This window comes from Gobio gobio (assembly GCF_949357685.1).
Source record: "Gobio gobio genome assembly, chromosome: 1".
Taxonomy (NCBI): Eukaryota; Metazoa; Chordata; class Actinopteri; order Cypriniformes; family Gobionidae; genus Gobio; species Gobio gobio.
In genome coordinates this window covers 14,229,468-14,301,556 of record NC_137097.1, presented here as the reverse complement: position 1 = coordinate 14,301,556, position 72,089 = coordinate 14,229,468, and the positions used below count along the sequence as shown (strand labels likewise).

Genomic DNA, 72,089 nt, shown 5'->3' with positions numbered 1-72,089 from the left:
TCACCTAGTCTTAATCTGCATCTCTATTTGTACTCGTTGTGAATACGCAGGCCACAATAAGTAATTAGGTGGGGTTTTTTTTTTTTTTTTTGGGGATCACTTTTACTCGGGACATGCTAGCTGGCAACATAGGATTTCATTCATTATGCTAAGCTAAGCTAGCGGCAACCCTGCCAAACTAAAACAATGCATGCACTGAGACAAAAATGCATTTGCCCACATATCTATGGTGGTCCAGTGGGTTAAACCACTGAACTGATATGCAGAAGGTTGCTGGTTTGTTCCCAGCGGTCACCACCAGTGTGTCCTTGAGCAAGGTACTTTACTCCATGTTGCTCCAGGGGGATTGTCCCTGTAATGAGGGCACTGTAAGTCGCTTTGGATAAAAGCGTCTGCCAAATGCATAAAGTTAAATGTAGGAAAGTTGTTGAATAAGGCCTATTTCTAAGAATGGTGGAGTGTTCCTTTAAGAGGTATTGAGCTGTGTGTTATATAATTAATATAGTTAAATTAATATAGCCAAATGTATTATATAGTTACAGTTACAGTTATAGTATACAATATTATATATGAATTCTAAAGCACTATTATAACAAGGCGGTTTAAATGTGAATTCAATTAAAATATATTTATTATTTATTTTCTTGTCATCTCACACATGGATCTGCATTCAATTATTTAGCATCAAACAAACAATATAATTCTTATGCTCAGTGAATAAAGATTACTCAAATGAAAAGGTCGAAAAATGATGGCAAAACACCAAATAGGTGGCGATGTGCACTAAGTAGGTTATGTAAATCGCCATTAAACAAAAGAAAAAGGAAGTGGTTTCCTTGGGGAATCATCGATTCGTCGCTCTGTTGAGAATGTCTTGTGTTAACTGGGAACATACTCTGAGTTGTCTGAACTTACTCGAGTAAGCAAGGTTTGGGTTAATCAACCTAAAGTTTAAGTATAATGTGACGGTAAGTTAACCTTGCTTTCTGGAAAACCCCCCAGCACCTCCAGTGCTTGGACCCCTAAAAATAACTAGTGCTATGTACATACCAAACACAAACTGGAGAGTGAATACAGTTTGTTTTCTGCAGCAATGGAGAGTGAGCCTGTGATAATGTACTGAGAGCACAGAGAAAGACAAAAATCAAGCCTTGTGCTGGAATATATACATTTGTGTTATAAAAGACACAACACTTAATTGTATAATTATTTCTTACGATGAGAGATCCCCAGTAAGGAATACCCATACTGACAAAGGCGGATTCTGCATGAACGGTAGACACGATTCCCAACAGGAGAATCAACAGACCAATCATTATCTGGACAGTCTGTGAGGGACAAGAGAGGCTTTTATAAAGAAAGTAAATATTATCATTATTTTAGTGAACAGTATAACATGAACAATATACATTTATAACAGTTGTAGTTATGGATTTATTATTGTACTACTAAAATATCTAGATACTCTCATTGCATGAATTCACACACTGATTTGCGGATGAGCAAAAGTTGTCCAGTCCTTCACATTCTTTAATTGAACTAGATACACAATAAAGTTTTACTCTGTAAATGATAAACCTGATGATAAATGATAAATCTTATATTGCTGTCTTACAGCATTATCACCAAGGCATTAAAGGGTTAGTTAACCCAAAAATGAAAATTATGTCATTAATTACTCACCCTCATGTCGTTCGACACCCGTCAGCGCCGGCGTTCGGACACGTGACCCAGAAGCGAGGAGGAGATTTGTTTACAACGAGCAGAGGAAGACGCGCCGTATCTAAGCTGTTGAATTCTACATTGATCGTGCTTTAGGTCTCGGCGTAGAGCTCAAAATGGGACTAAAGTGTGGATTTCATGGATTCCCGAACGCCGGCGCTGCGTCATATTCTCGCGCATGCGTCGTGGTGCTTCATGAGTTCATGTCCAAGGCCAAAGTTTGTGTTGAATAAAGTTGTTATTTAGATTTTTTTTTTGCGCACAAAAACTATTGTCGTCGCTTTGTAAAATTATTGTAGAGCCACTGTAGTGAGATGGACTTTGTAACAACGTTTTTAGTGCCTTTTATGGGTCTTGTGAGTGTGAATGTACTGAATCCCTATGGAGGCCTATCTGAGCCCTTTCTCAGCATCAGCTTTCAACAAAAATATCTTCATTTGTGTTCCGAAGATGAACGGAGGTCTGACGGGTGTCGAACGACATGAGGGTGGGTAATTAATAGGCGGATCTTTTGTGACGTCATTGTTTATGTTTGTCGCGTTGCATCATGGGAGTCATGTGGCAAGAAACACCGGTAGATACCTGTAATTCGATTGTTTTGCACGTTTGGAGGAGGATTTAGAGAAGAAGATGGTTCACTCTTGCTGTGTGGTCGATTGTACGGCTCGTTGGGGGCCTGAAAAAAGTTTTTTCGTATTCCCTCCGAAAAGGATAGCGAAAAAAGAAAGAAATGGTTGCGTGCAATTAGGCGATTGAGCCTGGACGCTCCGAAGATAGCCTGGATTCCTGCAGCTTCTGATCGAGTTTGTGAGGCACATTTTGTTCATGGTAAGTCTTAGTGACTATGTATTTATAGAAGATTGAATAAAAAATAAATAAAACTGAGTCAAATCAACCGAGTCATATGTTTTCGCGTTCTGATTCAGGTGTCCCAAACCGCGATCCACAGCACCCAGACTATGTTCCTCACATCAAAATGGGCTATTATGGATCGCAAAACTTAAAAGCAAAAGAAAAGGCTATTCAGAACTAACAGCTATAAGAACACTGATCAATGAAGACTTACCCGGCTTTGCAGTCGCAGTGAGCAGTGATTATTTCGCCGTTCTCTTTGGCGATCACCCACGGGAGATGCGAATCACGCTGTGACTCTGCTTGGCCAGGTCTAACCTCTGCTTTTAGCACGATCACTGCTTTCTGTTTGGCAGAAAAGATCGGCCCAACTTTGCGTGAAACAAAATAATCATAGGCCTCCAGACTTTTGAAAGCCTTTAATCTTTCATGAGTGAAGGGTCCAGGGGTTTCTATTAAATAAGAATAAATGTCTCCCCAGCAGATTGGTGGCCAAGACACGGGCGAGTCGGACCAACGTTTTTTGTCATCCCAGATCTCATATATGGGCTTTGAATAACTTCAATTTTGTCACCAATACAAATTTTGAGCTTCTCTCCAAACCTCCTCCGGTCTTCAGATGTTAAAGTGCTTATATATTGTGAGTTTCGCCCGCTAACTCTCTTGAAAGTGCTCGTCGCGTCTTTACAGCCCGCCATACTGTTTGTTTTGTTGCCACACAACCACTCGCGCATGCGCACAAAGATGTCAACAAAGATCCTCCTATAGGGATGAGCGAGTACAGCATTATCTGTATCTGTACTCGGACTGGGCGGGGCATAACCCGGAAGTGGGTGGGGTTTAACCCGGAAGTGGTCGGGTTGTCTTGAAATGGGCGGGGCTTTAACCGGTATGTTATTTTTAATCATGCAATTGCTATGGGTTGATCAGAAATTGTTATATTTATTGCTGATTAGAAAACTATTTACATGACAGCATCAGCATTGAGCTTCAGATCAATGGTTTTGATCACGATAACAAACAAACTATATACAGAACAAGTTTTGCAACAATGAATACAACACATTCGGTTGCAATTATGAAGAAAAATGTAATGAACAAGAGTTTTCATCTAAACAGATGGAATATTGGTCTCAGTGGGGGAAAGGTGGGTGCTACTGCCACTGTTTTCATTCTCACTGTCCTGCAAGGTTAAGCAAACTCTGACTGGTGGTGCAGTGTCAGCCGAAGTACTCTCTGTAACACTCATTATTCTGTATCACTGATCATGAGAGAGAGGGGTGTGTGTGTGTGTGTGTGTGTGTAGCTTAATTTGTAATATTATTTATACCACAACTACCTTTATTTTTTTAATAAAACACAGCAAGAAAGTGTCAGACACTGGTTAGAAAAAAAACAGGTTAGAGCCAGCAGACGTTTAAAAAAAAAAAAAAAAAAACTCAGATGACCAGCGGGGAGAGAGGGAGAGAGAGAGAGAGAGAGAGAGAGAGAGAGAGAGAGAGAGAGAGAGAGAGAGAGAGAGAGAGAGAGAGAGAGAGAGAGAGAGAGAGAGAGAGTGTGTAGCTAATTAATTTGTAATATTATAGTTTTATACCACTAATTTCTTTATTTTTTATGAAATACAGCAAGAAAGTCACTCAGACACTCAGTGCGTGAAGTCAAAAAATTGGTTAGATCCAGCAGACAGTTAAAAAAAAAAACTCTGATGACCGGCAGAGAGAGTGAGAGAGAGTGTGTGTGTGTGTGTGTAGCTAATTCATTTGTAATATAGTTTTTATATCACTACTTCCTTTATTTTTTGCGTGAAGTCAAAAAACTGGTTCGGGCCAACAGACGGTTAAAAAAAGAAAAAAATCTCCGACAGGCAGAGACGCAACGCGAGTCGCATTCTACCAAGCACCACGTCTGAACAAACCCCACGTTTACCAGAACTCTACTGGTTAATAAGTAAGTACTACAAACAGGGGCGGTTCTAGGATTCCCCCCTTAGGGGGGCTTAGCCCTCACTGCTGATAACACTACTGAGTGTTATGGCTGTGTATTGCAGAATGTCGATACGATAGCACAAATGTGCTCATAGCTGAATTACATTAGTTTAAATAAACCTAAAACTACAAATTTTAGTCTTTGTTTTATTGCTTATGAAATGTTACTTTTAATCCTTACACTCATATTTACTTTTTCTATAAACAATGCCATTATTTTGATCATTAATGAATTAATTAATGAATAATGACTATATTAATGATGTGTCTACTGCACAAAATTAAATGTATAAACATGTTGAAGTAAAACAAAAACCACACTAATCAGTTCATTACAAATTCATAACAAATTTAAATAAACATTACTCCCATTCTTTCTTCTTTCTCATTAGCCTAGGCAATTGGATATGGTTCAAAGAATAGAGAGAAAGTGAACCCGAACCCTAACCCTAACTCACTTATTAGGTAGTTCTAATAAAGGAAAAACAAGTTTTGGCACATCAATATCTTTTTATATTTTGAAGTATTAAAGAGATTGGAAAAATCGGGGAAAATTTCATGTTTTGGAACAACATAATGATGAGAATATGTCAGATTTTTTTTATTTGGAGTTAATTATCCTGTTAAAAATGTTATACAGCTGAATTGTGGACACAGAAACACTAGAAAAGTCTATTCTTGACTATTTCTTACCTGGCTCTAATTCTCTGTCTCCTGTGACCCCTTCAGTCTCTGTAACTTTTTCTCCACCCATTAGCTCTCCCTGTCTTTCGGCTTTAAAAAAAAAAAAAAAAAAAAAAAATTGTTGTATATCCATCTATAAAAAAGCAATTATGCATTTAAAATGCATACATGGAAACATAATCTTGTTAGTCACCAACCCAGGTATAAAAAAAAAAAAGTACACTTCCATAATAATGTACTTAAAGTCCTTTATTTCTAGGCACTAATGTTATACTTAATATACTAAACATTCTTCTTTAGTACTTCTTAAGATAATCTTTAGAACATCTAAGTGTACTCAACTGTGCTATTTTGAGATCTCATTATTATCATACTGTTGTTAGCTAGGTAAATGAAAAGAAATGTCAACAAAACGTGACTGGTTTGAATAGCAAGCAAGCAATGCTGAAATAAACTGGACGATGGTGATTAACTACAGTACGACCTGAGAATTCACTCCAATCCATTCTATGAAAAGCTAATTTGGGATGGCACATTATTACCATAGACATTGTATACATTTAATGCATTAATGCAGGCTAATCAATAAAAAAAAAAAATCACAGAAAATACCTTCAATAACCTCCTATTTGCCACGAAACGTCATGAATGATCATTTCAGTTCATTTCTCCCGCCTCCGGTTAACATGCAACAGAAGTATTGCACTATTGACGAGAGCTATCACGAAACGCATGCGCAGAACAGCAACGCCAACGCAAATAAAAAAATTTAATAAAAAAACTTGAATCAAAGTCTTTATTTAATCGACATGCCCTACATTTCTTATTGTCATTTTTATTTTAAAAAAAATAAAAGTTACACTTTCAATACATTTTGATAACATGATAGTTGATAGGTTTAGGGGGGCTGGCATGACGGACAGGGGGGCTAAAGCCCCCCTAAAAAGGGTCTAGAACCGCCCCTGACTACAAACAAACCGAAATAAAAAAACAAACCTGAAGCTGAAGAAACCCTAAACGTTAACGGAAAAGACCTGCAAACCTGAGTGACTGAGGGCGAGACAGAGAGAGAAAGAGAGCTGTTCTCTTCTCAGTGTTCTCTGTGTGTAAGTGAGCAGAGCGGGACATGGCTAATCTGTATGTGTAGGGGAGGGGCGCTGTGACTAGCCTATCACAGAACACAGACACAGTCAGCTACCCAATGAGGATTTTTATTCAATCCGAGCACAGATATTGACTCGTATTACTCGTATAATACTCGTACTCAGCAAAAGTGCTTTATCCGTACCAGATACTCGTTTCAGCCGAATATCCGGCTCAACTCTAGTAAATAACATAATTTTCATTTTTGGGTAAACTAACCCTTTAAGTTTTATTTTATTTTATGTATCCTTGTACTTTGCAAACCTCACACTGACATAGACACATAAAAATTATTTGGGTTTATGCTAAATTTCTCACCCCAAGGGCTTTTAGTTGGCCTTCCAGAAATGGCTGAAGTCTGTGAGGAGCTGGCTGTCCATAAATAAGCACAGGAGCATTTGTCTCAGTTCCAGCTGTTGTTGCTTGTGTTGGTGTTTGAAACTGGATGACCACCGTTGAAGAGTTCACGGGTTTGACAGTGTGAGACATTCTTGACTCTGAATCTGAAATTGACCTGTAAAAAATCATAGTAAATCAAGACTAGATATGATTATTAAAAAAAAATTCTATGTAAACAAACTTTCCCATTTATCCCATAAAATATTATATATTCATTATATTTATTATTACAAATGTGGTCTTCACAGGTTGAAAACCCTATGAATGCAGTTCTGTCAATAGTAGTTATTAGCATTGGTTAAATTATTGTCATCAACTAGAAAAACTCTATTAGATGCTGAAAACAGAGAATATGCTAAATAACAAACTGACCCACAGCATTCACATTTAAGGCATTTAGCAGATACTCTTTTCCAAAGACAAACAAAAGTGCCCTGCCAACCAATACAGAGGAAATTCATTCATTAATACAATTAATAAATATATAAAAGAAGCGCAGACATAGCACAAAGATAGGCATCTTATTAAAGGAAGTCAGATTGTCAGTGTAAGTATATAATTTGGTGTTTTACCGGTAAAAAATCTTCTCTTCACCGCACTTTGCTCTGTAGTTCAGTTCACTCTTCTGAGATGAGCTGGTGTAAGTGAGATGTCATTAGAGTAACTGCTGATACTGTTTCCCAGAATGAATCTGGATTGGACCAGCAGATTAGCATTATTACCTCATCTGTTGCAGCTTGTGTCACCACACAGTGCCTGTTTGTTCTCTAACTGTTTATTTATTTATATAGCGCTTTTAACAATGTAGATTGTTTCAAAGCAGCTTTAAAGTGTTAAACAGGAAAATAATGCAGCATAATTTTATTAAGCTGTATAGCCATTTGATGTCATCAGTTCATTTCAATTTCCATACGGTGACAGTGTGGGCTTTAGATCAATAATTAGATCAGTAATTAAGTTTAAATGGTTCATTTAGTTTATTAATTAGATTTATTTCGATGTTTAGTTGAAAAATGTAGTGTCCCCAACTGTTTACATTCACAGTGTTTGACACTCGATCAGCTGGACCGTTGGTGAAGAGCACATTTGATTTCATTTTGTCCCTTGGCCACAAGTCACTCAAACCTAAAATCCAATCACTTAAACAATGCAGTAATATGTTATTTTCATGGTTAAAGGATTAGTTCACTTCAAAATGAAAGTTTCTTGATAATTTACTCACCCCCATCTCATCCAAGTGTTCATGTGTTTCTTTCCTCAGTCAAAAAGAAATTATGTTGTTTGAGGAAAACATTCCAGGAAGTTTCTCCACATAAGTGAGCGGAGTGAGCGAAGATGGCGGTGCGAGTAGATCGCGAGGCTCTGGGTCTCTCCAGATTCTGCAATTTTGCAGTATTTTTCCTGTTCTTCTCGGGTCTGTTCGTACAGAACAGTCGTGCCTTTACAACGTACACCCGCGTTGAGCTTTTGGATATTGGTTTGCGAATTTTCGACAGTTTTATGGACAATCTTCAACTCCTTCCTGAGATCGCTAGGACACCCGCGGTTTCTTACTGTACTGCACTTACTCTGCACTCTACCCGGCCGGGCGGAAGTGCACGCAGGAGGCGGCGTGATCGTAAACAAAGGCGCGGAAAGCGTGGAGGTCAGCGAGCTAAGCTAACGCTTACTCCTCATCGGCTCTCTTTACCCAGCATTTTCCTTGCCAATGTACGATCGCTAGTGAACAAAATGGAGGAGATTCGACTCAGCATCACACACAGTAAGAAACTTTTGAACTGTAACGTCCTAATCTTCACGGAAACCTGGTTAAGCAGCGGAATACCGGACACCGCTATTGAGCTAGCGGGACGCCACACACTCCGGGCGGATAGAACGTTAGATGGCTCCGGTGACTACAAACCCCCCCACTCCACCCCCGCAGCCACTGATGTCAACTTCCTGAACGAGCTAAATTACTTTTATGCTCGCTTTGAAAGAGACAACAGAGAAACTGCCACCAAGCTCAAACCCTCAGCTGACCACCCACCTATCACACTCTCCTCCACAGATGTCTGCAAGGCACTGAGCCGGATCAGCGCGCACAAGGCTGCTGGACCAGACAACATCCCTGGACGTGTTCTTAGGGCATGTGCGGAGCAGCTCGCTGGGGTTTTCACAGACATTTTCAACCTGTCTCTTGCCCAAGCAGCTGTACCATCATGCTTTAAACGCACTTCCATTGTGCCAGTGCCGAAACACTCCAGCCCGAGGTGCCCTAATGACTACCGCCCTGTAGCACTCACACCCATCGTTATGAAGTGCTTTGAGCGGCTGGTCCTAGAACACCTAAAAGACTCTCTACCATCCACATTGGACTCACACCAGTTTGCCTATCGCAGCAATAGGAGCACAGAGGATGCAGTTTCCATGGCACTGCACTCTGTGCTCACCCATCTGGACCATAAGAACACTTATGCACGCATGCTGTTTGTTGACTTCAGCTCAGCATTCAACACTGTCATCCCATCCAAGTTAATAGCCAAACTTGGAGACCTGGGCATCAACACTTCAATGTGTAACTGGATTTTGGACTTCCTAACTGACAGACCCCAGAATGTTCGATCAGGATCCACCTGCTCCACGTCCATCACACTCAACACTGGTGTACCACAGGGCTGTGTGCTAAGTCCGTTTCTCTACTCCCTCTTCACCTCCGACTGCAAGCCTGTGTATGGATCTAATTCCATCGTCAAGTTTGCGGACGACACTACGGTGATTGGTCTCATCAGCAACAACGATGAGACTGCCTACAGGGAGGAGATCCAGCATCTGGCCACATGGTGCGCTGATAATAACCTGCTCCTCAACACCACCAAAACAAAGGAGCTCATTGTGGACTTCAGGAAGGAGTCAAGAGGCACACACGACCCCATCCACATCAATGGAATGGCTGTTGAGCGTGTCTCCAGTTTCAAGTTCCTGGGGATCCACATCTCGGCGGACATGTCGTGGACGACCAACACCTCCAGCCTGGTCAAGAAGGCTCACCAGGGCCTCTTCTTCCTGAGGACACTGAGGAAGAATCAGCTCTCCTCGGCTATCCTGGTGAACTTCTACCGCTGCGCAATAGAAAGCATCCTGACCAACTGTGTGGCAGTATGGTATGGGAGCTGCTCTGTTGCGGAGCGCAAGACACTGCAGCGGGTGGTGAAAACTGCCCAGCGCATCACAGGGACTCCACTGCCTGCCATCGAGCACATCCAGAGGAAACGCTGTCTGCATCGAGCTCGCAGCATCCTCAAGGACTCCTCTCACCCAGCCCACAGACTGTTTTCTCTCCTGCCCTCCGGCAGGCGTTTCAGGATCCACCGGACCAGGACCAGCAGACTAAAGAACAGTTTTTTCCCCAGAGCTGTCTCTTTACTGAACTCAAACCCCAGTTGATCCACTTCCCTCATAAACTGCAAAATCTCCTACCTCATCTGCCTTCACTTTGTTATTTGCACTACCGACTGTTTATTACAGTAACAACTGTTTACTTATGCATTCTGCACCACCATATCTTAACTGGATTATGCTCATTTGCACTGCCGACTGTATTTACAGTACCAATGTTTACATTTGCATTTTGCACCTGTAACAGTAATGATTCAATCAGTCATGTGGCAGGATAGACCAAAGTCTGAACACCTCACAGCCCTCGTGACTTGTCTAATCAAATCATGCTTAAACAAAGGGCCTGTGTGTTACGCTGATTAGATCCAAACCACATCATGTAGCCGCAAGAGATTGGAGCGTCGAACTCTTTGGGCGTCAGCCTTCCCCTCTATAAAAACTAGAACAGACCATCAGCTCTTTGCATTCTCGCCACCACAAGGAACGGACCTCTTGGCATTTAGCCATGGAGGGGAAGACCCTGGTCTTCCCAACCCTGAGAGAAGGCATCTCCGCACGGAGAGAGAAACCGGCAGACTTCTTGAGTGACTTTCCTAAACTTCAAAGAAGTTCACCTGGGACTCACAAATCCTTAGCGAACTTCCCCGACGATTCGAACTCAGACACTTACACAAGAAGCCGTAGTAATGCAAGTATTCTATTTCACAATCAAACTGCTTGAAAAACGTTGTCTGAATTATGAATTTATGTGAATTTCTTGTGGGCTCTTGGGAAAAGACTGAAGCTGTCTCTCCCTCTCTGTCTGTCTCTCTCTCTCTCTCTCTCTCTCTCTCTCTCTCTCGTTAATTCTTCTTCCCTTTTTATTACTCGTTAAGTTTCATGTTTCCTTGTTTGTACCATATTGTTTGTTTTCTCCTACATATATATGCATATTTCCCCGTATGAATCGTAGCTTTGTAAACTGTAGTTGTTTTATTAAAACCCAATGATTGCATTAAATTGAATCTGTATTGTTTTGCTCACAAATTCGAAGTCACTGAAGCGCAAGATCTAAGCTACCCATTTAAGCTTGATTTTCATGTAGTACTACTTCAGTAGTGCAGATCGTACAAACATAAGAGATATTATTTGTCCTGATCAAACAGATCAATGTTTCTTAAGGTTTGTAAGATTGATAATTGATGAAGAAATCAATTTGGATAAAGGTTACTTTTAAATGATTAAAGGTTCCGTTATACGTAAATTTTGTCTGTACAACAAGCAAATAATATTCATAGACTCATGAATATTCATACCATTTGAATTAATTATTCCCCAAAACTCATTGTTGCTACAGTGGTGGAGAATATTCGAGCAGTTTCAAACTTTGTTTTTGTGAGCAATATTAATATTCATATTCATGTGTATTTTTGGGTATTAATATTATGCACGCGCGTTTTCGTTCGTTTGTTCGAACTGTGAGACAAATCGCTCAAAGCGAACTCACTCACTGACTAGGCACAACGCCTAGCTCAGCTTAAGCATATTAACAGATGCTAATTTTGCAATATTAGATGTCCTGCAGAGATAAAGAAATCTCTGTACAGTCCGTACATGCGTAATATTGTTTTATCCCGCTTGACTTGAACGAAGAAATCTTCTTTCAAGCGGAAGATTGAAATAGAGCGAGTTTCCTCTTTTCAATAATAGGCCTAATATAATATTAAATCGTTAAGATAAACGATAACTCCTGGTTTAACATTGGATTAGCTACCCAAATCGGAGACCTAAAACATTTGACTCATAAATGCTGACTGACCGTCAGCCAGTTTGATAAATGTCTATTGGAGTTCTTTTAAATGTGACGTAAGCAGATGTTTATTCCTGTATCCACATTTTCTTGTGCAGCGAATGAATCCTGCCAATTTGTTTGTGCCAATATAGCACGAAAAGATCCGACGTGGTCTAAAAAAGTAATTGTGATTTGTGTTAATCCTGTGTGCGGCCATCATTTGATTTTTGGTCTTCAAGTCACATGAGCAGGTGCAACTCTGCGTGCTAGACACCAGAGGGCGCGACCTAACAGCTCTCGAATTACACTTCACCAAAACTTTATCCCGAGCGGGCGCAACAGCGCCATCTGGTGAGCGTTCCTCCTAACTAACTCTAGTCTGGGTGGACTCGACTGCGCCATCTCGTGGGCATTTTCGGATAGTTCTACTCTCCGCTATAAATTTTGTTTTAACAAACTTAATTTCCTTCCTAAGAAGAGCATGTGAATTGTTTAGTGATTACTTATAGAAAGGTTTTCATTTATGCAATTTTACTAGCATTAGGCAGCAACCAGGTCTCCGTTCTCGCTGATTAAACACACTTATTTGAATTTGAGTTTAAAAGGAAAAATGAATTTCCTCTAGCTTAAATTGAAATTAGGTTCTTAAAGTTACTGACAGTCCACTTGGAAGGAAGGACGCCACCGTGTGGCCATACCCTGCTAAGTCAGCTTACAGCTCTCTCTCTCTCTCTTTTCCCACTTCCTTTTCACCTGCAACCATAAATCACTTGATCCGGTAAACAAGCGAGTCTTAATTCATTTTTGATTTCACCTGTTTACCCTCTTTGTGTATTTATTGTAGGGCTCACAAGCATCGGTGGTGAATTGAGAATCGTCTCAACGTGGTCTCCACGAGCAAGGTTGTCCAACCGACGTGACCGGCATCGGCTGTGTGTGAATCTCGGTTTCTTTTACCTCTGTCCGCTGTTGCGGCCCACAGTGGCGACATCAGCAATTTGACACTCCAAAGCCAGTCAACCAGTTCAGCTGACACACACAAGGCAATGTCTGGCACCTGTATCTAAACCATGGCTTAATAGGGAGCCACTCTTGAAAAAGAGGGTTCTAGGGAACGTGCCGATTTTGCTGTGCTGGCTGGCGGTTGACGGGTGGGTGCTGTCAGGTTGTGTTTAAAGTCTAAACTGTTTGAGTGGGCGTAACGCGATACAGAGTAACGAAGGACCGAGGATACGGCAGTTGGGTGTTTGGGAACGCCCGGAAGGCTGACTGTGCCGCTGGTTTTCCACCTGAGCGACCTCAACTCACCCCGGATAAACTAAATGTGATAAAACCCACATTATAAGCCGAATATTAGATACTCCCCCGAGTATAGCCTAAACGTTTGGCCCACCTTTCCTCTCTAAGCCGCACCCTCTTCCTAGGTTTCCTAACCCGATAGACACACATGCTGTAGGCCCCAGAAACTCTCACGAAAGGTAGCAGGCTTAGCCCCTTTAGTGTTTCTCTAACACTCCCAGCGTTCGCGCTTATTTTCCTTTTTATTGCAGACCAATTCATTTTTGTGTTTGTTTCTTTCCTACCTTCACTGTCCGGACTGTTGTAATCTTGTTTCTCTCAGTTCATCAAGAGACCCCAAGGAAAGCTAAGTAATAGAGTGACAACCAAGCAGCCGGCGTCACCAGGTGACCCACAGGGCTACCACCTGTCAAAGTCTCTATTTCAGGCCGACCCAAAAATTGGCCCGCCTAATTGCCTAACTGTCTAACTGTTTACATCAGTTAGCCAAAATTCTTGTCGACGGCATAGTCCGTACAAGAGCTCGTTAACCTTAGAACAAACTTGCATTGGCCTCTTTGTGTGTGTGTGCTGTGTTTCTCTCGCCCACAGTGAACCAGTATGTCCCGTTCATCCAGTTCCGCTGTCCCTTGGGATCGCCTAGCGGTATGGCTGGAAGCGATGACGAGCACTGTTCCGTCGGAGGACACCAGTGATCTGCAACAGCTGAGCCAGGAGGAACTGGACACAGAGCTAGACAAGCTGACGGCACACGACCCAACGCAGAGTTACTCTCACAAAGAACTGGCCAAGATCCTCGGGAGCCTCGCCCACAACCTTGTCGCCCAGGCACGGCTAAGAGAAAAGAGCCACACCGACCTGGAACAGGAAGTGGCAACATTAAAGCTCCAAGCCGAGGAGGCCCGGAGAAACCAGGTCCTCACCCAGCGTCATCTAGACCAGCTACTTCTAGAGACCGAGAAAAAGGGTGAAACGGACACAGAACGAGAGAAAGAAGTAAAAAGACTTCCAAAGGCCCTGAAAGATCTGCGTCTGGACACAGACCGCAGAGAGCAGTCAGAGAAAGACACCAGGGAAGAACTCAACGAACAGCTCCGGCGAGGCGAAGCTCTCCTAGAGAGAGCCAACACTGCACTCAAAGACAGAGATGCTAAAGCCAAAGCCTCCGAAAACCACTTGCAGGCTGCCCGAGCCGAGATCAATGAGCTGGTCCAGCAAAGACATGAGCTCAAAGATGAACTTGACCTTGTTCACAGAGAACTGAAACATTCATATAAACTGCAAATTGACCGGGAAGGGGGAACGCACCACACAAAGTTTCCCCCGACCAGCTGGTCCGCACCTTTTAGCCAAGAACCAAGAGCTAGAAAGGGGGGTGACAACCCACTGCTAAGACTGTCACCCGCTAGCCTCCACGAACCCCCGCCAGCAGCGGAGGAAGGGAAGCACTTCCAGGAAGTCAGGGCCAGCAGCCACGTAGCTCATAAAGACCTTGACAAGCTGGCCAGAAATATCCCTACGTTTAGCCCAGACCCTGCAGGAGGAGACGACGTTGACGCCTACTTGCAAGACATAGACTTTCACCTTCAGACTGTCGCTAACGCGAACACTTGGGACAGATTGTTCCTATTCAGAATCACTTCTAACCGGGACGTACACAGCTTTCTAGACCGTCAACCAGAGACTGTCAAAGCAGACTACTGGCAGCTACGACGAGCTTTAATTCATGAACACTCTGATCCAGAATCAGACCAGGGACTAATTGCTGCTGTGGACCTCAGGCAAGGTCGACTTGAAACCCCACTGACTTTACAGCCACCCGTTTCCCTCAGTCATGGCAACCTCATGTCAGGACAGACCATCCCGGAACAGGGAACGGTGATACCAGCATACACCAAAGGGGTCGCTGTTCGGCTCAACATGCGATGTGGCCAAACCTTAAATCACACGCTGGGTTTCTTCAAACCCTCACCTGAATGTGTGGAACTCGGACTCACACTTGAAGCCACACCCCTCACTGAAGTGTCATCTCGTGTAGTCTACATCCTCTTCAACAACTGCACAGCAACTGACATCAACATTCCCAAGGCCTACCGGCTGGGATGGCTAGTGAGCCATGACTTTCATGATTTTGAACTTGAACTACCCATCATTGGGCCCATTCCACCTGCACTGATACCCGAAGGGAGTACAGATAACACGCTGTTCACTGCACCCTTCAAATTCATTGCCATCACGTCTGTCATGCCGATGACCAAAGACCAGGTGTGCCGAACGGAGCTGACTGAGGACAGTCACCTCGCAGTATACACAGTCTCCCACCAGCCTGTCGGTGAGACTGATGAACCTGCTACACCTCTCAAGACCAACCTGATCTATGTAGACGACGTTCTCATGAAGAGCACAACGGTGGCCGACCACCTGAAAGAAAGAGACTATGTTTTGAACCAACTATCCGCAGCCGGTGCCAAGATCGCCCTCCACAAAGGACAGTGGTGCCGGGCCAAGGTCAACTACGTGGGCCTGCTAATCGGATCCCAAGGCATTGAACCTCAGTCAAACTGTATTCATTCCATTCAAAACATCAAGCCTCCTACTAACACCTCTGAGCTGCGCAGTTTTCTAGGGGTATGCAATTACTCCCGACAGTTCATTGAAAACTACTCAGACATGGCCAGACCTCTAACAGCCCTGCTGAAGAAAGACTGCCCTTTTGTCTGGTCGGATGCACAAGAACCCCAACAACAACTGACCTGTCAAAGACACTTTGAACCGAATGCGTGCCAGGGCATGCCCATGGCCTACGTCGATGGGTGCTCCTACAACCACGACGGCATCCTCAAGGCAGATGCAGGAGTGCTGTGGGTGAACGATCAGCCGTGCCCACCACAACACTTCAAGTTGGGTCCTCAGTCATCGCAATATGCAGAGATAGCAGCTATTCTCATAGCCCTACAGATTGCATCAGCACATGACATCAGAGAACTGCTCATCTGCTCAGACTCTAACTATGCCAGACTCAGTTTCGTGTGCCACCTTCCAAGCTGGAAACAGAATGATTTCAAGACCGCTAACAACAAGCCAGTCAAACACCAAAACCTGTTCCAGGAATGTGACAACATCACAAGAACACATGACCTGACAGTGTACTGGAAGAAGGTAAAAGCACACTCGAAGCTACCAGGTCTCGACAAAGACTTAAATGACCAAACCGACGCCCTCGCCAAGTCGGGCGCACTACACGGTGACATGTGGGTACCCCCAAACCCCACATCCAGCCCCAACGTTGCAGTGCTAACCCGCATCAAGCGACCGGCCCCGGCTACAATGCCCGCATCGCAGCCGCTATCACTAACTCCGCAGATGTCCAACAACGACATTGCGGATATGCAAGCCTCTGACACTGCGCTATGTATCTCCATGATCATCAGCAATACCCTAACCCTAGGCATAGCCTTTCTCCTGTACAGGAAGTTCAACGAGATGAGAACCGCTACAGCCAAACTCACGACAGCTGTGTCTGGAGGTCTCCGATGGAAACCCCGGAGGGAGGGTCCCATGCCAGAGGCAGATGCGAACCTCATCGAGCTGGCTCCTCAGCCACAACGAACACCTGCTATCCAACCTTCCCGATTCACCTGCCATCCGACCATTGTGATGGGGGTTGTCCGATAATGACCATAGGACATCATCTGACAAAAAGGGGGACTGTAACAGTAATGATTCAATCAGTCATGTGGCAGGATAGACCAAAGTCTGAACACCTCACAGCCCTCGTGACTTGTCTAATCAAATCATGCTTAAACAAAGGGCCTGTGTGTTACGCTGATTAGATCCAAACCACATCATGTAGCCGCAAGAGATTGGAGCGTCGAACTCTTTGGGCGTCAGCCTTCCCCTCTATAAAAACTAGAACAGACCATCAGCTCTTTGCATTCTCGCCACCACAAGGAACGGACCTCTTGGCATTTAGCCATGGAGGGGAAGACCCTGGTCTTCCCAACCCTGAGAGAAGGCCTCTCCGCACGGAGAGAGAAACCGGCAGACTTCTTGAGTGACTTTCCTAAACTTCAAAGAAGTTCACCTGGGACTCACAAATCCTTAGCGAACTTCCCCGACGATTCGAACTCAGACACTTACACAAGAAGCCGTAGTAATGCAAGTATTCTATTTCACAATCAAACTGCTTGAAAAACGTTGTCTGAATTATGAATTTATGTGAATTTCTTGTGGGCTCTTGGGAAAAGACTGAAGCTGTCTCTCCCTCTCTGTCTGTCTCTCTCTCTCTCTCTCTCTCTCTCTCTCTCTCTCTCTCTCTCTCTCTCTCGTTAATTCTTCTTCCCTTTTTATTACTCGTTAAGTTTCATGTTTCCTTGTTTGTACCATATTGTTTGTTTTCTCCTACATATATATGCATATTTCCCCGTATGAATCGTAGCTTTGTAAACTGTAGTTGTTTTATTAAAACCCAATGATTGCATTAAATTGAATCTGTATTGTTTTGCTCACAAATTCGAAGTCACTGAAGCGCAAGATCTAAGCTACCCATTTAAGCTTGATTTTCATGTAGTACTACTTCAGTAGTGCAGATCGTACAAACATAAGAGATATTATTTGTCCTGATCAAACAGATCAATGTTTCTTAAGGTTTGTAAGATTGATAATTGATGAAGAAATCAATTTGGATAAAGGTTACTTTTAAATGATTAAAGGTTCCGTTATACGTAAATTTTGTCTGTACAACAAGCAAATAATATTCATAGACTCATGAATATTCATACCATTTGAATTAATTATTCCCCAAAACTCATTGTTGCTACACACCGTACTTCTAACTGTAATATGCAACCACTTTCCACTGCACTTTTACACTTTTTTTTTCGGATAGCTCTGTCCATAATTTATTGCACTAACTTAATCCACTGCTATTCCTCATCTTGCCTAACATATCATTGTATACCTCTATCTGTAAAATTCTGTTTATAGTAATAGCCATCTGTATATTATATTCATAGTACATACTCACCTGTAAATTCTGTTTATAGTAATAGCCATCTGTATATTTATTCACTGAACATATTCACCTGTAAATTCAGTTCTGTTTATAGTAATAACCATCTCTCTACTTATACATATTTATATATTTTCAGTACATTTCCATGTCCTGCACTTATGCAACCACTGTATATCCTGCACTTGCTGCTATTGCACTTCTGGTTAGACCTAAACTGCATTTCGTTGCCTTGTACTTGTACTTGTGTAATGACAATAAAGTTGAATCTAATCTGAATCTAATCTAATAATGGACTTCAATGGCAACCAAAATGGTCCAAATCAATGCAGTTTCAAAGGAAGGGCTTCAGATGCTCTACGTGATCCCAACTGAGGAATAGGGTCTTAACTAGCAAAGCGATGTTACTTCAAAAAATAAAAAAAAATAAAAATAAAATTATATATATATATATCAGTCAAAGTTGCTCTTCTATCAGCTTGAATCAGTCGGCCCATTCTCCTCTGACCTCTAGCATCAACAAGGCATTTTCACCCACAGGACTGCCGCATACTGGATGTTTTTCCCTTTTCACATCATTCTTTGTAAACCCTAGAAATGGTTGTGCGTGAAAATCCCAGTAACTGAGCAGATTGTGAAATACTCAGACCGGCCCGTCTGGCACCAACAACCATGCCACGCTCAAAATTGGTAACAAGGCATGATGGATCCATGTTCTCATTCTGTTTACGCCAAATTCTGACTCTACCATCTGAATGTCTCAACAGAAATCGAGACTCATCAGACCAGGCAACATTTTTCCAGTCTTCAACTGTCCAATTTTGGTGAGCTTGTGCAAATTGTAGCCTCTTTTTCCCATTTGTAGTGGAGATGAGTGGTACCCGGTGGGGTCTTCTGCTGTTGTAGCCCATCCGCCTCAAGGTTGTGCGTGTTGTGGCTTCACAAATGCTTTGCTGCATACCTCGGTTGTAACGAGTGGTTATTTCAGTCAAAGTTGCTCTTCTATCAGCTTGAATCAGTCGGCCCATTCTCCTCTGACCTCTAGCATCAACAAGGCATTTTCACCCACAGGACTGCCACATACTGGATGTTTTTCCCTTTTCACGCCATTCTTTGTAAACCCTAGAAATGGTTGTGCGTGAAAATCCCAGTAACTGAGCAGATTGTGAAATACTCAGACCGGCCCGTCTGGCACCAACAACCATGCCACACTCAAAATTGCTTAAATCACCTTTCTTTCCCATTCTGACATTCAGTTTGGAGTTCAGGAGATTGTCTTGACCAGGACCACACCCCTAAATGCATTGAAGCAACTGCCATGTGATTGGTTGATTAGATAATTGCATTAATGAGAAATTGAACAGGGGTTCCTAATAATCCTTTAGGTGAGTGTATATACATGAAGCAGCAAATTCATTTAAACAACATTCTCATATATACAACAACTTAAACATTTACAACTATATAAAACAAGACGAGAAGAACACAAGCGGCCATCAGCCACACTGCCTACAGCAACGCCGGTGCTGCTGTTGTTGCTTCAAGGCTGCAGACAGAAGAAGAATGTTTAGGTTAGTTTAGGTTAGTCCAGTGGTAATCCAATCTGCCAACAGTTGCAGTATATTTAATATTGTATCACTGAAGGTAAATGAAATATACTTAATGTACATTTATGGTCAGTTAAGACCATAATACAGTACATCACTGGTACATTAAGTATATTTAATTTACCTTCTTGACTGTATGGGTGTTTACCAATGGTGGTGTTGTATGTACTTGGATGTAAGCGCAGCAGGTCAAAGTCCACACTTAATTATTCACCTGGCAAAAATAGTCATGGTCAGGAGGTGCCTTGTGGAGTGCAGACACCTCTTTGGTCAGCGCAGCCTGCCCGCCAAGCAGCTCCACTCTGGCTCTCCCCACCATCAAGCTCCACAAGTGGCTGGTTGTCCTCCTCCTCCACAACCTCTTCCAGCACATCCTTAACACCAGCACAAATGTTGTGCAAAATTACACATGCTGTCACCACCTGTGCACAAGGCAGAGCAAAAGGATACAAGACTGTTGAGATATGAAAAAAAAATATGAACAGATAGTGAAGATAGTGTGACTTTGGCAGTTGTTAAGCATTAACTGTTATGTTGAGCAGTATACTATGATTTGATGAAGAGATTTAGCACAGAAGTATTGCTATTACTTTAGGGACAAACAGTGTATGTACTTCAAGTGCTTCTAAAAAGATGCACCTGAAGCAGGTTTGATGGTCTCAATGATTGTGTGACCTTTGGAATGATGGTAGTTGAACCTTTGCTTTGCCATGCCCCTCACTGGCCTCTTATATGGTGTGATAAGGGCCAGGGGTTCCTGTAGACATGGGTAGCCACCGTCAGCTAGGAGAAAATACCCAGGCGGAGGGTAAGTCTCCCTAGTATAGATGGGGCTGTTCTTGAGGATACGTGCATCATACACACTTCCTGGGTAACCCACAAAGATGTCAATAAATCCGACCCTGATGGTCACAGATTGCCTGGAGCACCACTGAAGGAAGAGCTTTCTGTTGTTAATCGTGACCATCAGGGCATTGTAGTGACTGAGCAATCAGACACTTAATTGCCTGTTACATTCAACAAATATGTTTTAAATACTTTGTGCTGAATAACAGACCTTCCCCCAACACCCCAGAGAAGGATCATCGGTTACCCTGGAAACAATCAGATAAGAAGTTTTACGATGTGAAAGAATGTGCAGAGAGAGAAATTTGCAGAGAGCTGAGACTGTGCTTTCTGAAAATTTTGAATACACCATCTTAAACTCATATATCCTATATATATCCACTTGAGAAATATATAAACATGTATCCATCTCATGATTTGTTTTTATAGGGTTTAATCTATGTGTTAATTCAATCTCTGTTGGATTGGTTTCAGAATTGCATACTATGGTTAACAAAAATCATATGTACGGCATGTTTGGTGTCTACGAAGTTGAAATGTAAAGATCTGAATGATGGTATATGATATGTCAATCCTTGTGCAACATATTTGTCACGGACAGAAGAGAGAGACAACAGGGAATGCAGATAAGTAGATGTTTATTTGAAATATGGAGACAGGAGATGGTATCACACAAGCTTGCAGAGGAATAGTAGAACTGAGTGGGATGTAATGAGGAAGAATTGAGGATACTTGCTGTACAGATGAAAGGTGGACACAGGAGGAACTGACTGGACACAGATGACTGATGGTGGTAGGTAATCAGGATGAATCAAACGTTCTGATATACAGACGAGTCAAAGTATGGTGCAGAGAATAGAGTCAGTGTATCTCTGACGAGACCAGACAGAGAGTGAAAGGAAGTGTAGGCTTATGAAGTGGTGGTGATGATGAGCGGGTGCAGGTGTGGTGACTTCAGTAATCTGGTGATAACGAGCGGATGGGCGGAGTCGGGTGATTGGACTCTGATGGTGTGGCAGGTGTTACTGGTGACTCTGTGACAATATTAGTATTACAAGGATCTTTAATAGCATCTTCCTCTGCAATTGAATCCGGTTTAAAACAAAGGGCCATAAATCTCCAGAGGAGATTTTCCCGCTTGGACATCCCAACAATCTCATTGGTCAAGTAGTGATGGGCAGTCCGAGGCTTCGTGAAGCACTGAAGCAGTTGAAGCAAATGTGTCATATTGTTTCGAAGCTTCGAATCAATCTGACACCCGTCTCTACGGCGCCATCTAGTGGTCACTTCCATGTGTTGATCTGAAATACCTTGACAATGATCCATGTAAAAAAATTGTTTTTAACATCTGTCTGACAACTACATGTTCTTGGTTTTGTAACCTGTAGCCTCGTCATTGTAAAGAACTATATATATATTTGTTTGTAATACAAAATGAACATTAATAAAATAAATAAAGCCACAATGTGTCACATTTGTCACAAAACATTTTTATTCAAAAATATGAATTGCTCTGCTGTTGAAGGACTCAGCTGACTTCTTTTTTTACATATAATTTCTCCAGCCTTTGAAAAAATCCTCTCACAAGGGACACTTGTTGCTGGCATGCACAAATATTTTTGGATGATGTAAATACATGGATGATGTATTGTTGCAGAAGGCTAGCTGCCTATCACAATACACACATCTCACTTTATTTGGTGCTTCCAAATGGAAATGCTCCCACACCACAGATGTACGGCATCTCTTGCGTGCAGCCTCCGTTTTTATATATTCTATTAATATATCTATCTATATATCACCTATGAATCTATATCTATATAATTCTATATATCTAACTTATGCTGTGCTATCTATCTGTCACTATCTAACTTAGCCTATATGAATGTGTCACTATATCTATACTATATGTCACTGTCTATACCTATCAGTCAATATATCTAATTTAAATCTAGCCTAAATATAACTAACCAAAGCGCACTATAAATCTCACTGCTATCACAAAATCACTGCAATCACAAAATCACTCTCCTCTCACAAAAACCCACGAGGTGAAGATGGATTTACTTCACTTTTAAACTGTGGTGAATTAGTTTTACAGATGTGTGACTGTGTGGCTTGTTCCCGCCCCCTTTAATCAACGCAGTTTCGGAAGGCGCCACCTGATGAAACACTTTGAAGCTTCATTTAGCCATAGTCACGTGACATGGGTGTTTCGAATCACATTTTGGAGCAGTGTTTCGAAACATCTGCGCTTCGGGTTCTCGGCAAAGCCCCGAAACGTCTGTTTCGCGTCTGCCATCCCTATGGTCAAGTCAACTTCAGGAGGTGGTGACCTCCTGCAGACTTCTTAAGGAGCAAGGCACTCGTCCCTCCCTCTCTCTTCTTCTGTGTCACAGACACGACAGGCTGTGGCTGTGGGCTCCTGCCCCGCAGGCCGCCCACATGGCAGGCCTCAACACACACCTGGCCAAAGGTCTCACAAGGCCATGGAGCAGAAGGCCCAAATTCTGCATGCCATGTGCAACTTATTCCACGGATTCGAAGCAACCACGCAAGCTCATCATTTCTTCTTCATCCAATACAGAAGAACTTGACCGCCACGTCAAAGCCATCGGACGGAACCCAAAAACTTTCTCCTGTGATTTCACCTGGGAAGGTCTTCTACAGCTCAGGCTAAATGCAAGTAAAGTACGAAACAGAAATCGCGGTGTAGTTAGTAAAACTGTAAACCCCTTTGTTTATTTTATTACGTTTATTAAGGAGGGTTCTTTACAAGGTTTAGACTCTCTGCATAGATGCATCCATCTATTCTGACCCTTTCCTTTCCAACCACTTTAACCTTAACTCTTGTCATGTATGTTTGTGTATGTATGTTTCATGTTAGTGTAGTCTTGTTCCGTGATTTAGTTATTAAAGTTTGTGCACAACATATGTTTGGTCCTGACTCCCTGCCTGCAAACAAATTGTCTCTTAAATGATCGATCTTGCTACGTGCTCTATAGGCGCATACATAAATTAAGAGAAATAATTATTTTTCTGTAGCCATGAAAAACATCCTTTTCTAAGAATTAATTAATAATCAATACTGAACGTCCATAGGACTAACTGATTGACTGTAATGTTAACGTAGCTACGTCAAGTTAATATATTTAACTGATTTGAATATTCATAATTAATCATAAGGAAAAACATAATGAGTTATGAATAATTATTCATATTTCCCCAGAGCTAATTCGCTACAGCATTTTATTCTTATGTTGCAGTCGTCTACTGCCCCTGCTGCCTTGCCAAATGCTTGGTGATTAGCCAAGCGAGCAAAACCATCCCCAACCACTTGGAGCTCCTCCTGTGTGCAAGGGAAGTGGACAAATTGGGGGACAATTCAGTCAACTTCAGCTTTGGGGAAAATGTTGGATGTTTATGCAAAAACATCCTGTTTGATCTTATTGTGCCACTAGTCAAACCATTGTGTAGTTCCTACAATGTGAAGAAATGGTTAATTCAAAATAAGTTTTTAAAACTTTTTGAAAAAAAAAAAAAACATGCAGTATTTTTAAGTATATAATATTTTTCGAATTGTTCACTTCCAAAAACTTCCAACAGTCATGCATGTAAATGTCACAGAGAATGGATACGCTGATACAAAATATAAGTCACATTTATTTAATTATTGGTGTGATTGGTGTATTTATTTAATAAATGTAATATGTTAATAAATTATTTATGGGTCAAATTGACTCAAATTGATTTTTTTAATAACAAGTACACCCACCCCACCCCTAAATCTACCCAGTGATGTATAGTGCATATACCTGGGATCGAACCCACGATTGCATGATCACATGATGTTGTATTTTGCAGCGCTCTATCAATTGAGCTTCGCAAAACCCAAAATATGACACAAATAAAAGGAAACAAAGCATTAAAAGGAAAGTGCCCTGTTGTCGATAGAGGCGCAACTTTAGTAAACACTCCTATGGGTCGTATTTCAGGGAAGTGACAAACGACCTATATAGGAGTATTGGTTGGAGGACATGTTGGACCATACATACTATATGACATTCATATTACACATGTACACAATACATATATATAGGAGAAAATGCCACTATTATTCAATTAAGAGCTTGAGACTCTGCTTTACCTTAGTTTGTATATTTTGAACCAAACAGGAGGCATGGTAAACTCGGAAGTGAATCAGCTGTTCAGCGTAAAGCAGCTCTGAAGACATGTTGAGACCTTTTGCTTCCATCTCTGCAACCTACGGAAATGTAAAGAGCATTTGTTTAATATACTGGATTTACTTGTAAACTGATTCCAATTAAGGTCTCATAGTATGCATTATATAAATGTTAATTAATGTAAAAAGAATTAAAAGAAAAACAAACATAAATCTCTGTCCACTCACTGTGCAAACAACAACACCACAGTTGTTTCCATCATTTCGTCGCCATTGCTGTGGATTGCACACGGTCCACCCATCCAGCGAGTCTAGATTTCTAAAAGCATCTCTGGAAAATAAAAAAAGGATGTAAAGCGACTGTACCCAAGTCAATACATATTTTGTAAAAAAATAAAATAAAATAAAAGTGTACAAGACTAAAACAAAGAGATAATACAAAAATATATATATGGAAAAACATATAGCAAGCTAAAATTATATATATATATATTTATATATAATTGTGGACATAAAGTTGAGTATTTTAAATACCTGATTATGGGTATATAATGTTTACAAGTAATGATTGTTCTAGTTTTTTTTTTAAGGAAATCTTAATGAACTTTCAATAGTTATTGACATTATTTGTGTAATTTGTCCTATTTTAACATGTGTTAGGGTAATATACTATTTTGGATTATTATAGTCTGTTACTGTTGCTATTGGACCGTTTTTACTGTAATTGTACACTTTTTTAACAGTGTGTGTGTCATGAGTGTGAGAGTAAATGATCAAAGGAATTTCATCTGTTGGTGTACTCTCTCTCTTTAAAGCTGATCTATGGCAGATTGAAGAAACAGCAAAACTAATGGATGACTCTGGGACAGTGGAATAGATTTTTCTATGTAAATTTCTATGCACGTGAACGCGACTTTTAATTTGGTATCCGAGACCGCTAAACTGATATTTGAAATGCTTCTCATATGCATGCATTGGAGCCTTCTAAACTTCGATTTTAGAATGCCAAATGCATGCTCAATGACCACACGGGCAGCATTGAGCTTTCTGTTAAAGCCTCTTTGTCTAGCAGACAAGTGGCCATTGTCTCTATAAGGCTTCATAAGTTGAGGCAACAGGGGGTAGGCAGAATCCCGAATTATGTGCATTCCCTGTGGAACAAGGGAATGAGGATCTTCATCAAGAACACGACCAACCTCTGTGAAGCGAAATGCCCTGGCATCATGCCAACTCCCAGGGTGACCCACACTGATGTGACAGAAGTGCCGCTGACTGTCACAAAACCCAGTTAAATTTACAGAATAAAACTGTTTCCTATTCATGTATGCTATGGGATTATCACAATGGGGTCTCAGTATAGCAATGTGACACCCATTCACTGCACATATAGTATTGGGGAAACCTGCTGCGTCAAACCCTAACTTTGACATCTCCAGCCTTTGGCCTCTGGGCCAGGAAATGTGGTGGGCCATGTATGTATTGACATAAGAACAAAAATCATGGAGATGCTTGGCAAGAGTGGATTTTGAGATATTGAATCTATCTGCCACCCCACGATATGACTCTTGATTGGCCAATGTCCAAAGGCAGGCAAGAACACTGTTTGTGAGTGGCAGTTTGGTCTGTTGTAAATTCATATAAACAGGACCAAGGGTGGTAATGACATCCTGCACAAGTACATACTAACACTTGTAATAAATTAAATTAATTGTGTATTGTACACACCTCCACTTGTTCTTTGGAAAGCCTGAAATGCCCTCTAAATTCTGAGGGACTGTAGAGAGGGACAACGTCCTCCACAAAATTCACGATTTTTGGAACCATTCTGTATATAACAGAAAGAAAACTGTGCTCACTATATACATGTAAAGGAAGACACAGGTAGTTAAAATGTAATGTTCAATGTTTTATGCTGAACTGGGCTTTTAATCAAATAAGTAGGGTATACAGGAGTGTTGAAATAGGAATAAAAGTCCATTATTTCTTTGAGTAAACAGAATGAATAATTATCTATATTTAAACCAATAGGCTAGCAAAAATTAAATTGTTTATACGTATATTGTTTATAAAAAAAATAATAGGCCTACTAATTACATTGAACCTTTACTCACCTTCGTTTCTCATTGGGCTCAATTTCATGCAAAAAGAATGAAATTTCTATCGCTTCCAGCTCGTCTGCGATAAAGCAATCAAACGCCACGTGATCTGCCATGACTGACGTAAATGCAGCATCACTACGGGAAGCAGAAAGTGTCCGACTTCACGTCTCCGTTTGCAGCTCCTCCCCGCCTGTACGCGGCTACTCTCGCCGATCTGCTCCATCCAGCCGCAGCCGATGTCGAACACACCTAATGTTTGTCATGAGGCTTGTTCGACTTCACCCAGCGATGCGTGGCGATGCGATCAGAGGCTGACTTAGAGCAGTGCATGCCGGTTAGAAATGTTGTCCGACTTGTGCCGCGAGAGCGATTCGAGAGCAGCCGGCTAATATATCCGGTGCAGCAACACAGCTGTTCCACGATTGGCCAGATTCACCGCATGACAGCGATCACGTGTGTTTCACGTTTATTCTAAAACCTTCAGCTCCACGAATGCTCACAAATCTGTTTTTTATAACGGTAAAACCTCTTTTTATGTAATCGCGATGATATATTGTCATGTTTATCAAAATAAAACTGATAAAAACATACTTCATTGATAGTGTAGGCTTAAATGTTGAACTTTATTCTTGTACAAACACACGCTGAGTAAAGTATTACATGACAATAATGTCTCTGAAACATCTGTTTTGCCAAATATTGCATTCATTTCACGTCAGCTGTGGTAAAGTATGCCGCAGCAGATGTCGAACACACCTATGTTCTGATTGGTTCATTGTTTGATCATTGTTCACAGGTGTCCCTTGTCTTTTCATCAGTAGTCTGTGTATTTAAGCCCTCATGTGTGCCATGTGTCTTTGGGGAACAGGGTCGTCGGTGTAGGGTGTTGCAACATACGAGTGGAGTGGGAAACTTGTTTTGATTTGTAATCTGGATTGACAACTTTGGATCATATTGAAAGGCGGTGGAGCACGACTGCTCCGTGAATGGATCAGAGGTAGGGAGGTGGGAGAAAATGGATTATAACGAAGGGAGAAATGAAGGAACTGAAGTGGGAAAGAGGGGATGCATGATTGATAATAAAGATAAAAGGAACAAAAGAGTAAGAAGTGATAATGAAGGGGAGTCGGAAAGTGATGAAGATAGACAGGAGATGTTTCAGAATGAAGTTAAGGAGAAATTTGAGGTTGTGATTCGATTTAATGAAAAGGGACAGGAGATCATGAAGTTAGCACAAATGGGCTAACTTTCTTCATCTCTGGCAAGTAAGATAGGGGAGATTGAATTTGCGAAAATCCTTAATGATGGTAATTTATTGGTAAGGTGTGCAGATGCTGGACAAATGGAGAAATCTCTGAAATTAAAGGAAATAGCTAAATGTAAAGTGGAAAATAGTGGAAGGGTGGGAATAAGGAGGAAAGATGGGAGGATTGGAGTGATCACAGGGGTGCCGTTGAGTGTAACAACGGACGAGTTAAAGAAAAATATTAAGGGAGCTAAAGTTGTGAGTGTTCAAAGAATGAAAACAACAAGGGATGGAAGTGCAAAGGACAGCGAAACGGTATCAATTGAATTTGAGGATGAAGCAGTGCCAAAGAGGATTTTCCTGGGGTTCATGAGTTATCCAGTGAGGATTTATGTTCCAAAACCAATGAGGTGCTTCAATTGTCAGAGGTTTGGTCACACTGCAAAAAATTGTAACCGGCAGAGAAGATGTGCAAGATGTGGAGGGGATCATGAATATGGGAAGTGTGGGGCAGGGGTATCTCCAAAATGCTGCAATTGTGGAGGAGATCATAATGTGGCGTATGGTGGTTGTGAGGTAATGAGACGGGAGACAAATATCCAAAGGATTAGAGTGGAGAGAAAAATTACATTTGCAGAGGCTGTAAAAGTAACAAAGGAGAGGGATAGTAAAATCCATGAAGTAGAGGATATGGTCACTCAAGAGCAACGACAAAGTATACCAGAAGGAATATATGTGGGTAAAAGGGAACTTGTAACATTTATAGCTGGATTGATAAATAGTACAGCAGAAGTAAAATCTAAAAATGAGAAAATACAATTGGTGGTTAAGGCAGCAGTTAATCACTTAGGACTAGTAGGACTGTGATGGGAAGAGGTAAGGGGGACCCTTACTAATCAGTCAAGTCAAGAGTCATCATGGGTTGGTTAATATTAATGGTTTTTATCATACAATGGAATGCAAGGAGTTTAGTAGCCAATGGACAGGAGTTTAAACATTTTTTGAATGAATTGGATGAGAAGCCAGATGTAGTGTGTATCCAAGAAACGTGGTTGAAGCCAAATTTAGATTTCATAATATATGGATATACAGCAATAAGGAGAGATAGAAATACTGGGGAGGGAGGAGGATGTGCAATATTCATAAAGACGGGTATATCTTTCAGAGTACTGGAGAAAAGTAAAGATCAGGAATGTTTAGTGGTGGAGCTGTGGGATAGAGGTGGGGCAATTAATATTGTTAATTATTATAATCCGTGTAAGAGGTTGGAAATAGATAAGCTACTAAAGATATCAGGGCAGGATAGGAATAGGGTAATATGGTGTTCAGACTTCAATGCTCATAGTACAATTTGGGGAAGTTTATATACAGACACTAATGGTAAAGTAGTCGAAGATTTGATGGATGAAAGAGGATTGGTTTGTGTGAATGATGGTCGAGGAACCAGAATAAATGTTTTAACACGGAAAGAGTCAGCAATAGATATTACTTTAGTGTCGAGTTCTCTGGCAGGAATTAGTAATTGGGAAGTTTGGACAGCAACTACAGTGGGGAGTGATCATTACCCAGTATTATGCACAGTGGGTGGGAAATTGGGAGTAGGTCCAAATGTTAGAATTCCTAAGTGGAATTTTGGCAAAGCCAATTGGGAAAGGTTTATGGAAGTGAGTGAGGGAGCAATGAAAAGGGTGGATGTGGCTGGAAGGATAGATGAGGTTAATAAACAGGTAACTTCTGCAATTATTATGGCAGCAGAGGAAGCTATCCCTAAGGGAGGTAATAGGATAAATCGAAGTCTGGTGCCGTGGTGGAATGAAGAGTGTAAACAAGCAGTAAGGGACAGAAATAAAGCTTTCAGAATGCTTAAAAGAACACATAGTAGGCAATATCCAATACTGTATAAGAAGGCCCAGGCAGTGGTTAGAAGAATAATTCGGCAGGCAAAGAGGAATAGTTGGAGAAATTTTTGTGATGGAATAGGAAGAACAACACCGGTGGGAGAAGTGTGGGGAATGATTAAAAGGATGGGGGGAGACAGGAGGCAGTGGGAGTATCCAGTTATGTCAACAGAAGAGGAAGTAGCAGTTTCAAATAAGGAGAAAGTGGAAATAATGGCTAAATCATTCATAAAGGTTCATAGGTCAAAAATCTGACAGTAGAAGGGAGAAGGAGAAGACTGATAACATTGAATCAGCATATGCATGAGTTAAGTAGGAAAGAAGAGTTTGGAAGTGAATTAGATGAGCCTTTTACTTTGGCAGAATTGGTCAGAGCAATTAAAAGAGCTAAACCTACATCTCCGGCAAAGGATCAAGTTTGTTACATTATGTTAAAACAACTGGGGGAAGTATCACTTTTGAAGCTGTTGGAGGTATACAATAAAATATGGAAGGAGGGAAAATTACCAAATAGCTGGAAAGAAGCGGTAGTGATCCCGATAAGGAAACCTGGTAAAGATCCAACTAAACCTAGTAGTTACAGACCGATAGCTCTTACTTCAAATATATGTAAAATAATGGAAAGGATGATAGCAGAAAGATTAACATATGTAATTGAAAAAAGAGGAGTATTGGATAGCTGTCAGAGTGGATTTAGGAAGGGAAGAGGCACAATAGATTCAGTGATAAGATTAGAGACTGAAATAAGAAAGGCACAAGCAAATAAAGAAACAGTAATAGCAGTGTTTTTTGACATAGAAAAAGCATATGATATGATGTGGAAGGAGGGATTATTGATCAAGTTAAATAAGATTGGGATAGGAGGGAAATTGTTTAACTGGGTCAGGGATTTTCTTTCTGGAAGGAGAATACAAGTGAGGATAGGGACAGAAATGTCAAAACAATACATAACCGGAAACGGTACACCGCAAGGGAGTGTGATAAGCCCTTTACTATTCATTATTATGATTAATGATGTGTTTAGGAGAATACCAGTAGACATAGGAAGGTCTTTGTTCGCAGATGATGGGGCATTGTGGAAGAGAGGTAGGAATGTAGAATTTGTATTTAGGAAAATTCAGGATGCTATTGATGAAGTGGTAGATTGGGGCTACGATTGGGGATTTAAATTTTCTACTGAAAAGACTCTGTCTGTCTTTTTCACTAGGAAGAAAATACAGGAAGGAATGAAATTAAAAATGTATGGTAGAGAATTAGAGAGGGTTGGGAATTTTAAATTTTTGGGAGTTACGTTGGATTCTAGATTGACATTTGCTGACCATATAAGGAAAATGGAGGATAAAGGGAAAAAAGTAATAAATGTGAGATGCTTGAGGGGAAGAGAATGGGGTGCTAGTAGAGCATCATTGAAGAGGTTGTATGTGGCATTAATTCGATCAGTTTTAGACTATGGGAGTATACTATTTGGAGCAGCAGCAAAATCTCATTTGTGAAAGCTAGATGTAATACAGGCTCAGGCTCTCAGAATATGTTGCGGAGCTTTTAAAACAATGCCAGTGTCAGCCATTCAGGTCGAAATGGGAGAATTACCGTTAGAGTTAAGAAGGAAGCAGTTGATGGCAAATTATTGGGCTAGTTTACAGGGGCATAATGAATCAAATCTCACTAAAAGTGTATTGCAGGAGAGCTGGGAGTGGGGGGGAAATCAAAAAGGGAATTTTGGTAGGATTGGAAATTATGTAGCTAAAGAATAAGATGTTTTTGGTATGAAGATAAGCCCCACGGTAGTTTTCCCAGAGATAGCTCCATGGAAGTTAGTTTGGCCTGTGGTGGACTGGTTTGTGTTGGAGGAAAAAAGGAAGGCAAAGGAGGATATAAATCTGGAAAGAGTATTTAATAGTAGAGTAGAGGATAAGTACAATGATTATATTCAAATATATACAGATGGGGCTAAGAATCCAGAGACAGAATTAACAGGATTGGGGGTAGTAATACCAGATAAAGGAGTAGGAATAAATAGAAGAACATCTAACAAATTAGCAGTATATACAGTGGAGATGCTGGCAATGTTAATTGCATTAAGATGGGTGGAAAAGGTGGGGCAGGACAAAGTATTGGTATATTCAGATTCATCTTCAGTTTTAGTAAGTTTAAGGTCATTTTATTCCAAAAGTCGTCAAGATATACTATATGAGGTATTGCAATCATTAACGAGAATAGTAAATCAAGGAAGACAGGTAAAGTTTATATGGGTTCCAGGACATGTAGGGATAAAGGGGAATGAAAAGGCAGATACACTAGCAAAAAGGGCATTAACAAAAGGGAATATAGAAATGCAAGTAAGCTTTAGTAAGTCGGAGGTCAAAAGTGTGATATGGGGGAAAATAATTCAAAAGTGGCAAGAAAGATGGGAGGGGGAGGGGAAGGGAAGACATTTGTATAGAATTCAAAGGGATGTTAAAAATACATGGGTAGGAAGTGGAAATAGGAGGGAGGAGGAGGTGATATCTAGGTTAAGATTGGGGCATTGTTTGTTAAATAAAACACTTAAGTTGATAGGGAAGCATCAGGATGGAATGTGTGAGGGATGCCGGGAGGAGGAGTCAGTAGAGCATGTAGTTCTGAGATGCAGTAGGTATAATGATCAGAGAGAGGTGATGAGGACTAAGTTGAGTGAAATAGGGGTGAAGAACTTAACATTAAAAGAGTTATTAAGCAAGGGTCATAGGGTGCAGGCTAGTATTCTTATGAAATTTTTGAGAGATACTGGGGTGGTTAATCGGATATGAAGCAAAGTGGTAGGAGGGTTAAAGTGTGAAGGGTAATGTTTAATAGGGAGGTGTTGTGTGTGTGTGTGTGTGTGTGTGTGTGTGTGTGTGTGTGTGTGTGTGTGTGTGTGTGTGTGTGTGTGTGTGTGTGTGTGTGTGTGTGTGTGTGTGTGTGTGTGTGTGTGTGTGTGTGTGTGTGTGTGTGTGTGTGTGTGTGTATGTGGGTGATTTAGTCTGTAAACCTATTATCTGATTCACACTCCGGAGCAGAGGGGGGCGGTAATGCACCATAAAGCTGGATGCCAACCGCCGTAAAATACGAAAAAGAAGAAGATGAGAGAGGAAGGATGTGTTAACCACATGGAGAAGCTTTACCCACAATGCTGTTTTGTGTTTGTACCCGGTTTTGAGGAACTTCTAGTTCTGGATGGTAGTTTGACAAACTCAGGGTTACAGGATTAGTTTCGAGTTGACAAAACCAAACCAATCTATTCAGGCTTTGTTGGTCCCATGATGCTGATCATCAGCTTTCTCTGTCAACTCAGGCTTTGATCCTGAGTTTAGGAGTTTAGCTGTGCCATCAGTAGTGAACAGCCAATCACACGCTGTGGATCAGTGGAACTGAGATTCACTTCTCGCGAGAGAAGCAGTGTGATTCACTTCACTCTTCTGCAGAATATACATGATTGAAAAATATTAAGAATTTAAACAAATTTACACAGAAGAAAAGAGCTGTCGAGGACAACTTTAAGAAAAATCTTATGCGTCAATGCAAGAAAAAGTTATGAAGTTAGTTTAGTTGATATATAGAGAGAATTGAACATTTATGCTCACATGTAATTTTTTATAGATTTAGTTATTGAATTTAAAGCTTATTTGTATGACCTTTATATAGGCTATTTATTTTAATATTAACAAAATGCATATTAATGATTGATTTACTAAAATTATACATGTGTAATTGATTAAGGGTATAATAATTACATAAATTATTTTTAAATAATTCAAAATTATTATTATTAAAATTATTAAAAGTATTGTTAAAAGCCAGAGGTTTAAGTCTTTAATAGCCATTAGCTATGTAGTGACCTTTAATTTGGAGTAGAAAAAGGGGGAGTGACTTTATTGCATCAGATATGTGTCACTTTGCTCACAGCTGATTGGTCCAATTTCAGTTTGAGCTCTCTTATCCAGAACATAACCTGCCCTGGAGCAGGTTAGCTGTGGAGCGTAAGTTACTATGGAGATGAACACAGTTAAAAGCCAAACCACTTTAATGGTACCTTTAACCCAGGATTGGCACAAACTAAGCTTAAACATATCTGGCTAGCCAGCTAAACCGGCTTCATGGTATAGGCCCCAGGAACTCAAATGTGAGTACTACTGTCGTTGTTTTGTTTGTATATATGATGTTTTGGTAAGGTTTATGTAAATATGTTATGGGGAAATGTGTTAATGGTTGCACTAAGTTTATCTGTTTGTTTGGTGCAGAGGGTTCCTTGAGTAAGCATGAGGAAACAGCTCAACTATAAACCTGTCCAAAGGAGTATTTGATTGTCTTCGTTCTGCCGACAACGTCCTTACCATCCAGTGTTCATTTCATGAGATACTTCAACTTACCAACAGCCGCTGGGGGCCTCGGCCATAAGATGATGGGGTTTCAATAGCATAGATCTTGAGTACTGTTCCATCTCAATGCTACTTCTACAAGGACTGAGCTCTTGGTAGCCAAAATGCTACTATAAAAGACTGCACTTTTTGGTGGTTCATATACAGCAGGACAGATATGTATGTGGAATGTTTTCGGGATGAATTGTGATTTGAAATACATATGACTCATTGAAACGTAGAAGTCTCTGGTCCCTTAATTATGTAACAACAAAAGTGTTTTGAAGTCAGATGTTACAGACTAAATTATCATTTATGCCTGAGTTAATTTCAAAACTCACAAGGTCTACATATAAATAAAGCTGGTTATGTGTAAAATGAATGTAAACAGTTGAGAGGGAAATGGATGGGTACAGGTCTTAAATGAACAGTTTAAAACATGTTGCCGTTTGGAATAGTTTGTTTGAAAATGGTCCAGGAGCTCGCCTTCAGGGAGACCTGGTGGGGGCTACTATCTGATAGCAATTTATGCTTGCTGTTAAGGTGGCTGGGGTCCAGGAAATCGCATCCAGGGAGGCCTGGTGAGGCCTACTACCTGCTAGCAATCCATGCTAACTGTCAAGGTAACTGGCAACTGGGAGCCCACCTTCAGGGAGGCCTGGTGGGGCCTACTATCTGATAGCAGTTGAGGGCCAGCCTGCAAGCATAGATATTTACACAAGGCTCGGGGGAGCGACGGCCTCACATGAGAGGAGGCACTCGGGCAGAAAAAGTCAGAAGCCCTGCAGAGCTGGACGTAGATCTAACTGAAGTTCATGCGCCAGTCTGAACCTACACTCTCTGAAGTTTTACACAGAGAGGAGATGCTAACCGCTTTACCCTGAGGTGGCTACCGGCCCAAAAAACCTACCAGTTTAGTCTAGAACATGTACTCGCCTAGCAATGCCCTATATACCCGCGGGAATGAGCGGTGTCCTCAAAACTACTCGCACACTGAGAGGTCTATTCACTGCGCACAGTGAACAGAGCGGCGGCTCGTTCTCTACTATATATTGGCTGAAGTTGTGTTTATTATTTGTTGTGTATGAATTTTAACAATGTATAGAGATGTTGTATTTTTATTGTACCTACAGTCAAGATCTTGGAGCTTGTTCAGCAGAAGGACACTGTGACCAGAAGTCGTCAAAATGACGTCCAAATTACACACACAGTAGCTGATTCTACAACAAGCATGTATTTGTCTGTTTGGGGCGAAATACCTGTACAAATCGGAAAATGGTATGAATTTGAAAATGTGTCCATGAGAAACCTTGCCTCAACACAACTGTGCAGAGCCGATTGTCTATGATTGGAGACCTTGGTGCTTGTGTACAAGTAGATCAAAGAGAAAGTGTACAGATGTTCGCGTGGAATATCTTTGTCCACAATTTCACACTTTGCCTTTTGTGAATCATGAAACTCAGATGACCAGATGCTTGCACTGCAAAGCATTCTGCAAAACCAGTAAAATTCGGGGTTCGGGGACACATCACCATTGATGTTGGTACGGGTAATCAAAAGTTTGTTCTGGATCACGAGCTTCATTTGCAAAGATGTGTGAAGGATGAGGGAGATACCTTGGCTTCAAAGATTTTGAGCCACGACAAGTTAAGAGTTGAAATGTGTCGAGGACTAATTGTTAATGCTAATGCTAATGTCTCTGAACAATGTAGTCCAGGAAATTTCAGTGCAGAGGATGTGTAATGTTTTTTTGTCTGTGTACCATGGATTAAACCTAAGTTTATAGTTTATGTAGTAATATCACTGGTATACAGATGCATCTAAAAAAAAAAAATGCATGTTTTGCAGGGACATTTATGTTTTAGTTGACAGCTGATTTTATACACACACTAATAAGTCTTTAAAGGGGTCATGAACTGGCTTTTTAAATGTTTAATACTGTCATGTGAGGTCAACTTATGACGTTTGCGTGGTTTTTACATTTAAAAACATCATAGTGAATAAGTAATAGGCTATTTTCTGACCTGGTTTTGAGGCTCTCTCTCAAGACACGCTCAGTTTTGATGGGTGTGCCGCACTGAACACATGGAAGTAAACGCCCACAGCTAGGATTGGATAAGATTTGCATAATGAGCTTCTGCTCCCCCTGTCAGTGACAGCGTGTGGCAAACGGTAACCGGAATTGCGCCAAACATCGAGTCAAGAGAGTAAACAACGCACATCAAGACAGTAATGAACCAAGAACACCACAAATAAAGTATTCTCCAGTCTGTGACAGGGTGCTTCAGTCAGAGATGTACACATAATCAGTACTATCTGTAGCTATGCAATACTATCACATATAAAAAAAATGTTTTACTCACATTAGTGTGTAGCTTCATTCGTTCATGTAATCTCATCCTGTCTGCAAATCCAGTCTTGTTTACAAACGAATACGTGATCAGAAATGAAGGAACAAACGCAGTGTCTTCCCCACGTGAGCTGGATATTCATTAAAAATAAAGTTAATCCATGCATTCATAATATTGGAATTCAAATGCTTAAAAATCAGAATACAAAAAGCTTATGTGCCATGTTTATTGCTTATAAATTCGATGCTGTCTAGCTCTATGCTGCTCTTAGCAGTCATGTTAGTGGCACGAGTCGGTGGGCGGGGCTACAGAATCAGACGTTGTTCTTCTTCTGTTGAGGCGGTGCTTCACCACACTCAGACGTCATAGCCGGGCACATTCTGAGATTGGTCATTTTCTGGGTCTGGTGTCAATAAAAGCTTTTCTTTGACTAACAAGGACGTTTTCAGCTCTGGAATTTACAGGATATTCTTATATATCCATGACCTTTTATATATCAAAAGCTCAAGGGAAACTTGATTTCTCAATTCATCACCCCTTTAAGTTGGTTATTGTCAATGGTGACTATTCTGCTAGACATTGTTTAGCATGAAAAATAGCCTAGAATGTTTGATTTTGTTATTGTAAATGTCACCAAATTACACTGCATTTGTCAGGACTCGGGTTTGATCATTGCTCTTCCTGCTTTTTCTCTCATTTATGTTTCCCTGTATTTTGCCACTGCAACAGAAACACTATTTCATTGGACAGCCGAGCTGCCAAGCAAGGGGAAATAGCTGATGACGTAATCCAAGGACAGGCCAAAGTCATCAACAGGTAGACAGTCCAGTGAGGCAATAATGTAAGAGGGCAAGCCGGAAGAGAGGTCAAGAGGCAGGCAGGTTCAAGACCAGCAAAATGACACAGTCCAAGGTGCAGGGCAGAGAATAATCCAGGCACAGAGTCAATAACAAAAAGGCAAAATCCAAAAGGAGATGGGAAAACTGAGCTGCAGGGCTGGATCAGACTAGGAAAAACCAAACAGGATCAAAATTTGGCAAGGCAAAAATAGATTCACATTGAAAGGCTAGATCATGACAGAAAAACAGTCGGGCAGAGAAGGAAGGAAGCTAAATAGTGTGAGAAATTAAATGAGAGGAGAAACAGGTGAGAGAGGTGTGCAAGAGCCCTGATTATAATGCAGCGCAGCTGCCGCAGAAATCAAGTGCGGGGAAACTTAAATGGAGAGACAGGTGAGAGAGCGGTGCAGTAGTGCTGATTAAGAAAAGAGCACAGCTGTGGTGCGGTGGAATAATACAGGGAAACATAAATGAGAGAAAAAGCAGGAAGAGCAATGATCAAACCCAAGTCCTGACAGCATATTGTGTGTACAACACACTTTATTCACAGATATTTTTCAAAATGTGTTTATTGTACACGAAGAAATAAGCAATTTTGTACAGTATTGTGTTTAGTATGGTTGGATTGAAAAATTGTCAACGTTTTTTTTTGTCTTGATTTTGAATATACACATTTCAAATGATATATAAATATATATCTTTAATGTAACATTTTTTTTTTTTTTAAGTTTTGTGCTTTGTCTTCATATGAAATAAAGTCTTTTTGAATTTTATCAATGTTGTAAAATTATTAAAACGTTATTACAAGAATTGATTAAGTGCACTTTCATGGTGTGTCTTTATTAGAAGTAACATCCCAAAATTAATATGCATGAATATCAAAAGGCATTTTAGTGGAGTAAGTGCAAGTTTTCAAATTTAGTAATGTTTGTGTCAAATAAATTATATTAGATTTTTTTTAAATATATTTGTTTTATACAAATATAATTTTGCACAACTATATTGGAATGTAATTTATTTATTATATAATATAGATTCTTTTAAAACAGGTTTACAGTTATAGGCATAATGAATAAATTATGCAAAACAAAATTCTATTTCGGTTTACAGCAGTGTTGTGTAGTTATTGGTGGTGGAACACTTACAGGTTCACGGTTCAATACGGGTTCAGTACAATAGGAAATATGTTCACACTTTAGGGTCCAATTCTCACTATAAACTATGACTTTGCCTCAATAAACCCCTAATTACTGCTCATTAGTTAGTAAGGTTGTTAAGCTTAGGTATTGGGTAGGATTAAGGAAGGGATGTAGAATAAGGTCATGCAGAATAAAGCATTAATATAGCCCCGTTTCCACCAAAATTACCCGGAACAATTTGTACCAGGAACTTTTTTCCCCCAGACCTGCTGCTGTCTGCGTTTCCACCGCGGTCTAAAGTACCGAGAAGATTAGGCACATTAGTCCGGTGATGTAGGACTGCGCGCGGCGCGACTGCTCCTCCCAGTCAGCGACGGACAGTAATCATTTTTGTGCGATACTGTCTGCAACAATAACAAGTGGAGGAGATGCAAGCAGTGCTGCTTTTGCTGGTTATATATTGGTTTACTACAGAGGTCATTAACAAAACGGCGGAAAAGAGACAAGCATTGATACCAGGGCTCTGAACCGGTTCAAGGAACGAAAACGAAAACCGGAAACGAACAAAATTTTAAGAGGAACAAAAACGGAAACGAAATCAAAATCAATTTGAATCGTTCTGAACATAAACGTTAATTTGAAATGACCATTAACCGGTTAATAACGTTATTTTATCGTTCTCTTTAATATTTTAATTTGGCAGTGACCAATCATGAATAGAGTAGTCCAGCATGTGACGTTGACTTATCAAGCGTGAGTGAAATGCCCGCGCACCAGTCATCTATGAATCTACCGTCAGTGCAGAGCGCGCATTTTCATGCCTCAAGTACATTTCTTTCCCCGCTGAGGTCTACAATGAAATCGCAGGTATTGGAGGACATTATTTTCGTACGTTTAAATAAGCAGTACAGACTTTAAGCTCAAACAGACCGATTTAGGCTAGTTTATGGATTTTGTTTAAGCCTGTCCAAGTCTACTAGCATCTATCAAACATTTTTCCTATAGTCTTTCAGATTGCCAATACAGGACAGGTCAATGTTTTCTATATAGACGGTTGATGCTTCGTATTAAATGGTATGTTATATTGCATTAAATGATCAAGCTTTATTAGCTGACTGAATTTGATTATGTGATGCAAGGACGTGTTGCGCAGTGTTTGCTTTGAAATTAGCAGTTGACGGTGCATTAAAAGAGCAATGGTTATCCAGTTTATTTATTCTTTATTCATGCAATTTTTAAAACAAGTCGTGTTGAAAAAAAGTTATGTACAAAGAATGTTATCACTCTTCTGAAAATAATTAGGCATAAGAGGCCACTTTAGATTGTCTAACGCTCCATTAAAACAGGTCTGCTGTTTATGCTTTGTAATTAATGCATGTATTTCTGGTTTTAAAAATGTTATGAATTAAATATTCAAGTTTAATTACCATGCGTTATATTATTATTGAGTGAAAATAAGTCTATTTATACATATTTGTTTAAAGTATAGGCTAAATTAAAATAAAGTTATTAACCGGTATTTTTTCAAATCAAACCGTTTTCGGAACAGTAATGTTTATTGAGGAACCCAAAAACGGAAACGCTATAATATCGATTCTGCTCGGAGTGAACCGATTGATATTTTTTTCCGTTTTTAAGCCCTGATTGATACTAAAGCGTATTCTGAAAGCTCGTAAAGCTAGATTTAAAATAAGACAAAGTATGTTATCATCAGCTATTACGGACATTGACCGTGCAATGGCTGAGACGAACGCGCGCCATCGGACAGAAAGAGCAAGACTGATATTTACTGAAAGCTGAACGATCCTCGCAAAAGACTTTTAAAAATGCCAGTTGAAATAAAATGCTGCGTGAGTTCAACCAATCAGCATGTTCAGCGCCCAAGTCCCACCCCCGAAAGTTCCCGAACTTTGAAAAAGTACCACCTCGGGAGCATTTTATTGTGGACTTCTAATTTGTGACCAGTGTCTTGTTTTTCTCTATCCTCTGCGTATCCTCGTTCGTCAATACATCATGTGTCGGGTCAAAGGTCACTCTTTTGGCATAAGTTGATGCATACAATCGTCTGCCGGAAGCTAGTTATTTTAGTCTATAAAGTCATAAATATGTTTTGTTTTGTTTTTTATACTAAAAATGCATGGCTTCGCTTCTTTATTAACCCCCTGCAGATGGATTACTTTTATGACGGATAGATGCACTTTTATGGCCATCAAAATCTTGAATCATTCCCATTAAAAAGCTTGGAAGAGTCAGGACATTTTTAATATAGCTCTGATTTCATTCGTCGTATACACATAGGATGACTTGAGGGAGAGTGAATCATGGGCTAATTGTAATTTTTGGGTGAACTATCGCTTTAAGTCTCTTTGATGATTGATGGCCATGACAGTGTGTTCAATGTGTTTTGTTGTTCTTTTGTGTGTTTTGTTATCAATTTGGAATTGTAAATTACTAATGTGGAGTATATAATTTGAGTGTTTCACTTTGTGTTGAAATAAAAGTGTTTCCATCACAAATTTGTGTAAGTTATTGACTGAAATCATATATGGTTAGTATATGCAGAGATATTTTAATATTGACTGAAATTATGTATGATAATTATATGTAGTTTATATGTGTATTATATAAGCTTGAAGAGCAAGCACACCATTTCCCTATTAAAAAATATGAAAACTGTATGAAATACATAAACAAGTGACACAAAATGTAAATAAATGCTATATGATTTTAATTTGACTAGCATATGATTCAGTATAAGAACTCTTTATATATATATAATATATATATATATATATTTACAGAACACTTATTTCTGCCATTTTTTCCATCATCAAACATGTTGGGGATAACTACTATTGCTACTCTGTTGTGGAAGTCACAAATATTTGTTCAACTTGTGCAGGAGGTGCAATTGAGGGGAAAATCACACATTTGCAGCAAACGCATCGCTCACTTTGGGTAATTCCTTGGCATAAATGGATATGACGTTTTTGTAAGCGTTCCCAGGAATGCAGACCAAGTACATAGGAAACAATGATTTTATGCACTTCTGAAAAACAAATATTTCAAGGAAGAAATGGCTTGTAGTAGACTGACAGGTAAGAATACTTTACTGATATAAATCTTTCCACATGCGCCAATGGAGAGATATTGAGTACCATTTGAATAACCACAGTTTTAATAAAAATACCATGGTTAAACTGGTTAAAAAACATGGAAGTGTAGCAAAAAGTTTGTGGTTACTATAATAACCATGTGTTTTTTGTTTTGTTTTATTTGTAGTAAAATCATGGTTAATTTTTGTAAGGGTCGAGATGTGTTACTCTGTTCCATACGCATGAGTATTGAGTTATTTACAACTTCAGAATACCTCAAAACAAGCGATTTGACAAACAAACACAGAAATACAAATTAAATATACATAAAGGACATCAACATAAGCAGCTAATCATAAATAAGCTAATGTATACAGCACTGCATGTCTAAAGACACGATAATCTCCTTTCAATGGCCATAATAAACTAATGCACATTATAACAGCGAAATATAATAAAGCATATCACACACACGATACTTTAAATTGACACACAACACCCGTGAAATGAACAAAACGATATGTTGTATGAAGCTGTAAAGTTGATCATCTGTGAAAGCAGCGATCGAGGCTCCACTGCGCGGTGTGACATCACAGGGCTCATGATGTCACAGTGCTGCATTCCGAGCTACATTCCAGCGAACATTCCGGCGAACATTCCGAGCTGCGCCAGTATAAAAGTCAGCAGCAGCAGCGAAGACTTTCACACAATCAGCAGCAGCAGCGTTCGCCCAGAATAAGTTACTTGATATCATAATATAAAGCGCAAGTCTCTTCATTTATCTAATTTAGCTCAATTAAAATGGCTATCCCACTTGGATCCATATTGGTGTCGGATTGGCACCGCTGTGCAGACAGCAGAGAGTTTTTCAGCAAAATACTGCACAAGAAGACACGGCGAAAGTTTGGGCTCTTGGAGGCGCCGATGATGCCTCCTCATATGAATGTGGACATCGTTCGCTACAAGGTTCTTATCTCGGGTAAGACTGGAGTCGGGAAGAGTGCTCTTGCTGCCCGTCTCGCTGGCCTCGATCTCCCCAAAATGCATTATGAGACCACAGGCATAGAGACAACAGTGGTCTTCTGGCCTGCGAGACTAAAGGACAGTGGCCGTGTGCTGTTTTTCCGCTTTGAGCTTTGGGACTGTGGGGAAAGTGCCATGCGAAGATTTGACCACATGCTACCGTCATGTAAGGAACAGGTGGATGCCATCCTTTTCCTGTTCTCCTTCACTGATCGTGGCTCCTTTGATGATCTTTCAAATCAGATATCACGGATCACAGAATCTTCAGATCCAGTGGTTAAATTGGTGGTTGGCACCAAATTTGACTTATTTATGCACACAGACGTGACAGAGAGTGACATGACACATTTTCAAGAGGTGTGCGGTCTTCCGGTCTTCCGAGTGGGAGGTGATGTGAGTGCGGGGCTTGGTGAAGTAGCGCCTCTCCTAAATGCCCTTGCAGAACATCTGTGGCACCAGGACTGTATGGCTGCTTCATCTGTCTCCATCTCCCCACAGGCTGCTCTCAGAGAAACGGGCTCAGAGATCATTGTATAGCTTGTGTGTATTGTAGATCAATTTCACATCTGTTGGTCAGTATAAGGCAAACTTTATGGATGGACTATGCTGCTATGGAAATACTATACATAACAGAGAAAAAAGAAAATAAAGGTCAGCAGCAGCAGCAGCGAAGACTTTCACACGATCAGCAGCCAAACACTGGACATCTGCTTTCACCATGAACACTAGAGCACTGTCTCCTACTGGAGCAGCTATGGAGAACAGCTCAACAGGTGAATATAGCTCATATTCATATTTTCACACATTAAACACAAGAAATATTTAGTCATATGAGGATCATGTCACATTGGGAAGAGGAAAACACCAAACTTGGTCAAAGTATTTAGTTGACAAGCTCACAAACTACATCTTAGTATATAGGTTTTATTTCACTATGCAAAAAAAGGGTGAAAAAATTACAATTTAAAAATTAAATTTTTTTAAAAATATTTGAATATCTGAAATATAGTTACATTTGTAATGAAACAGTCAAATACACATTCAAATGACAAAGCAAAACTAATACCCAGATATAATTATTTTAAAATACGAAATCTGTGATGAATTGGCCTTTTTGTCGTATTGGCTCCTAGCTCTGGTGCAGCACTCTGGGCGGGACTTGCTGGCTATTTTGGAAGAGAGGGCTGTTCACCCCAAGTCAACTGGTGTGTTCGACATCAGCTGCGGCCGGATGCAACTGATCAGCGAGAGTAGCCGCGTGTAGGTGGGGAGGATCTGCAAACGGAGACATGCAGTCGGACACTTGCTGCTTCCCGCAGTGACGCTTGCGCTGTGTTTGTATATTTTATCAGCTGAAGTGAAATAAATGCAATATTTGGCAATGGACAGTTGTTTCAGAGACATTATTGTCATGTAATACTTGTACTGCTTAATAAAGCATGTGTTTTTACAAGAATAAAGTTCAACATATAAGCCTACACTATCAATGAAGTGAGGTCTACTTTTTATCAGTTTTATTTTGATAAACATGACAATATAACATCGAGACTACATGAACGGAGGTTTTACGGTTATAAAAAACAGATTTGTGAGCATTAGTGGAGCTGAAGGTGTCTGAATAAACACGAAACACACGTGATCGCTGTCATGCGGTGAATCTGGCCAATCGTGGAACAGCTGTGTCGTCATCAGAGTCCGTGCAGCTGCTCTGGAGAATCTGCACCGGCTGTATTAGCGGCTGCTCTCGAATCGCTCTCGCAAGTTAGGACTAGGGTGTGTCCTGTAAGGTGGTGGGTGGGACACAGGCCACACCCTAGATTGCCAAAAATCAACAGGACAATTAAACCATGATTATGTTGTAATACCAGTGTAATACCCAAATTAAAATACAAATTTGTGTCCTCATAAATCGCATAAGCACACACACACACACACACACACACACACACACACACACACACACACACACACACACACACACACACACACACACACACACACACACACACACATGTTTGTTTTTGTGAAATGTGAGGACATTCCATAGGCGTAATGGTTTTTATACCGTACAAACCGTATTTTCTATCCCCTTACCCTGCCCCTGCCCCTAAACCTAGCCCTCACAGGAGAGAAAAAGTGAAAAAGAGAAAAAAGTTTTGAAAAGTGAGGACATGGGGAACGTCCTCATATTTCACCCTCTTTTTGTAATACCTGTGTCATACCCATGTCATTATACACATTTGTGTCCTGATATTTCACGAAAACATGCACACACACACACACACACACACACACACACACACACACACACACACACACACACACACACACACACACACACACACACACACACACACACACACACACACACACACACACACACACACACACACAGAGAGAGAGTTTCAAAAATAACACAACACTGCCATCTTTTGTTGATAGAGGGGAGGGCACACAGAGAGCCAAAAAGATTATTAAACTTTGACACATTTTAAAATATCAGGAATCCATTCATATGTCTGTATCTGCCATGTTTTGTCATTATACTGATGAAGTTTGAAGTAATCCGGGTGAAAACTAGACAGTGATTTAAAGCATTTTTGAAAGTGACACACTTCCTGCTGCCAGTTGGTGGCCACACACACACACACACACACACACACACACACACACACACACACACACACACACACACACACACACACACACACAAACCCCTTAAAGCTATTTGGTTAATGGGACACAGGAAATGTCCTAATAAACCATGTTTACGTTGTAATATGTAGTATATTTTTAAAGCTATTTGGTTACATTTTAATAAAACATTGTTTATTATGTTTTTAAACACACACATTTTCTTGTAGATTCAGTTTTTTAAATATATGATGGCTACAAATATTTTCAGCAAATTCCTTCTTAAGAAAATTTTGAGGTATATATGTTGCATATGTTGTCCAAAGTAATATTTGAAAGGAAATGACGTGATTAATTTTGACAAAAAATGATTGTAAACGTCAGAATAGTTATTTTATAAAGTCTAAATGTGAATAAGAGAACTATATTAGTAAGTATTTACTACTAGCAATTACTATTTTAACCAGCAGGTGGTAGCAGAGTACAACTCACTGGCTTAACTCATTTTAAAAATGCTTGTGTTAACTCAATTAAATAGGCTTACACACACAACAAAAAGTTTTAAAAAGGACAATATTTGTGAGCAGAATTAGCCTAATAATATGGCTTAAGTATTGTCTGTGAAATTGGGGGAATGATATTACCACTGACTCTCAAATCATTATTTAACTTACCACAACTATCAGTCCAAAATAAATACAGTATATATCGAAAATGTACTTTAATAAGGTTACAATGATAAATTATACAATATACACCAACAAATGCGTTCAATTATATAGTATATCAAATGTAAATATTGTTTAATCATTAAGAGCCTGTGTCAAATGTCCTGAACTGGTTGATGTAACTGTTCTCTGTGAGTGCTGAAGGGCAAATGATGGCTTGGAGCTTAATGTCAGAAAACTTCTACAAACTGTATAAAATAAAAAAGGCACTATGTTTATGATATGGCTCACATATTTAGGTCTTATAACTACATTTTTGTCTATAAAGTCTTAAAACCACATTCTGTGATACAACAATAGTATTTACAAAGAATATGGTGGATTCACAACTGTCATGCCATTCACTGGAAGCAGATCGAGTGATATAAACGGTGAAACAGATGCCATTTAAACTCTTTTTACTCTCTCTCTCTCTCTCTCTCTCTCTCTCTCTCTCTCTCTCTCTCTCTCTCTCTCTCTCTCTCTCTCTCTCTCTCTCTCTCTCACGCACACACACACACATATATATAGCCTATAGTGTTTTGTAAATGTTTTTTTTTTTGAGAAATCTATCGCCAGCACACAGCACATATTTACACATTCAACAAAAGATACTTTTCTGATGACTAAATTCACGTCTCGCGCACGCACTGTACGCTGACACTTGCATAGACGTATGTGAGAATTCAGAGTTTAGTGAGAACATGAATAGATTTCCATTTATTTTATATCAGCTAATGATATTTCTTACCCAAGATCTTCCCCTAAATTTATCACAAACATGAGCAATACATTTAAATAAATAATCGTTTTTCCGATAATAAGCTTACTGATCAACGTGTTAATAAGTTTTCAATTTGTAACAATATAAGTGAGGACATTTAGTCTTTAAATATATTGTCAAAACAAGTTGAAGCATATGAAAGCGCACGTACACACACAGCGCTCTTCTAAACTGTAATTAAGATCACCTGTCTGCAATTATCGTTTCATTATAACCTGATCCAGAGTCCTGCACGGGTCCGATTTTGTAAACCCGCACCCGCAGTGCTTAAAACCGCATCCGACCCGTTTTCCGACAACAGCACTAAATAAAATCTGCACCCGACCCGACCTGCTTAAAATAGAACCGAGACCCGACCCGCACCCGCACTAAAATCAGTTTAGCATATCACATTATAGACACACTTACAAAAATGTTTATTGCCAGCATACAGAAGTTATTACACGACCATTAACACAAGGACAACTTCAGCCGGGACATTCTAAAACGCTTAACGTGAAAACGCTTAATGTGGCTTAACGTAGGTAAGACACTGTTATAGACGCACTGTTGGGCATTGTGACGTCAATACTTGGCGTGGCGGCCATGTTGATAGCCTCCTTTACTGCTACTCGGATTACTGCGCACTGTTTATAGACGTACTCCCTCTCAGTCGTGTCTTAATTTGATTAATTTGGCATTATTATTTCAACCATGCTAAACTGTTGCTGCATTGTAGGGTGTAACAGCGCAACACATTATCGCCATGGGAAAAAGGTCGAAAAGGGATTAATTTTCCACCGCTTTCCTGCTTGGAGGCGCAACCACGGAGACCAAGTAACAAAGGGTCGTCGGCTTTCACAAAAGGACGCTGTCAGCTGGATGCAAGAGATGGAATTCAAGTGGAAAGGGTGATTGGATCCGTCCGCAACAAGTACACTATTTTGTCAGATAAAGTACCGATTCACATGGTGTTGCCATGCAAGGATGAAGACATGACATTCCTCGATAAGATTGTGTCTGTATGTTGTGCTCTGACAAACATGAGCCCTAGTGTTGTGCTGAAATAAATGTGCATTAAATACAGCCATAAGTGTCTGTTGCATCCATACCCACAATCGTCACAATAAATATACTTAAATTAAATGCATGTGTCTTATAAACAAGAAGCAATAACAGTATAATGTGCAAAAGCAAGAATTGTCACACAATCAGATGTTTTTCAGTGTTTATTTGCAAGTAGTGCAACCTGAGAACACAGAACGCTGCAGTGCAGTTGGAATGCTTCAAGGTAAAAGGTTACATAGGCTTCGTGATCTGCAGCTCCTGAACCCATACATTTGTGAACTGCACATTTCATATGGATCCAAACCGTTAATAGTTCCGATTTTGTCCATATACCGGGCCCTGGCTTCCCTATTTAACGCATCCCAGTAAATTCCACATCCTTTTCGGGATTTTAACATAGTTTTTCTTTCTCCCAACTCTGCTTCTGCTCGTTCGATGGAGTAAGGACTCCTCTGTATGTTTACATTCACGAGGCCATCAACATGGCCACCACGTCCCAGAATGCAACGCGGCGCCCAAGCCCTATTAAGAGACCAAACTCAGTAAACATAATACTAATAACGTATACTATGTAAAAAAAAAATCAGAAAATGAACGCAACGAGTTTAATTACACGTTAAGAGTTTTCCTCCCATAGAAAACCATTATAAGAAAACGCTTAACGTGGCTTAATGTACTAAGACAGTGTTATTAAGAGACCAAACTCAGGAAACATAACAAAAATACTGTTCGATAGAACAGCTTGTGCTTGATTTTGTTACCACAGTTATCTGCGTGCTTCCTCAGCGATGAACTTCCACATTTGCGGCTATCTTTTCTTCAACTTCTCATGATCCATCTCGACGACTGCAGTGCAGGCAGATCGCACGCGCGGTTGTGATTCTTCTGGGAGGGCGCGCACGCGGCCACAAATAAACTGATATGGATTTGAAATTATTTTATCAACTTGAAATACAGGCAAGGCATACTTTTGTATATGCATATTTTTTAGGAACACATCTACAATATACATACATATATTTTTATATATAGGCCTATATTCGTTTGCACGTGACTGTTTAAAACCCGTGTTTAGACCCGTGTTTCTCCCTTGTCCGACCCGCACCCGTATCCGACACAGTAGGATGTTTTTCACCCGTTTCAGCAATATTCGCGGGTCACCCGTCGGGTACCCGCACCCGTGCAGGACTCTGACCTGATCCTTACCAGCATTTACCATTTGGCCTGTGGATAGACCAGGTTTATCGTGCTGTCTACTGCATGTTGTAAGTACAAGTTTGCTGAATTGTTGTGTACAGATCGTGTATTACTTATCTGTTGTGTTGTTTAGATTAAATACCTAATCTGTGTCTTGAATTTCTTGTCCTTCGTCATGTTAATGGCAGCTGAGCCCTTAGGTTAATTGTTCTGTATGAGGTGGTGTTCTTTTGAGTTAGTATATTGCACATCGCCACTTACTGTCTGGATGTTCATTCATTCTTTTTCATGTGAAGTAACCTAATGGCCATAGAGAATGTAACAGTATATAATGCAAAATGGTAATTAAAATATTCGTCTTTTGTCAAAATTGTGAGCTGATTTTATTTACTAAATGTAGTAAACAGTTGCGCAGAGAACATGTTTGTGAAGGAGTGATCTACGGTTAAATGGTTACATTGAATATTGCTGTTGAACCTTGTGTTCTTCAGAAAAAGACCTTTTGAACCTAGTCATGTGAGCATAACTGAGCAACAGTGGAACTATATACTGTATATAATGGGAGCAGGTTCTGCAATTTTACATAATTTGGGCCTTAAAGTAGACCTTTAGTCCATAGACGACTGACATCGCTATAGCAAACAAAACAATGAATACCGACCACCAGTGTTGAGAAATTGCTTGGCACTGCCACTCCGTCTCTCCAAGGGAGTTGAAATAGGTGATGCACCTGCTGTCAACATTGCAATGCTAAAACAGAAAGTATTTGACGTTATAATAACCATAAGACACGTATTGCAATATTTTCTGCTAATTTGTAGCTGTCATTGGCCTCCAGTGTATGAGAACTTGTCTAAAACAGCACATTGAAGAAATTCAACAGTTTAATACAATGCCAGCATTAACATACTTAAGATGTTAGCATGACATTTTAGTCAGATTTGTTCACTTTCATGGGTGTATGGTGTTTACGACACATTTTTACATGTATTCTGTCAGAATAAATTTTATTAAATTCAAATTTCCCCCTAACTTTTTAAAAATCATTAATATAACATGATTTGAGGTCAAAATCACTTCAGAAAACACATTTTCCTGTCAGAAACCCTCCTCTCAGAACAGATTGTGTCAGGATATATTTTATTATATTGAAATTTCCAACTTAACTTTTAAAAATCATTAATATAACTTGATTTGAGGTCAAAATCACTTCAGAAAACACATTTTCCTGTCAGAAACCCTCCTCTCAGAACAGATTCTGTCAGGATATATTTTATTATATTGAAATTTCCCCCAAACTTTTTAACTTTTACAATTTAGAGTGATCTGTTATCAAAGGTGATTTGTCAAGATTTGCCTCTGATTCAAGTTATGAATTTCAGAAATGTACATATATAAATCACACAGTTAGCTATAAAAAATACAAGAACAGACTTCATACATTTGTGATATAAAATACTATTTTCAATTACTTAATGCTTTCTATTTTATATTTTGTTCTATATGTGGGCATAATGCGGTCACTTCCCCAATGTTTTACACTATAATAATGAAATTATAATTATTTCAAACCCAGCTCTTTTACCTGAAATATGCGGACTGGCACCGCTGTGCAGACAGCAGAGAGTTTTTCAGCAAAATACTGCACAAGAAGACACGGCGAAAGTTTGGGCTCTTGGAGGCGCCGATGATGCCTCCTCATATGAATGTGGACATCGTTCGCTACAAGGTTCTTATCTCGGGTAAGACTGGAGTCGGGAAGAGTGCTCTTGCTGCCCGTCTCGCTGGCCTCGATCTCCCCAAAATGCATAATGAGAACACAGGCATAGAGACAACAGTGGTCTTCTGGCCTGCGAGACTAAAGGACAGTGGCCGTGTGCTGTTTTTCCGCTTTGAGCTTTGGGACTGTGGAGAAAGTGCCATGCGAAGATTTGACCACATGCTACCGTCATGTAAGGAACAGGTGGATGCCATCCTTTTCCTGTTCTCCTTCACTGATCGTGGCTCCTTTGATGATCTTTCAAATCAGATATCACGGATCTGTGGGATAATTATGTTTTATGGGACAATTATGTGTTATCTAAAAAGGTTAACTATGTTTGGTATATTACAATATGTTTGGAATCTTTTAATATGCTTGTGTAACCACTTACAGCAGAGGCCTATGGTGACTAAAGCCAGTCACCATATGAATTAACTTGAGGCACACTCTGATAGCGAAAGTATTTGAAACCTTGGACTAGCAGTGGGAGAGCGGCTATGCTTGGTATAATTTTGTGTGCAGATGCCAAATAGGGGAGGTCGAGAGGATCAAAGGCCATTGGAAGGTGTCCATCGGACCAGGAGAAAGGCGTCACCAACACAAGAATATAAACTGCATACTTAGCCTTGAGAGACATTACAGACGGCCTGTATGGCATTACTGATATTGCTGTTCTGTAATCCTGAGCTCAGAAGCTGATCTGATTTTGCTTTATTAAACTTCCAAGTTACTTTTATACTTTTACTGAATCTCTTGCGTCTACTTATTGACAAACCAAAGAACTGGGGAGGAAACGGCAATTTCCAACAATTTGGAGGGGGCACCCGGATATGTCACGACGCTGAAGTCATCATTGGGGGGCGATCCGCTTTCAACCTCTCTGCAGAGCATCTAAAATAAGGTAAGCAGACACCTTTTTCATAAAAGAACTGCATGATTGGATATACCAAATTATCAGGTTGAGAGGGGATTGTGTACCAATGTTTATGGTCCTACAAAATCAGATCAGTTGTTAAGGTTAAAAGCCTGGCAAGGTTGGGAAAGAGTTGACCAGGCTTGGTTAAAATGTTATGAAAACTCTGTTTATCCTGTGAAACCCGGCGTGGTGAAAGATAAAGGTTAAATAAAAAAAATAAGTTGTAAAAGCCTGGCAAGGTTGGGAAAGAGTTGACCAGGCTTGGTTAAAATTTTATGAAAACTCTGTTTATCCTGTGAAACCCGGCGTGGTGAAAGATAAAGGTTAAATAAAAAAAATAAGTTGTAAAAGCCTGGCAAGGTTGGGAAAGAGTTGACCAGGCTTGGTTAAAATGTTATGAAAACTCTGTTTATCCTGTGAAACCCGGCGTGGTGAAAGATAAAAGTGTCTGAAGTCTAAAGATCTCAGTATGTGTGATAACGAGTGTGTATAATTCCGTATTTGGGAAGTTCGAGTGCTGCGCACCTTCTCTGGACCGTCACTTAAGTGTGACCTGGTAGGAACGGACGCAGTACTCGAGCAGCTCAGAGGGGAAGAGAGATTGATGAGCCCTCTTGAAATGAGAGGGTCAGAGTGAATGTAATAAAACCGAGTGATTGAGTGTGTGTGAAGAGATCATAAATAAATGGTATTAGAAGCATTGCTACCAAGACAGAAAACGCGTATCAAGAATGTACCAAAGTGTTGTGTGTAGATTGTTAGGACATAGACCGGTCTATTAGATAATTCAATGAATAAGCAGGCCTGCAAACAGGGATTGATCCGGAGGATTGAACAAACTGGTGGCCACCAAAAAACACTGGAGTTTTCTCTTTAGTATAAGTGGTTTGTGCAGTTCCCTGAGGAAATCCAAATAATTAACAAAAAGGATTATAGAAATATCTGATATACAGAGATAGAAATATATGGAGAGAGAGACAAGCTAGATGTAGGTACTATGACTGTATTATACATTGACCTGTTATATGAAAATACAATTTTGAAAGTCTGAAATTTTTATCTCGTTATCCCTGGGAGAAATAAAAATTGTATCCATTGCAGATATTCAGAGAATCTTTGGATTATGTTAATTAAAATCAAATTACATTTTGTTGGATGAGCAAAATTGGGTGACCAAGTTAAACAGACATTTTTAACAGACATAATATACACATTTTACAATAATGAGAGTCATTGATTTAATCCTAACAGGGTTTGAGAGAGTATAGGAATCAATATAACGAGAGATAAAACATTACAGTATATATGAGACTGAATATAAGGCAACCCAGACAGACTGAAAAGCTGCTATTTCCTGCATTCTGCAAAGAAGAACTTGCTTTATTAAAATAGCATGGGGAAACTGTTGTTATCAACCAGATGATACATCTGAGATTAAGAGACAATTAAAAGAGATGGTTAAAGAACAGTTTCAGAAACAGGCAGGAGATAGACTAGACCCCAACATGACAACAATAGAAAGCACAAAGGAAAGTGCTGAATGGAATGAGATTGACCTGAGAGAAACTTTAGGAGCAGGGGGGGGGGGGGGGGTCAATTGGGAGCCATACTGGTAGCCAGTATGGAGACGATAGAGATCAAGTTACGGTAAGAGGGTATGAACTAGACGTAGAATACGGAAACAAAAAGAATAAAAATGAGGAGGAAGAAGATAAACTGGAAAACAGCGGCCCCAGATACAACACCAGGTCTAAAACAGATAGAAAGAACGGGAATATCTTACAGACATTCAGAGGGGGTGAAGGTCAAAAATGTCAAATGATGTGCCCTTTAATTCAAGCCAGGGGCGGGGTAGGTAATGAGTACAAACCATGGGGACATTCAGACATGAATGCAGTTTTGAGTAAACTCCCTGATATAACAAAGGGAGGAAAAATGTGGTTGGCAAAAGTCATAACATTAACCTATGGAACAACCTTGGCATTAGGAGATGTTAGGGCATTGTGGGGAAACCTAATGACCCTGACTCAGGTAGAGCAAATCGAAAAACAAGCCGATACAGTCAATGAGTCCAACCATACACCCCTACAGCAGCACATTACTGAAATAGAGAAGGCGTTGGATACATTATATCCAATGCCCAGATGGACTTATCAAAGCATTAAGTTCAAGCTTCAAAACGGAGAGTCAGCCTCAGCATACCTACATAGGTGTGAGGCGGAGTGGGAGGGAAGAACAGGGGAAACTCCGGATGATAAAGAAATATACCAGGAGTTTTTTAGACAGGCAGTAATGAAGGGGGTTCCAGATGTTGGAGTCGAGGCAATGGAAAACAGTCCCGATATGGTAGGAGGGGATAATGCTACCTGGACAAGACATTTTGTGTACCATGTAGATAGAGCCATAGATAAACGAGGAAAGGAGGACACTGAGTTAGAGAAGCTTAAAACTCAGCTGTTAAAAATGCAGATAGAGGTGGAAAAAGACAAAAATAAGAAAAAAACGAAAGAGAATTCCCAGTTGTCCAGGGGTCCAGGAGAAGGCTCGATCACCTGCACACAATGTGCATCCTGTTACTGGGCCATACAGCCCACAAGGGTTCCCTGGGTATCCTGTCCCTGACCCAACTCCAGACTGGCCACCACCATATCAAGATTTGAGGAGGGAATTGACCTCTAGTGAGCAGGGGTGTTTTAAATGTGGAGCTTTGGATCATTGGAGGCGTGAATGCCCACAAAATGCCAGAAGGCCAAGGGGACCACCCCTTGCACAGGGACGGGCTCCTGTTAGAGGGGGACCTCAGAGGGGAAGAGGTAGGGGTACCCCAATGGAAAGAGGTTCATGGTATGGCAACCAACAGGTGCCCAGACAAAGCCCAGTCTGGGGCCCGTCAGACCGTGCGACCTATTGACGAGACCCACAGAGAACCAGTGAGGTGGCGTTGGCTGAGCCCCTCCTAACAATACTGGTGGATGACCAGCCAGTTGAGGCCCTAGTGGACACTGGGGCCACCTTCTCCACTATACAGCTACAAAGGGTGGAGAAGGGCTCACTGTCCACACAAAGTGAGGAAGTGAGGGGGTTCTCTGGGGAAACTGAAAAATGGCCACTGACCAAACCACTACAAGTGAAGGTGGCAGGACAGAAACTACTCCATTAATTCTTATGCTCGGCTAACACGCCCTCTGCATTACTGGGGAGGGATCTTTTGATTAAATTAGGGGCTAAAATTCTCTGCAGTCCAAAGGGGATTACACTGATATTTCCAAATTGACTGACCACAAATTGTTCCTACGAAGCTCAGGACAGTCTGGGGAGGGGTCAGTACGTGATACAGGTCGAAAAAAAGGTTGTTGACAAAGTTTATTGGATGAGGTTAACTGAGTGTTCCAAATTGACAAAACCAATTTCTGAATGGGACGAATGGATAAAGTCTGTGCACAATGTTGAAGTCCCTCCAGACCCCTGGCACTTGTATTATGACACCGCAGACGATGAGCATTATGAGAGAGAGTACAACAATGAACTGAAAGGTAGACTGACACAAGTCAATTGTACAACTTTATTCATAGGAGAAGAAGGAGTAGCCGTAGCAGTTCAGTTAACAGAAGAACAGCAGGGGTATTTTGAAGAGGGAGACACATCCTCCCCACACGTGTCCCTGCTGCTCAATCCAACCCACGAGGCGCGAGCATTAGGCCCCATGGTAAAACGACTACAACAAACCACTGATTGGGAACCAATAGGAGACGGTTGGGAGATGTCTAGAGCCGCGGATAGTTATAAATTCCAGTTTCAGGAACACGTCGAAGCAGTATACCAAACGCAAATAGTAACTCGAACTGTTATCATAACTCAACCAGACGGTGAAGGGACCGAGCGAATGTTAAGAGACCTACCAAACACACTATGGTCGTCAGGATCTGGAGATGTAGGGAACTGGAACATAGAACCTGTATCATTTGAGATAGAAAAAGGAAGAGTAGTAAATGTTAGGCAATATCCAATCAGCAGGGAAGCCTCAGGGGGCATTAGAGAAACAATACGAGAGCTAGAAAATGCAGGAGTTCTATGTCGTACAGTTTCTGATTGGAACACCCCCATACTGCCTGTACTAAAAAAGTCGACAGGGAAGTACCGGATGGTACATGATTTGAGACGCATTAATGAGATTGTGACCACCCCCACTCTACCCACCCCGAACCCATACACCATTCTGGCTAAGTTGACACCTGAGCACACCCATTTCACCTGTATAGATCTGGCGAATGCATTTTTCTGTGTTCCTTTGGCAGACCACTGTAAGAACCTGTTTGCTTTCCGCCATGAAGGTTGTCAATATACCTACAACCGCCTCGCTCAAGGGTTTATCCTGAGTCCTGGGATATTTAATCAAGAGCTAAGGGTGCTGTTAGAAACATGTGAATTGTGTGAGGGATCCATACTGGTGCAGTATGCAGACGATCTGCTAATAGCTTCAGAATCAAACGAGCGGTGTCTACTTGATACCGAAAAAGTGCTTCAGGTATTGTCAACAGCAGGCCTAAAAGTCAGGAAGGACAAATTACAGGTCAGTAGGCCTGAGGTAATGTTCCTGGGAAAAGTGATAGGAAGGGCTGGGAGTGGTATGTCAAATGAAACAAAACAAGCCATTCTGTCTTATCCAAAACTAACTAAAGTCAAGGACATGTTGTCATTCTTAGGTTTGGTTGGATACAGTAGACAATATGTCCCAGATTACTCAGAACGGACAGGGATACTGTATCAAAAACAACACCAACAGAGAAGAGTGTTAAGCTATGTCAGTGCACAACTGGACAAAATAGAACAAAAACAACCCCCGTGCGCCAGATATGCAGCTGGGCTGTCTAAGATGATAGAAAAAACGGAACACATAGTCATGAAACACCCATTGCACATCCTCTCTACACATTCTGTAGTGTCGTTCATTCAGTCATCTGCATTCACTTTTTCAGCACAAAGACAGAGTAAGTTGATAAAAACACTCACCGCCCCACACATAGTACACAGCCACCAAGGAGTCAACATGGCCGATTTGGTGGGGGAGGGAGAACCACACGAATGTGCACCAAGATCTCTGAAGGACGAGCAACTCAGGGAGGGGTTGAGTTCAGTACCACTGACAGATCCAGACATAATCCTCTACTGTGATGGTTGCTGCTTTAGGACAGATTTGGGAACTCTGTCAGCCAGCTACGCTATAGTCCAGCAAATAGGGTCAGACTATCAAACCATAGAAGCATGCTCCCTTAAAGACCGCCCTTCTGCTCAGCGAGCTGAATTATTAGCACTAATCAGCGCCTTGCACTTGGCCAAAAAAAAAAAACAAGAGAGTAAACATATACTAAGATTCGGCATAGTAGTCAGGGAAAGGTTGAACGATTGAATCTGACGTTAAAAAACAAACTCGGGAAAATTTGTTCCACCACAAACCTCAACTGGGTTGATGCACTTCCACTCGCGCTCATGTCAGTCAGATGTTCCATAAACAGAACCACTGGGTTCACCCCCTTCGAAATAATGTCAGGGAGACAATTTCAAGGCCCATGGGCAAAGTTTGATACTACGTGGGCCCTGGATGCTCCTGCTCGATATTATGACAAAGTAAGTGCAGTGGTTAACATGTTTTGTCCACAGAAAAGTTGGCCACAGGACGATACCCCGGAGATTGAACCTACTACAACCGAACTGTGGGTGAGGCTGAAACAAATTAAGAGAAAATGGTCGACTCCAAGATGGAGTGATCCAATGAGAGTCACTGCTAGAACCTCACACTGTGTCCAACTGGCAGGTAAAGGAAAAACATGGTATCATTTGTCTGCTTGCATGTTCTGTCCCCCTCCTGGCAGGTCGCTCGCTGCAACCAGAATTGACCTTGTGGAAGGTCAAAGAGAGGGAGAGGAGGTGACGGAGGAAATCCAGGAGGAACAGAGAGACACACAGGACAGCCAAGCAGACACCCGAACAGAAACTGAAACATCGCACACTCAGCTCTACCAGAAAACGCTTGGAGGACACTCTGCCCTCCTATTTAGGAAAGGTGATCTGTTGAATACACCAGCAGATGTACCCATAGCTCATTGCATCAGCGCTGATTACGCCTTAGGAGCAGGAGTTGCAAAACAGATTCGTGAAAAATTTGGGACTGAAGAATTAGACACGACCATAAGCCAGCCAGGACAGTGTGTCAGAACTCAACACGGTACTAAAGTAATATATCATCTAGTAACCAAGAGGTGGTGCAGGGACCTGCCCACTTACCAAGACTTAGAGAACAGCCTAGAACAACTAAAACACCAATGCACGAAGAATAACGAAAGAGTGATTGCAGTTCCAAAAATTGGGTGTGGGCTGGACAAACTACAGTTTGAAAAGGTAGCAGAAATATTAGAGAGGGTGTTTCATGATAAAAAAGTACAGGTGGTGGTAATCTCAAAATGAGGAAAATACATGGGGTGGTGACATGTTGGACGGTGGGTGTGTTGATCTGTGTTGGAGTAATACTGTGGGGAATAGGGGAACAGCAAAATAGACATAAGAGAGGTAACAGTCTGGTAAAACAAGGAGGAAAAAATGGAGCAAAACTAACTCTAGAGAGGGTGAAGGGAAAGGACGGACTGTGGGAGTTTGACCTCTGCCAAGTGATAGATTGTGGCAAAGATCCGATGAGATGGAGGGGTTATGACATATACGGATGTTTATGGCCATCCACCTCTGCCACACCAGTACCATGGTGCCACACATGGCATGATGTAAATTGGATGACAAAACCAGGGTATACCAAGACAGTTCTCACTAACAGCCCTTTGACCAAACCAGATCACATACAGCATAGGCTGAAATTATTTCGAGGGTACCAGCGTAGTTGGGGAAATTGGAAAAACACGTTAAGGATCTCATTGAAACATGGAAATGATCAAAAAGAAACATATATAACTCTAGGTGTAGATGTCTCGGGAAGAGATCCCTTGGGAATGATAATGATAGAACTCCAGGAACCAGAACCCACCTCAGAACCAACAAGTAAAAACCTAACCAAAGGCCCTAGCAAAACAATTAAAAGCATTGATTATAGCAGATTAACACCATTAGATGTGCTGACCATGGAAACAGGATATTATGACAGCAATTTGTGGTTAGAATGGGTAGTGTAGGCAGAAAGAATAGGAGGATGTTTTGTTTGTTATTTTTATAAAAAAGAGCCCCTTCCCACACAATGTTTAATTATTTTTATATATTATTTTCATTTCTTATTATTTTACTCATAACATTTTCAAATGTAAATAAGAGGGGACATTTGAGAGTCAGAAGCAGGTCATTATCCATGTTACGAGATAATACAACAAGATTTAAAGGGAATGATTTGAAAGGTTATATATTTTCTAGATCACATGAATGAGGGAAAAAGCATATATGAAAGTTTATATTGGAATTTTGAAATATGATGTGAAGTTCTATGCAAGCCAAAGAGGAAGAGGATCGACGAGCACATCAGTGCTTAGCAACTGGGTTGACTCTACTGGTGGTTTAAAAACCCGCTGTCAGCCCCAACACCAAGTAGCACTCAAAGCAAGACTGAGTACACTTGGCAACGGTGGAGCAACCCAGATAGCACTCCAGGCCACCGGAAGCGTCTGTGAGTTCCTCTGGCATCATGAGACATATATAACCTACTGATTAATAGTATGAGTCACTGAAAATGAATCTACTGAAGTAGTGATACCCTGGTATACTAATCGAATTGTAGTGAATGTAATGCACTGAAATTTGATGTGTGGTTGTCATCCCCTAACAGATCCATTAGATTAGGGAGGTGGGGTCTTTTACTCCTCTCTAGCCAAAAAAAAGGGGGGAGATGTTTGACCTCATACTCCAGTTAAGTCTTGTCCACATGAGGGAAGTGATTGAGAATGATGACTGGCTGGATTCAGCCATGACTTGAATGTTGAAAGAAAGGGCTGAACTTATGGGGACAGGACTTAACCAGAGGGCATAGGTATGGGACTCGCCTAAAGTCCCAAAGGGGGGATGATATGGAAAGTCATGTGGAGGAGATGTGATCTCGTTGAGATCAAGAGAGGGAATTGTGGGATAATTATGTTTTATGGGACAATTATGTGTTATCTAAAAAGGTTAACTATGTTTGGTATATTACAATATGTTTGGAATCTTTTAATATGCTTGTGTAACCACTTACAGCAGAGGCCTATGGTGACTAAAGCCAGTCACCATATGAATTAACTTGAGGCACACTCTGATAGCGAAAGTATTTGAAACCTTGAACTAGCAGTGGGAGAGCGGCTATGCTTGGTATAATTTTGTGTGCAGATGCCAAATAGGGGAGGTCGAGAGGATCAAAGGCCATTGGAAGGTGTCCATCGGACCAGGAGAAAGGCGTCACCAACACAAGAATATAAACTGCATACTTAGCCTTGAGAGACATTACAGACGGCCTGTATGGCATTACTGATATTGCTGTTCTGTAATCCTGAGCTCAGAAGCTGATCTGATTTTGCTTTATTAAACTTCCAAGTTACTTTTATACTTTTACTGAATCTCTTGCGTCTACTTATTGACAAACCAAAGAACTGGGGAGGAAACGGCAATTTCCAACAATTCACAGAATCTTCAGATCCAATGGTTAAATTGGTGGTTGGCACCAAATTTGACTTATTTATGCACACAGACGTGACAGAGAGTGACATAACACATTTTCAAGAGGTGTGGGGTCTTCCGGTCTTCCGAGTGGGAGGTGATGTGAGTGCGGGGCTTGGTGAAGTAGCGCCTCTCCTAAATGCCCTTGCAGAACATCTGTGGCACCAGGACTGTATGGCTGCTTCATCTGTCTCCATCTCCCCACAGGCTGCTCTCAGAGAAACGGGCTCAGAGATCATTGTATAGCTTGTGTGTATTGTAGATCAATTTCACATCTGTTGGCGGGTGAACGTCCGTAAAGCCGCGGGTCCAGACGGCATTCCGGGCCGCGTCATCAGAGCGTGCGCGCGCCAACTGGCTGGAGTTTTCACGGACATCTTTAACCTGTCCCTATCCCTGTCTGTGGTCCCCACATGCTTCAAAACGTCCACCATTGTTCCTGTACCGAAGCAAGCAAAAACCACCTGCTTAAACGACTGGCGTCCTGTTGCTCTGACCCCCATCATCAGCAAATGCTTTGAGAGACTAGTCAGAAACCACATCTGCTCTGTTCTCCCCCCCTCACTGGACCCACTGCAGTTTGCATACCGCAAAAACCGCTCCACTGATGATGCCATTTCATCCACTATTCACACTGCTCTCTCCCACCTGGAAAAGAGGAAAACATATGTGAGAATGCTGTTTGTAGACTACAGCTCAGCATTCAACATCATTGTGCCCTCCATACTTGACATTAAACTCCGGGCTCTCGGCTTAAACAGCTTGCTATGCAGCTGGATCCTGGACTTCCTGTCAAACAGACGCCAGGTGGTCAGAATGGGCAGTAACATCTCCTCACCACTGACTCTCAACACTGGAGCCCCTCAGGGCTGTGTTCTCAGCCCACTCCTGTACTCTTTGTACACACATGACTGTGTGGCAACCCACAGCTCCAACACCATCATCAAGTTTGCTGACGATACGACGGTGGTAGGTCTCATCACTGACAATGATGAAACGGCCTACAGAGAGGAGGTACACACTCTGACACGATGGTGTCAGGAGCACAACCTCTCCCTCAACGTCAGCAAGACCAAGGAGCTGGTGGTCGACTTCAGGAGGAATGAGAGAGAACACCGCCCCATCACCATCGATGGAGCACCGGTGGAGAGAGTCAGCAGCTTCAAGTTCCTCGGTGTCCACATCACAGAGGAACTCTCATGGTCCGTCCACTCTGAGGCCGTTGTGAAGAAGGCTCATCAGCGCCTTTTCTTTCTGCGACGGCTGAGGAGGTTTGGAATGAGCCGCCACATCCTCACACGCTTCTACACCAGCACTACAGAGAGCCTGCTGACTGGCTGCATCACCACCTGGTACGGCAACAGTACCGCCCGCAGCCGCAAAGCCCTGCAAAGGGTAGTGCGCACGGCCAGCTGCATCATCGGAGGTGAGCTTCCCTCCCTCCAGGACATTTACGCCAGGCGGTGTGTGAAGAGAGCTCAGAGGATCATCAGAGACTCTAGCCACCCGAGCCATGGGCTGCTCTCACTGCTGCCATCAGGCAGACGGTACCGCAGCATCAGAACACGCACCAGCCGACTCCAGAACAGCTTCTTCCCACAAGCAATTAGACTCCTTAACTCTTGACCCATCAGGATCATAACACACACTGACAGAATATCACTCAGCACAACCCACTGTAGATACACACACATTATATACACATTTATTATAATTTATTATTTATCATATAGCACCTATTGTACATTGGATCTCTACTGTGAATAATAATGTATACTGTACATTGTATATTATTATTATTATAGCGTAATGTATATTGTTTAATGTATGTTTTAGTGTGTATATTGTTTAAAGTATATGTATATTGTAAGTATGTGTATATTGGTTAAAGCTGTGAGAACCACACTCACATTGTGTAAATTATTTATTGTTTATTGTAGAGTTTACTGTGCTGTGAGTAATTGTGGGCGCATCAGTGTAATCTGATGCTGCTCTAAATGTTGTACATGTCATGTCGTGACTACTATGTTGCTCGTAACTGCACCAAGAATTTCACCTGCTGTTGCACTTGTGTACATGGCTGTGTGACAATAAAGTGATTTGATTTGATTTGATTTGGTCAGTATAAGGCAAACTTTATGGATGGACTATGCTGCTATGGAAATACTATACATAACAGAGAAAAAATAAAATAAAAGTCAGCAGCAGCGAAGACTTTCACACGATCAGCAGCCAAACACTGGACATCTGCTTTTACCATGAACACTAGAGCACTGTCTCCTACTGTAGCAGCTATGGAGAACAGCTCAACAGGTGAATATATCTCATATTCATATTTTCACACAAGAAATATTTAGTCATATGAGGATCATGTTACATTGGGAAGAGGAAAACACCAAACTTGGTCAAAGTATTTAGTTGACAAGCTCACAAACTACATCTTAGTATATAGGTTTTATTTCACTATGCAAAACAAGGGTGAAAAAATTACAATTTAAAAATTTTAATTTTTAAAAAATATTCGAATATCTGAAATATAGTTACATATATAATGAAACAGTCAAATACACGTTCAAATGACAAAGCAAAACTAATACCCAGATATAATTATTTTAAAATACGAAATCTGTGATGAATTGGCCTTTTTGTCGTATTGGCTCCTAGCTCTGGTGCAGCACTCTGGGCGGGACTTGCTGGCTATTTGGGAAGAGAGGGCTGTTCACCCCAAGTCAGCACCTTGAGTTAGGACTAGGGTGTGTCCTGTAAGGTGGTGGGTGGGACACAGGCCACACCCTATATTGCCAAAAGTCGACGGGACAATTATTATTATTTTTTTAAAGATGCTAATATCTGAAATATGGTTACATTTGTAATGAAACAATGTCAAATAAAAGTTCAAATGACAAAGCAAAACTAATACCCAGATATAATTATTGTAAAATACGAAATCTGTGATGAATTGGCCTTTTTGTCGTATTGGCTCCTAGCTCTGGTGCAGCACTCTGGGCGGGACTTGCTGGCTATTTGGGAAGAGAGGGCTGTTCACCCCAAGTCAGCACCTTGAGTTAGGACTAGGGTGTGTCCTGTAAAGGCCCGGGTATACTTCACTTACCGCGCCCGGACGCGTCACGCGCGCAGCCCTGTCCGCGCGTCTTTCAAAGTATACTACACAACGGATGCGCGCGGAGGATCGCGTTTGACACATGCGCAGTAAAAAAGTGTCTATGCTCCACCAGACATCGGAGGGCAGCACTGAGTCCTGTCATCAACGGGACATTCGCTGGGCATGATCGGAGAAGAACTGTAGTGCATCCACCATTGCTACATAGTTTGGAAGAAACACTGAAGAATCAAAAATTCTCTCTTTTTTTTCCAAGCGTGTTGTTTTTAAACCGGTCTTTGCACACTCTTCTTCGACGGCTGAACACTGTGCTCAATACTGTGTGTATTGCCACCTAGTGGACTCTTCTGTACTGCTGGCGCATGCGCTGTTGCACGCGGACCGTCCGCGCGGTCACAAAATTTGGGCTGCGCGCGGACGGGGTGTGCGGCCGGCCGCGAGCCCTCCGAGTGACGAAAATTACGTCATGCGGGCGGTGCACGAACGCGGACGGCCGAAGTATACCCGGGCCTTAAGGTGGTGGGTGGGACACAGGCCACACCCTATATTGCCAAAAACGATGGGACATTTTTTTTTTTTTAAAGATGCTAATATCTGAAATATAGTTACATTTGTAATGAAACAGTAAAATACACATTCAAATGACAAAGCAAAACTAATACCCAGATATAATTATTTTAAAATACGAAATCTGTGATGAATTGGCTTTTTTGTCGTATTGGCTCCTAGCTCTGGTGCAGCACTCTGGGCGGGACTTGCTGGCTATTTGGGAAGAGAGGGCTGTTCACCCCAAGTCAGCACCTTGAGTTAGGACTAGGGTGTGTCCTGTAAGGTGGTGGGTGGGACACAGGCCACACCCTATATTGCCAAAAGTCGACGGGACAATTATTATTATTTTTTTAAAGATGCTAATATCTGAAATATGGTTACATTTGTAATGAAACAATGTCAAATACACGTTCAAATGACAAAGCAAAACTAATACCCAGATATAATTATTGTAAAATACGAAATCTGTGATGAATTGGCCTTTTTGTCGTATTGGCTCCTAGCTCTGGTGCAGCACTCTGGGCGGGACTTGCTGGCTATTTGGGAAGAGAGGGCTGTTCACCCCAAGTCAGCACCTTGAGTTATGACTAGGGTGTGTCCTGTAAGGTTGTGGGTGGGACACAGGCCACACCCTATATTGCCAAAAATCGATGGGACATTTTTTTTTTTTTAAAGATGCTAATATCAGAAATATAGTTACATTTGTAATGAAACAGTCAAATACACGTTCAAATGACAAAGCAAAACTAATACCCAGATATAATTATTTTAAAATATGAAATCTGTGATGAATTGGCCTTTTTGTCGTATTGGCTCCTAGCTCTGGTGCAGCACTCTGGGCGGGACTTACTGGCTATTTCTGAAGAGAGGGCTGTTCACCCCAAGTCAGCACCTTGAGTTAGGACTAGGGTGTGTCCTGTAAGGTGGTGGGTGGGACACAGGCCACACCCTATATTGCCAAAAATCGACGGGACATTTTTTTTTTTTTCAAAGATGCTAATATCTGAAATATAGTTACATTTGTAATAACAGTTGCGCAGAGAACATGTTTGTGAAGAAGTGATCTAAGGTTAAATGGTTACATTGAATATTGCTGTTGAACCTTGTGTTCTTCAGAAAAAGACCTTTTGAACCTAGTCATGTGAGCATAACTGAGCAACAGTGGAACTATATACTGTATATAATGGGAGCAGGTTCTGCAATTTTACATAATTTGGGCCTTAAAGTAGACCTCTAGTCCATAGACGACTGACATCGCTATAGCAAACAAAACAATGAATACCGACCACCAGTGTTGAGAAATTGCTTGGCACTGCCACTCCGTCTCTCCAAGGGAGTTGAAATAGGTGATGCACCTGGTTTCAACATTGCAATGCTAAAACAGAAAGTATTTGACGTTATAATAACCATAAGACACGTATTGCAATATTTTCTGCTAATTTGCAGCTGTCATTGGCCTCCAGTGTATGAGAACTTGTCTAAAACAGCACATTGAAGAAATTCAACAGTTTAATACAATGCCAGCATTAACATACTTAAGATGTTAGCGTGACATTTTAGTCAGATTTGTTAACTTTCATGGGTGTATGGTGTTTACGACACATTTTTACATGTATTCTGTCAGAATAAATTTTATTAAATTCAAATTTCCCCCTAACTTTTTAAAAATCATTAATATAACTTGATTTGAGGTCAAAATCACTTCAGAAAACACATTTTCCTGTCAGAAACCCTCCTCTGAGAACAGATTGTGTCAGGATATATTTTATTATATTGAAATTTCCAACTTAACTTTTAAAAATCATTAATATAACTTGATTTGAGGTCAAAATCACTTCAGAAAACACATTTTCCTGTCAGAAACCCTCCTCTCAGAACAGATTCTGTCAGGATATATTTTATTATATTGAAATTTCCCCCAAACGTTTTAACTTTTACAATTTAGAGTGATCTGTTATCAAAGGTGATTTGTCAAGATTTGCCTCTGATTCAAGTTATGAATTTCAGAAATGTACATATATAAATCACACAGTTAGCTAACAGTGCATTTCTCCAAATAAAAAATACAAGAACAGACTTCATACATTTGTGATATAAAATAATATTTTCAATTACTTAATGCTTTCTATTTTATATTTTGTTCTATATGTGGGCATAATGCGGTCACTTCCCCAATGTTTTACACTATAATAATGAAATGATAATTATTTCAAACCCAGCTCTTTTACAGACCTGCCAACATGTACGCATTTTTCGTACTCGGCACGCATTTTGACCCTTAAGTACGCTTGTACGATTTGCTGCTCTCTGGGTACGCATTTTGATACATCTTGCATTTTGTCAGTTTCAGTTTCTATGCAATCTATGACGTTGATTCTGCCGCTGAGCCACAGCGTGGAGTGAAAAGCTTTGGCCAATCAGAGCGCTGCATTTTAACCCTCTAACACCCCACCCGACGTCGCGCTATGCGCGTTCAATTCACTTCAGTGCCTCAAGCAAGCCATGGCTGAACAGCCTAAAAAAAGCCTCGGAAATCACAACGCTTTATTGACAGCTATCGGGAGAGACGGCCTTGCCTCCAGATGTCCAAGCTACCTAATCACGCGTTCTGCCCCGTGTGCAAGACGGACATCGATATCAGTCACCGAGGCGCAACGGGTAACGAATACAGTACCACACACAAATATTCACCACCCCCCGAAACATAATGATATTAAAAATAAAAGGATGATAAGAAAAAGTTCATAGTGTCAATAGGCTAGCCTATCCTTCCATAGTTGAGGGCAGTTAGAAAAGTGGTGGAATGGCTGGAAATCTAGAAGGTTTTAGACAGGTCACGTGCTGATTAACGTGAGGTAAAGGTAACAGTCATGGTATTTTTTTTAAAGCCTAATTGAATCAATGAACATTAAAAATTCTCAATTTCTTCTGAATTGCGGTTTTGCAGTTAATTATTTTTCTACAAATTCTATCATTTGCCTCCATCCCAATATACTGAACAGCGACACACATTCACATCACACGCTAGTGGTAGAGTTATACTCACGGAACACTATAGTCATTCACAATCACGAAAGTTCATTATTTGCATGCGTTTTAAAGCCTTCATTCACGCGCATATGCAGTTTTAACATGTAAGCACATGTTAAAACAGTGAATATGCGCGTGAATGAAGGCCAAGCGCGCGCACTAAACGCATGTCAAACACGCGATTACTGGACTAAATAGTCGTCTTACTGCGCTAATACTGTCAAATACGCACAAGGTTAACACAAACGCAGTTGGTTATGTCTAAAGTGAAAGTAAAATCGCCTGTCTGTATATCAGATGCACGCAGGTCTTAAAATGACAGCAGCGCCTATAGTGAACACGCTGTCCTTAAAGGGACAGTTCACCTCTAAAATGATGTCATTATTTACTCACTCTAATATTGTTCATAACCTGTATTCATTTCTCGATGACAGAATTTTCATTTTTGAGTGAACTATCCCTTTAATGTTAATACAACAACAAAAGACAAAGAGAAAATCCCTCACTGCTCTTGACTGAAGAACTTTAATACAGTAGCTTTAATAAGAATCAATGTAGATTTTATAGTGAAGTCGGTGTAGTGTTTTATTTTTACATTTACAATTTCATACTTAAATGCAGCTGTACAGCTCTGAGCTGCCAGTGTAAACCTTTATATACATTTATTTTATATTATACAATACACTAGGAATGTGTACAAGTTTTTTTATGTAAAGTTTTAAGTTTAAGTAAGGGTTTTCAATTCTTTTAAGTAAAATAAAGAAAGAGTATTGCAATAAAAATAGTCTTTTTTTCTCCTTACCCTCTTGCTGTTCCTGTCGCTTAAGAATAGAATAGCAAAAAAATTATGTGATAAGCCATCCGAACCGAACCGAAAACTGTGGTTAAAAACCGAGGTATGTATTGAACCGTGGACTAACTGTATTCGGGGGGTAGGAGTACTCATAAAATTTCTTCAAGGTTGGCAGGTCTGCTTTTACCTGAAATATTCAAATCGCTTGTGCGTCGCAGTTGTGTCGTCACCGGCGCGCTCCCGCTGCGCGCTCTCGCTTCAGTCCGCGGGTATGGCGTCATATAGCTGTCTTTATTATGAGAGCGCACACACAATATAAGCAAGCACAGAAACAGAAATCGAGAGCGTAAAAACAGAAACTGAACAGATGAAACATAATCTTGTGGCAAGTAAAGCTGTCATCACGAGCGAATAAATTGTGATCCAGCACAGGTTTGAAGGTGGCAGCGATGTCTCAGTGTGATCGAATTCGTTTTCGGATTGGCAGCTCGGTCGCGTTATCATCTGCGCTCTCTCTGTTTGAAAATTCTCCTCGCTCTCGATTATATCTTCCAACCGGAAACACGTCATGGATTAAGGCTTGACAAGACGATCACTGATCAATTGAACTGCATTACTACGAACAGCCACTAGAGTTCAGAATTGCGACTTTGGAGTTAATTGCCAACAACAACAGATGGAGGAATAATTGCAACTCATCTGCTCACCTGGTTTACTGAAGCCATGGAGTCAGGAGAAAACGTAAGTTTAAAATATTTCAAATAACACATGTTGATGCGTATGCGACTTAATAGTGAATGAGTTTTGTGTTTATTTGTAATGGCTAAAGCTGCAATTTTAAAAAGTCATTAATAGGCATTTGTCTAAAACCTGCAACCTAGGCAAATAACCAACAGCAGTACAGTTATCATTATCAGTTTAATCATTTATTTGGTGAAGAGGTGTTGTGAAACATACTTCTACATAAAGTGTACTTGCTAAATCTATATAATTAATAGCTTGCTGATGGAATGTGTGTTTATGTCTCCTTTACATGTCAATACGTGACTAAAAAAATTCCCTACTGAAAATTACAGCTCAAATCAGCATAAGCAGGTAGCAGGTTTTAGCTGGTTTAAGTTGGTCCTTCCAGCCTGACCAGCTAAGTCCAGCTAGACCATCTTAAAAAGTGACCAAAACACAACTAGTGTTTTGGACCTAGTTGTGGACCAAAACACAACTAGAACAGCTTGCTACACAAGCAAAACCAGCTTATACCAAACTGGGAGACCAGCTAAAACCAGCTCACCAGATTATGATGTTTTTTTCACTAATGGTAGCTTCAAAAAAAAAAAAAACCCTCTGAACTAGCATACTGTGCCTTCAAGATAAAAAAAAACCTTAGTAAACAGTGGTTAAGTGCAAGTCAGAAGAGATGTTAATATATACTTTGTGTTCATTTGTCCTAGAGCACTAGTGAACACAGCTCAAAACCTCATTACCGTAATCAACAGCACATTGCAGTCTCCTAGGTTAACTAGTCTTAAGGTTAACCAGACAAGAGGACAACACATCAGCCACCCACAGCCCTCGCCCCAGACCTCTGTACAGCAGGAAATGATAAGGTTCATTCTTCTGTTTTTTGTGATGGATAAAATTCTGTAGGTTTTGTTAAATATATTAGTTTATAGTATGCATATACATGTGGAAATTGTTGTTTGTATCATTTTAGATCATTTCCAGGAGTTTTTCAAAAGGGGTTGAAGGGAAAATCAAAGTTTGTCCCCATGAAACGCAAGGCACCAAAGACAGTTGTGATGTCATTTTACCTTCTGCCTCGCATGACTACAAAAACTCCAAAAGGCAGTGATGAATTCAAGTTGATTGAGGCAGGACTTGGGAAAAGAAGCTTAAAAGTTAACGATAACATCAGTCATGCCGAAGTATGTGCTGGTAATAGTATAATTCTTGGACCATACTTCTATAATGCACACTCACATTGTAAACACATTTTATTTATATACAGTTGTCTGAGATGTTGTGTCTTGAATTCCCCAAAATGCAATTTAAGCATCCAAATGTTACCCAGGTTTAAAAACATGTTTCATTAACGTTCAATAGTGTATCATTTACTTTTATGAAGGAACAAAAGTTTTCCCATTGTGACATTGTTCTCTTTTCTATTGTATATATTTCTCAGACCTGTAGAAAACCAAGGAACCTTGGATGTAGAAAAAAATTAGCCTCAAAGGTCAGAACCGATTACAGTAGATAAACTGAAATTGTTATCGTGAAATATATGTGTGTGTGTGACACACACACACACACACACACACACACACACACACACACACACACACACACACACACACACACACACACACACACACACACATATATGTGATTGAGTTGTCGTTTTTCCAGCCTTGATGACATCCTGCAAAATCTAGCTGAACAGGTGGACAACTCTCAGACATTCTCAGTCTGTGTCACTCGATCTAACTTCTTTCACCGTGCTATTCAACAATGGAAAAGACAAAAGAAAAGCACCCCAAAATGCTCCCTTAAAGTTTGTTTTGTTGGAGAGGCAGGTATAGATACAGGAGCAATAAAGAAGGAGTTCTTTACTGGTAACTGTCTTTCATTTTTTTGGTGTATCAGTTGTTGTGAACAATATCTCGTTGATATTCTCTTCTTGTGCTGTTTAACTTACGTGCACTTATTGATTTTGGCAGACCTGATGAATGGAATTGAATTACGCTACTTTGAGCCTGGCCCTGACAACAAGGGAAAGAATCCTATATACTCAATAAGTGCCCTGGAGGAGAGCTACTTCAGGTTTTAAGAAAACCTTTTTATTGCATTAAGTTTTACTTATGTATTTTCCTTTTTTATGTATGTGTGTGTGTGTGTGTGTGTGTGTGTGTGTGTGTGTGTGTGTGTGTGTGTGTGTGTGTGTGTGTGTGTGTGTGTGTGTATACACTACCAATCAAAAGTTTTGGTACACTTTGAATATAAAGTTATGAAAGTGTACTCAAAGTTTTGATTGGTGGTGTATATGCTTGAAATTTGTCTTTTAAATATCCTTAGGAGCTTTGGAGAGATCATTGCTTGCTCCTTGGCTCAAGGAGGTCCAGCACCTGACTTCATGCGCAATTGGTGCTACACCTATCTTGCTACAGGAGATTTTGACCGTGTGGTGTTAACCCCCGAAGATGTCACAGATGTAGAAACCATCGAATTGATTGAAAAGGTAAAGCTATAATAATGGTATATGCAATATTATGGGGTGGTTTCCCGGACAGGGATTAGACTAGTCGTCCAAACTGAAAATTTGCACTGATATATCTTAAAATACACCAGTGCACTTCGTTTTGACTCAAAATGCACACAAGTAATGTTTTAGTAAGGCATGTTTGTTAATACTACTTAATCCTAATCCTGGTTTAAGATAATCCCTGTCCGGGAAACAGGGTTTAGACCGGACATGGTTTAGATTAATCCAGTACTAGGCTTTAGTTATATTAGGGCATTTAAGTAGTTAAACAAACCTTACAAAAAACAATACTGGTGTGCATCTTAAAAACAAAACAATGACACTGATATATACGTCAGTGCAAGGCGTTTTTAAATTAAAACAGCTCAAACATGCGTTTTAGTCTGGGACTAGGATGAGACCTGTCCGGGAAACCACCCATAAATGTTTTAAATGCAATTCATCTGCTGTATTAAATGAGTGTTTTGCCTATCTGTACACCTCAACAGAAAATAAATACCTTTAGTATATGCTCTCATATTTTGTGGAAAGCTATTTAACTAAGTTTGGGCACAAAATCCTCCTGAAGATGAAGTGTACTGTGTTTTTTTAAGAGCATAAAATATATTGTTCAATTACATACACTAGGTGTCCCATCAAAACAGTTAAAAAGTATGTGTGCACTGCATGTA

The 72,089-nt window shown here is 40.7% G+C and overlaps 2 protein-coding genes and 1 pseudogene across 3 annotated transcripts; 2 read left to right on the top strand and 1 right to left on the bottom strand.

Moving 5' to 3' along the window:
- Positions 1–20,084: 20,084 nt before the first annotated feature.
- On the bottom strand, positions 20,085–27,092 carry LOC307117515 (uncharacterized protein; the record flags this gene model as incomplete). The annotated part of the gene is made up of 5 exons (XM_079802396.1): positions 20,085–20,305; positions 20,491–20,834; positions 25,862–26,547; positions 26,606–26,705; positions 26,992–27,092. 5 exons carry the CDS (start codon positions 27,090–27,092, stop codon positions 20,085–20,087), a joined length of 1,452 nt encoding a protein of 483 aa, XP_079658522.1.
- A 15,632-nt stretch (positions 27,093–42,724) lies between these two features.
- Positions 42,725–43,483, top strand: LOC307131092 (ciliogenesis and planar polarity effector 2-like; the record flags this gene model as incomplete). The annotated part of the gene is made up of 1 exon (XM_079824551.1): positions 42,725–43,483. One exon carries the CDS (start codon positions 42,725–42,727, stop codon positions 43,481–43,483), a length of 759 nt encoding a protein of 252 aa, XP_079680677.1.
- Positions 43,484–49,618: 6,135 nt separating this feature from the next.
- Positions 49,619–60,915, top strand: LOC307117438 (ciliogenesis and planar polarity effector 2-like; annotated as a pseudogene). Its single transcript has 3 exons — positions 49,619–49,633; positions 50,892–51,357; positions 60,638–60,915. The product of its transcript is annotated as a ciliogenesis and planar polarity effector 2-like (transcript).
- The last annotated feature ends 11,174 nt before the right edge of the window (positions 60,916–72,089 follow it).